This window comes from Pinus tabuliformis, chromosome 2_1 (genome assembly GCF_031772625.1).
Source record: "Pinus tabuliformis cultivar Carrire ecotype Pingquan chromosome 2_1, CPIR1, whole genome shotgun sequence".
NCBI classification, from domain to species: Eukaryota; Viridiplantae; Streptophyta; class Pinopsida; order Pinales; family Pinaceae; genus Pinus; species Pinus tabuliformis.
In genome coordinates, this window is record NC_142299.1 from 322,635,770 (window position 1) to 322,707,858 (window position 72,089).

A 72,089-nucleotide genomic window follows, 5' to 3' on the forward strand; every position below is an offset into this window, starting at 1 on the left:
TAGTGACTGTAAACTTTTCCAATTAGTTTTGAGCCAATGAATCCAAATTTTGTGCCACTTTTTCAGGCTGAGAACTCAGGCGACTACCCAGAACTTCATGAAAATTTCAGGAATGAGTAATGACATTGAATCAAAGGTACTAATGCAAACACTTGAGTAAGGACTTGACCAAACCCCCACTAGCCATGACAGACATTTCTTCAAACATGTCACAAATATGCAATCTATAGGTTATAACAAAATATCTGAGCATAGGGGCCTCATACTTATTTGAGATTTGTAAATAAGAATTGTTGCCATAAAACAATAGCTGCATTAATATCTATTAGGTCATATATCCATTGTACATTCATTTGAAAATCAAAACATGATGAGAGACATACATCAAGTCTGTCATAAAACATACTCATAACCAATAGATATAACATGGATATATCAACCATCAAATCCACATGTAAACCAGTACATTTACACATGAAATACCAAGGAGAAAGAGCTCTTATTAATTAATGCAAAATCCAACCAGGTTTTGGACTTCCACGAACCACCCGACCATAGATTGGTTGAACCAAATATTTGTTTCAACCAATCACTCTCGTGCCATATTCCAAACATGAATGTGGGACTTAAAGCAAAACCAAACCAAGTTTTTGTAGGCTTTACCACAATCCCCATCGGTTCAATAAGACCTAAACAAGCATGGATGCCACCGGATTTCTCCACCTACACCATGAGGAATTTTCCTATCTCCTGGTCTCTAGGCTTTACCATATATCCACCCATACAACGTTCGAGGATTTCTAGGTCTAATCAAGACTCCACCCTCCAAGCTTTACCGTATATCCTATCATTCATCGGTCGAGGATGCCTAGGCTTGATCGAGGACACATGCCTCTAGGATTTACCGTATATCCCGCCATTCACCAGTCAAGGATTCCTAGGCCTGCCGAGGCACACAAAAGCTAGCTTTACTGTAATCCCACCTTCACCGGTCCAGGGATACCTAGGGCTTGTGTTCTTTCTTTCAGAGACCACCTCCCTCAGTTTCGACACCATCTAGAAATCAAAATCAACCAAATACTGGAGAACCTATCACACTATGGCTATCTAGAAATGGCAAGGCAAGGCTAAAGAACATTGTTACACGTGGCAAAACCCATGCCAATGACAACAAGAGAACCACATACACATATTCATGTACCATGCATGCCAAATCTAGCAAGGAAATCACACATGCAAATTGATACCTGCAAATAATCCCACTGTAGCTACTAGATGTTGCTCTTCCTTTCTTGATCTTTTCTTTCCTTTTCCTTCTTGGACCTTCCTTTGCTTTCCTTTATCTAATGCTAGAGTTCTCCAAGAAAAATCTAAGTGTCCAAGAGTGAGAGAGAGAGCTCATAAAATGAACTGACAAAAAGGTGCCAATTGATCCTCAAAAGCCTTTTTATTAATGAGGCCTCTATTTTATTCAATTTTCCATTATTTTCCTTCATTTTCCTCCTCATATGCAACCTGTGACCTTTCACCTTCCTTTTCTCCTAATTTCCATTATTTTCATAAATAACATGCCAATTAACATCCCATGCATTCCAAGGTTGTTACAATTTTGTAGTATTGGGCTTGATATTTGGTGACAGTAGATCTTACCATGGGGCAATTTGTATACTTGATTCACAAGAGAATAAATTTTGGGAGATGCCTCCAACTGGTAAGTTCATAAAATTGATTTAATTTAATAACCATTTTTTTAGAAACTGCTTTCTTATTTAATATTTTTATGATTGTCTGACTTGAACTTACACATTGCCAATAATATCTCATAATTGTAAATGTGAGTCCTGAAATGTTGTTCATATAATTGAAAAACTTGTAGGGTGTATAATTTTTGGGATTGAGGAAAAACATACAGTTGTTTAAGCAATTATAGACCTTCAACAACTTCATCAAGGTTCCTAGATTCATCCAACCATATGGTCAGTATGCCAACCATACATGTACTCAGATGCAACCTCACACAAACAAAATAAGGCTCCTACAATCTCAAGCGAACAAGTATGATGAACATATGACACAAAATTTATTTGTGAAGGGGGGGGCTCTAATATAACAAGAGTTTGGTAGTATATACATGCATAGTATGCATAATTCAATGGAATTCGGGAAGTTTTTAAGAAGTTTGTACACATCAAAGAATCATAATGATTTAGGTGGAGTAGTGTGTAGTAAAATGGGAATGTGGAGCCACATATAGAGAAGGTTAATCGAGAAACTACCCAACATATCCTTTTTACAAGATTTGGATCCAAATAAGTTGTTGTCCCACACATCAGATGGTTCCAATGAAGAATATAAAAGATAGCTACATGCTTAGACAAATGTTTGTAGCACTTTCAGAACCACGAAATTAGCATATGTAACCAATTATGCAGACATTGTGAAGAAACCATGTAATAATTTTCCCTGGGCAAATGCTAATCCCCTCCCCTAAAATTACCTTCATCCACTAGGCATTGTTACACAACATTTTGTCATTGTCCTTGTAATCCTTGTTCCATGATCCTGGAGGACCTATACAGTGAAACCGACATGCTTCCCATTCATGAAGAAACTCCCATTGTGTCCCTCTTCATGAGAATAACAATTCCCTTTTGCATCATTTCCCAAAAATATTCTGATCTTCCCAGTTTACAAGACCGACACTGATGGTCCATGTCCTCCTCGCGCTGATATGCAGGGATGATAACTGTCCCTAGCACTGACCGGAGCGAATGAGCCTTGTTCCAGTCGCACCAATCCTCTTTTGGGAAGTTTTTTAAATAAGGAGCCGAAGCTTCCAGCTCTAGAAGCTTCGTAACAGAAGTCTGGTAAATGGTTAGGTCGGATGGAGTCGAGGGGGTCAGTTTGGGTTCCTTTCCCCTATTAGGATAGAACTAAATCAAGAGATAAGACCTTCTCCCATCAGAAGAGGAACCATCTCCCTTCCATCCATGCTATATAAACCTCCACTTTTCCTAAGCAAAAGCTAGTGTTAGCTTTTTGTTCAAAATAGGCTCTGGTTGAAGTTTTGATTGTAGAGCAATCAACAAGTTATTCATAGTTGTAGCTCTCTAGTTGTGTGTGAGGGATAAGTGTGAATTTGGTTTAGTGTGAAGACTAAAGGGAAGAGCCTTAAAACTACCATTGTTGAGGCCATCATGGAATGCTAACGGAAGTGTGTGGGAACCCGGATTTGTCAGAGGAGAACAACAACGTCAAGACAATGGTTGTAATCTCTTCTTGATTTAATATATATGCAACTATCGATTTATTTCCTACATAATATGTCATCTCACATGTTTATGGCTTAATGTTTCTTGACTTGTTAAGTAGGTTGAATACAATTTGTCTATTATCACGGTTGTTGTTTGCTGTTGTTTACTTGTTTCAAGTGCTCGAAGAAGGAAACAGGAGATAGTTGGAGTGAGCAAGCAAGGTCATCACCAAACGGGATAAGCGTACTAAGAGGTAGGCCCTCTTAATTGGTTATAACCTAAGGAAATCTTCCATAGAATGTCTTGTTTGTGGCTAGACCCGCTATTGGGCTAGAGGAATTGTTTGTGTCCACACTTAGAATTTTACTTCACCACAAATTGGCAACCATACTGGGGAACCAATCCTTCTGTTTGTTTGCTTGGAATTTCATGGTTTTGTGTGAACTTTTCTAGTTTTGCCATTTCCCTTTAGTTCTATCTGCTTTGCTTTGTTTGTTTCCCTAGGTCTTAAATTCACAGTAGCAAGTCTGGTCTCAAATTTTGAAAACTTTATTTTTTCTTTGCATCCTCGCTCAGCGCGCTTATTTCACTGATAGTCGCGCCGATCAGCGCGATATGCTCAGAAACAGTCACGCCGACCAGCGCGATATGCTCAGAAACAGTCGCGCCGACCCCCTTCTGGCGCTTATTGTCAGTTAGGTAGTCAAGTCGATGCCTGTAAGTGAAGATTAGAGCTCACCCGAGATCTTGTCCAATGTGTCTTGCTCTCCTGATTTCTGCCTTGTGGCTCGTTTACACTGTGTTCTCCTTGACTGGAAAGCTGCATTTCGCTTGGTTTATTTTCTTGTTGATTTCCCTTTTGTTTGCTTGATTTCTTGGGTCGTTGGATGGTTTGTGGCCCTAGGGCATCTAGGTTGTCATCCATTCAACTGATTGTGAACTCAGTGAGTCAAGTTGTTGGTGCATTTACTCCTTGCATTTTGTTTATAGTCCTCTTATTGCTTTGGTCTCCATTACACAAGTTTGAAAAGTTTTGTTTGCTTGTCTAAATGTCTCTTTTCCAACATAGATCACATTGTTTGTCTTGTTTTTGGTAGAGTCATTGCGTCATTAGTTTGAAAGAGATTCTCTTTTTGTGTTTTTCATTTGCTTGAGAATCGATTGTCTCAAAACTTTTTCATTGAAGTGTTTTATGAGAAATTCATTTTGTCATTTCATGAAAAGTACATAATTCTAGTTTGTTGTGTCAATATGTTACATTAGTAAGCATCATTGAAGACTAGGATTGCATTCGCATTTGAAAAGAAAAAATAATTCTCTTTACTTTTGAAAGGACTATTTGGAGTGTACTTATTAGGAAACTAGGAATTGGAATGAATTTTTCATTAGTTTATTTTTTCGAAAAGTGAAGTAGTGAAAAATCATTTTTCTTTCGGTTGCTTGGTTGTTTTCATTTGATTGTGTTTTCTACCCTCTCTAGTGTAGACAATTCATCGAATTGAAAGGGTCTTGTCTCATTTAGCTGCATTTAGGACTTTTCGAGTCACATCGCTAAGGCCTGAAAACCGAGACATAATTCAAGATAAACTTTAAAATGAACTCAATTAACCTAAGGTGCATTTGAAACCTAACAATCACATCTAGAAGGTCTAGGCTAGAGATGTGTTCCGACGTATTTAAACCTAGCATTTGTCGTTAGCTTCAACACTAGACAACGCTAGTACAGACTTGTGCTCCCTGTACCATCGAGTATATAAAGGGATACCCCTCTAGGCTATAATCCTTTATCCATAGGAAGCTGAGTCTGCCACCTTGCAAACGTGATACACCAAACACAGCATTTGGGGAGATTGCCTGCCCATACTTCTCGGTTCGCCAGGAGGTATTCTGCAGTTCACGGTTGCCTGGTAATCCTTTTTACCTAGATCATCTAGAGTAGTCATTTGATCTTTTTGACTCATTAAACTTAAAATATCATTCAAGCACTTGTCCTTTCGAGCTTGTTTCCAATCAAAAGTGATAGAGTCATCTTTGCTTCTTTCTCAACTCTTAAAACATGAAAGAGCACCAGTTTATTTATGCGTCTTAAAAAATTGTTTCCCACGATCTTATAACATCCTGTTAGTCTTTTCTAGACAAAATCATGAGTTTTCCTTAAAGTACATTTTAAAGCCTTGAAATTTATCTCTCTTTTCCTATTAACTAAGACAAGGTCATCGTGGCTAAACCATCTGGTTCACCTAGTTCCTCTTCCTCTCCTCTGTTTGAAAGATTGTCTGAGGAGCCTTTTCTTGAATTACCAGAGTCACTCGCGGACCAAGGTGTTGAACTCGAAATCGTTTTGAGTATTCAACCTTTGTCATCTCGTCCTCCACCTACTTCAGACACTGGGTCACCTTCTGATATTGGCTCGGAATCTCCAGACAATCTCGTCTAGACTCTTGATAGTTTGACAACTACTGAAGGTCGGCTTGGACTAGTTATATATCCTCTGAATCCTTTATTCAACCCTGTTGTGATATCACCGCAGCGTCTGTATAGTCTGTACGATTATCCGGGTGTTCCTTTGGAATTATCCCCTTGTACATCTTCGATCATTCGTCGTCGCTTGTTCCCAGCTATGGAACTCGAAGGTGACGCTCCAGTTACCTCTCCGGATCAATCAAAAGTTTCTACTCCACACATTGTCGAAGAGGAAGAACATCAATTTCCTCCTGAAGGTTTCCCCTACATGGGGAGCATTCCCATCAGTGTGTATCGGGATTTTCCACCTAATTATGTGACTTTAGCACAGTTGGTCTCAGGTACACCTAGTGCCTCATCACTTTATCACAACCCTGTTTGGGCGTCTAGCGCTATGCCTACCACAAGTCCGTTCATTCAGAACCCGACCTCCCAACAGATGATGATTTCTTCAATTACCTCAGTCTCGGTGCAACCCACCATTCCGAACCCTCTTGTCTTGTTTGTCTAAATCACCTGTCCGGTTCAGTCGATGGTCTCGAGGCATGTTGCTGTCAGCTCTTCGACCCCTCCAGTAAGTGGACAAGTTGTGCCACCGCCCGGGGAGCAGAATTTGAGTGTTTCTATGGTGTCAGGCACAACCAATGTGAGTAGCTCATAGGCTCACATGGTTGGTATGAACCAGCCTTCTTCTGGTGCTATTCAAAACCTTGTTGGTCCTGCTAGATCGAGCAATGTCTAGTACCAACAGGTCCAAAATCCCATTGGTCCGTCTGGGTCAAGAAATTTCTAGTATCAGCAGCCTTATGAGGCTCAGGTTCAGTACCAAGCTCCTTATGTTCCATATGGTTCCCAAGGAATGGTCAATCCGCCTTACATCCTTCAGCCTGGACAGTATGTTCAGCCTGGTTGTCCACTTTTCCTGGTGGCTATGGCCAGATATAGTTCAGAAATTTCCAAGGTCTTAATCTGGGAACTATTCAAGTACCCTTGCAGCAGCAAGGAAAACCTCTGCAACAACAAGGGCAACCTTTGTTGCAGCAAGGGTCGTCCACGCAGCAGCAAGGCAGATGATGCTGCAACAAGGAAAACTGCAACAACCACAGGGGAAACCCTTGCAATAGTTGCATCAAACCATGTAGCCATAGATGCAGTATGCTCCACAAACCTGCCAGCCTATGTCTTCGTAAGGCCAACCTCTGCAATCGTAGGGACAGGCTTTGCAGCGAAAGGTCAACCCTCGCAGTAGCAAAACCAACCCGGGCAACAACAACCCTTATACATATCAACAAGATCAACCCTTGCAAGGACAAGGTCAAGGTCAAGTCCTATAGCAATAGGCCCAAAATCCTAATGTCCAAGGGCAACAGGTTCCAAATCCTTTTGTTTAAGGGCAGCTGGCCCAAAATCCCTATGTCCAAGGACAACAAGCACAAAATCCTTATGTCCAAGGATAGCAAGTCCAAAATCCTCTTGTTCAGGGGCATCTGGTTCAAAACCTATATGTTCAGGGAAAACAGTTGCAATATCCATATGTCCAAGGTCAACAGGCTCAACAACCTTTTAACCTGTATGTTGCTTATCAACAACCTATGGCCAGGCAGTTCCAAGGTGTTCAAGGTCAAAATCCTCCCTACAGACAAGGTAACCTACAGTGGGGGAAAAATAAAATGCCATATGGCCAAAACCCTCCACTATGGGGACACAATCCTTACCAGCAGTGATGGGCTCCTCCGGTTGGACTCGCTTATTGACCTCCAACGCCTTTCAATACTCAATTGTCGTTCTTGGCTACAATAGAGTTGCCAGATGTGTCTCGACTCACGAATGATCCAATTCTTCATTTGCCATATTGGCCTTCAGTTCCATCCAAGATCCCGAGTGATTGTTCGAAGTTCGATGGGAAAGAAAAAGAAGATCCTCAAGCTCATGTGATGACATATCACCTCTGGTGCTCTTCAAATTCCTACGTTGATGATTTTGTTCGTCTCCATATTTTCCAACAAACCCTTACAAGTGTTGCAGCCAAGTGGTACATTGAGCTCCCTCGAAGTACTTACCATGACTTCAACTCTTTAATCATGGCTTTCCTCACGCATTTCCAGTTTCTGGTTCGCTATAAAACTAGCACCTATTTTCTTACGTCGCTCAAGCAAGATATTATGATGCACATCTCAGATCACATCCATGAATGGAGACGTAGATGTCCCCTGATCAAATTCGAGATTTCTGATCAGTTGCTAACCGAATGGTTTACCAAGTCATTCGTCGCTCCAATTGCTCGCTATATAGCTATGGGTGGATGTGTTACTGAAGAGCAAGCCATTGCTTGTGCCTAGTACTTAGACCTCGTTTATTCTCAGTCTGGCACTTTGTATGAGTTATTACCTGATGCTCCACAACCATCATCCGCTCCAATGACGCCGAAGTCACAGGCTACATCTCCTGTTGATAGAGTAGTTGGTTCAGTGTCCCAGACCCCTACGAAATCGTCTTCCAAACAGAAGTCGGTCTCAAACACTGCTTCCAATAATCCCTCCCAAAATCCACCAAGCCCTGGTAAAACCTCAGAGGTCCACACTATTCAATATACCACAGAGGACAAATCCTTGAAAGATAAGAATAAAGGCAAAGGCAAGGGTAAATATGATGCCCCAAAACAAGGTCCTCCTAAGTCATCTGCTGGTGATTCTTCATAATGGAAGCCTAAGTATCCATGCCTCATTTGTGAGGAGGATCACTATACTAAGGATTGTCCCCGACGGCCTGAAGTTAGTCATTTTCTCAAAGGTACCCTAGCTGTCCTAAAAGAGCGTTTCCGCCTTAGCAGACTCAAATGGTAGACCAGCCTCAATCATCTGCTTCCTCAGGGTCACAAGTGTTCATGATGAGTATGCCTATTAACGTGGCTGCTAGATCAAAATACTATCAAACTCCTACTTCGACAGCCGGGAAAGAGAAAGAGGCCACCCCTTCTTCTTCTACCCCAAGTTCTAGCCCTCTTCACATCGAGCGCCCTAACCCTAATTCCGCCATTTGGCCACCTTCTCGAAGTGTGTTAAGGAAATCCTCATACAATTCCAATGCTCGAGTGCTCAACAATATAATATTTTTGAGGATCTGGCTCAAGCGTCGTCAACTATGTCTGCTCTCGAGGTATTCCAAAGTTGTCCATCTCAGTGAAAATCATTACTGTCAGCTGTTGGAGGTATTGATCCTACAGATTCCAATTTGATATGTTTTGATCTAGAGAACCACGTTCTGCGACTGCCTCATCAGATTGCCTTTCTCATTCACGTAATCATCAAAGAGAAAACCATTCATAGGACCATCATCAATGAAGGTGCTTCCACCTGCATCATGTCAGTCACTTGCTGGAAGGCAATTGGTTCTCCTACATTGAACCAATCTCCTAACACTTTGGAAGCTTTCGACGAGTGTGATTCGCAACCATTCGGTGTCTTACCCAACCTTGCCATTACTTTGGAGGGAGAGACAGTATAGGTCGAGGTGGAGATTGTTGACACTAATCTCAATTATAATCTTCTACTCGAACGGAGTTGGACCCATGCCATGCATGTTGTAGCCTCCTCCCTGTTCCGCGTGATTTGTTTCCCCATCAAGGGAAGATCGTCACATTCGACCAACTGTCTTTCTTTGCTTCTTCCTCCTCAGATGGAAATGTTTTGTATGTCAAGCACACCTGTGCTCCTTATGAGAGTGTGGGGGCAAGACTTTTTAAATATTCTGCCTTGATGGGAATTTTTCCACTCCCACCTCCTCATGTTGCCTCTGTCAACATGATCTCGGTCAAATATGATCCTTGGGTCATACCTTCATCGGATCTTGTTGATACTTGGGGCGAGGTTATGCCACTTAGTCCTGCCAAAGTCAATTATGTGGAAATTGTTTCAGCCTCAAGTTCTATATCCTTTGATTTTCCTGTTTTGAGGACATCTCTCGATACGTATTCTCAATCCCCGTGGCTTGGTGCTTCAGAATCTCCTGATCCCTTAGCCGAGACTTTCCTTGCTGACAAGAGTATCATGGAAGTAATGTCTCTGGAGGAATCACCTTGGGATGATACTCAGCATCGTTCCTCGTTCCTGCTTAGCTCGGTGGTCATGTCTATGTGTCTTGAGAAGTTCTCTTCTCCGCTTCCTATTGACATGTTAGTTTCACCTGCCATTGTTAAGATCTTTCAACTGAGGGCACCTTTATCCCCTCATGGATTTAGGTTTTTTCTCCCTCCCCATGTTTTTACTGATTTTCCATTCTTGCAATGGGGTTGTCATCTGACTCGTAAACCTCCCTAGTCCAGGAGGCATGGGGGCAAAGCCTTATATGAGTTCTACTCTATTATTTGGCCGAGTCGATGCTTACTCATCATGTCCACGGTAAAACTTTGATGTTCATCTGTGTTTCTTAATTACTCGAATTCGAGCATAGACTCTCTCAAAAAGTACTATGCTTAGGTCATCTTGCATGGTTACTTGTGTACATTAGTGTGTCATTCATTTTTGTGCAGTGTGTTTTGGTGTGTTAGTTTCCAAACAAATTTCCTGTTTACTATGTTTTTCCTTCTTTGCAAATGTCTGTGACTCCTCACATCGGTTTCGCTGATGGTGCTTACTGTAGTACCTGGAATCTATCTTCTGCAGCATGGGCCATTTATCACTCTCATGGTGAGTTGATTGATCTTCAAGGTATTTGTTTAGGATATACAACTAATAGCATTGCTGAATACAGTGCAGTTATCGAATTGTTGTCAGAAGCCATTGCTCTTGACATTCGGGAATTGGTTGTCAACCTGGATTCACAGCTTGTTGTCCTTCAACTCAACGGGCAATATTCCGTCAGAAACCCTAAGATATTGAGAATGTATCTACGTATTCGTCTACTGGAAAGAAATTTTGATTATATTACATATCATCATATTCCTAGACACATGAATACATTGACAGATGCATTAGCTAATTATGTGTTGGATAAACATTTATGAAACATGTGAAAAACTAAAACAAATCATTTGTACCATAGTAAGCAAGAAAATACAACATATATATATATATATATATATATATATATATATATATATATGGCGATAATTTTTGATACATAAAAACCCCAAAAAAGATATGTGTGTTCAAATAACATCGGCGGCTCACAGGCCTCATATATCCAGGGCACGCAGGCCTAAAAAATGTAAATGTTGGACCTAGGAGTTAATCAGCATGGTGATCATGGTAACATGAAACTGCTCGTGATACACGAGTCAACAATCAGTAGATCCGATCTGATACCCCCAGCGTATGCCTCTAGTACTGGCGTGGGATGTCTCCCACCTAGGCATACTCTAGTATACCACGAGTCAACCCCTCAAGGTTCCTTGCGATCTCCTTCTCATTGTTGCTTCCTTCCTGATAAGGAGCGACACCAAACTTGAGAGTGACGCACCTGGCTATCAGGGACATCCCAGCAAGACGCTCTGGTCCAACATCTACATTGATAAAACAAAATGTTATAAACACACATATATATAAAACAATTGAAAAATAAAAAAATTCAAAATTGATTTTTCACCTTCATCGTAGAAATCCTCCCCATCTGGAAGCGGCATATTCTTATCTCCGCGGAAGTCGGTATCATTATATGGCCAATCCTCCACTATGATCAGCTGTTGTCGTAGCCATGATAATAAGGCAGGCTTGTAGGATATATGCTGGCTCCTGTGATCCTAGGCATCAAACGACTCCAGCGGAGCATCCGTGGGTCTCATGGCATTGGCAAATCTACCTTAGTCAGCTGGTACTAGAACAACAAAACCCGCTCCAGGAAGAAGGTCGCTAGCATAGATCCAAAGTAAAATTGCTTCAGATTCCTTGCCTTAACTTTTGACAGCCGATAGCATATAGAAATTTTGACTTGTTAGTTTCATGCTCTGCTTGGGACCCAACCACTCTGTTGATAGTAAATAGTAGCATTCTCAGTGTAAGATATTGCACGGTGGCAATCTCAATCTTGCCACTCTTGGATTTGAGGGCTTCTGGGCAATGTTCAGCAAGTAGCATGGATATGCTTGCCCCAATCGACCGTGACCCATATAGGTTGACTGGTTCCCATCTCCAGGACAACCCTGTGATGAAATAGATGTATGAAGCTTCCAACTCTAGCTCCTGGTCACCAATGATAAATATTTCTCGATTTATGTTGAGAGACTAATCAGGTATCGAAGCAACTTAGGTTGAGCCCGCATCCATGGTGTGAGAAAGAACTTGAGGAGCCCACAGATCCTCAAGGAATCCAAGCAGTTTGGATCATTCATTACCTGGGTGTCCACGTCTTCATGCTCATGTTCTTTCCAGTCTACCATTTTTGACAATTCTTTCCTGCAAAACCATGCATTCAAGTCAATAATCATTTTGGCAACTAAAATTTGGATTCAAATGGTGGATTTAAGAGAAAAAATGGTTTTTTCTTTGTTCACAGTGCTGACACGCCTGTTTTAAAAACAATTGCACCGACGACGCGTTTGGTCGTTTTAGCAACCCTCGGTCGGCGCGATTCTGTGCCCGGAAGTTGCGCTGATTGAGGGTGATTTTTTTTTGCCAAAACCTCCCTCAGAAAAAAAAAAAAAATGGATAACAACAGGAACAAATAGTATAGAAATGAAGCTTAGGTACTTGGCTCTTACCTGCAATTGGAAGCTCGACGAATGACCTCCTGGATCTCCTACAAACTGCTCCGGAAAAATTAGGGCAAAAGTGGGTAAATTTTTTTCACCACAAGGTAAAATGGTAAATGGTAAAAAATATTTACTTTTCCCTCCTTTTATTCAAATTTTTCATGAAATATTAGGGTTTTAAAGTGTTTTTGACCTATTTTTGCCTCAAGAATTGGATAATGTCTTTTACCTTTTTTGCGCAACAATAGGTGACAAATGTTCGATGATGGTGCCGAGTCACGTTTTAGCTCTTTTCTCGACTCGTAAAACTCAAATGAAAAGATTGCTGAGTATTTTCCCTTTTGACTCGTAAAAGAGAATAAAATGGGGGGTCCGCTTTCAAGCTCTTTTCTGATCCTTTAAACACAAAAAGATTTCCGAGCTCTTGTCATTTCGAACTCGTTAACAGATGTGAAATTTCATGCACCCAGTATACATTTACCTCTTTTTCAGGCTCGGATGCACTATTTACGAAAAAGGTACTCATTGACTGAAATGGTCAAGCGATTCTCTCAAATATCGTTTTCTACCTTTTCGGGCTCGAGAGACACAAATGTACGAAAAGGGACTATGTGGAGTTTTCTTTTCTATGTGTTTTTCAAAATCTCTAAATATGAAAAAGATATTGAGTTGCACCTTTTTCGGACTCGTTAAAACATACAACGGCATCAGATTCGTCACCATGAAGAACATGAGCTTCTCCTTCCTAGGGATCATTAAACTTACTAGGTCAGATTCATCCGAAGGATGGACTTACAGTGCAAGCATATGCTATCCCCTTCAAGCTTGTGATTAAAAAATAATTGGGGTACCTGCCAAAAATGGTGGGGGAAAATTTGGAAATTCAATTAGTTGTGTCGGCAGCTCACTCTTGAACATGACACTTTCTGCTTCGTGTCGGGTTGGGATATCCTCCTTTTCATCGTTGACCTTCCTGGGTTGGGTTGTTTATTTTTGCCTTCCATTTGATCTCTGCCACGTCATCATGACCATCGATCCTATGGATCCAAAAGCTACCAAACTTCCAATCGTGTTGCCGATATGTTCAAGAGTTGTCCTTTTGTAGTTACAATTACCCTGATTCTCTGTATCATCCAAAATTATTTTACATCCCTTTGTCTCATGTCGATGATGTGGGATACATTATGGCCCTCCTTCGACACGGTCACTTCCTATCGACTTTAGCTCATTATCCAGGAAGTTGACCGAGAGACTCCCTTCCAGTACCTTAGAGCTTGCATGCCCTAATGGAAAGTTCTTCGCACTTTGTTATAGATCCATTGGGGCACATCAATCCCATCATTCAGATCAGTACCATTAGAGCTCATCAAACCCTAATTCAGTTGCTACATGACCTAGACAAGTCACCATTTTGAATTCCTCCTTCCTTGAGAGTTTCTTGGCCTGAAGCCCTCCAGAATGGCCTCCTTGAGGGACCAACGCAGCCTTGGACAGGGGTAAGTGTGCTTCAGTGCAGGTATTCCCATGTCAGGGTTCTTTGCAGAGAACCTAGGCCCACTTTGACCTGCGTTGGGCGAGATTGAGCTAAATTCACATAGGGGTTTGGGAATATTCTTATCTTCTGGAGCCATCTAGAAGATTCCCACACTTATCATCTCCTATGCGCTCAAAATTGGATAGGGAATGAGTTAAGTAACCTCCTATCCTCTCATCCCTTCCTCCATGGAAACTAACTCTAAGTTTGGAAGGCCATTCAATGCCCTCATTTATGACCAAAACTCCTCCATTTTCTTATAAATTGAGCACTCATCTAAGTGATCAGGGGCTGGACTTTGAGAATTTGTAAGGAGATATTGTTGGTGTGAGAATTGAGAGTATAAGCAAGTGTTGTTATGCCGCTGGAGTGTTGTGATATTGATGTGATGTTGGTTGGAACCCAAGATGGAAGAGTGACAATGGATTAGACTTCATGGTTATAATTCTTCCTTCTACTTAATAAAGTTGTTTACACCTTTTTCCATATGCTTATCTCGATATATGATGTTTATATGTGTGAATGTATCTAATTCCATTTACTTATAGTCGATTTCTCTCTTGCTTCGATTGGTTCTTTGTCTTCGGTTTATGCTTGCAGGTACTTTTTGAGCGAGTTAAGTTCAAGAAGGAGCGACGGGAGTCATACAAAAGAGACAAAAGGAAAGAGAAAGAACAAGTAGGTCCTTTGATTCCCTTTGTCTTATTTATCATCTATAGAGAAAGGATAAGCGCTTTAAATCTATTGTTCTAGGTATAGCTACCTACCTCGGGAATTAGTATTTATTCATAGATACAAAATTCCTCATAACAAATTGGCGACTCCGCTGGGGAGCGATCATTGTTCCAAGTAGTTTACCTTCATCCTAGTCCACTCTAGTAGACCTTACTTGCTTCCATTGATCTTCTTTTAGCCTTTTGAAGTGTTTTTTTGGTGAAAATTGTGCTTGTAAGCCCCTAGGATGGCCTCTCTAGCACCAATGCAGGCTTGGTCTAGAGACAGAGCACTGCAGAGCACCCTTGGCTTGAGGATAGTGCTCTGAAGCACACTGTCTCCCATTCAAGGCTGCGCTGATCCTCCTTAGGACAAAAATCCCTCCTTTGAGTTGATTTTTTGCCAAATTTCCTTCTATTTCTGCTTGCTGAAAGGTCAATGATTCTTGTGTCTCTGAAATCAATTTGTGTTTCCTTTTCTAGCCCTACTTTGTCCTTGATTATTTAGTGTTTCTTAAATGATTTCTTTATCACTATCAATTCATTGTCAAAGTTAGTTTATAGTCGATTAATCTTTGTTCAAAAGAAAGTGTCATAAAAGTCTTCTTTTCTTTCGAAATGGAACTGTCATAAAGTCTTCGTTCTTGCAAAAAGATTGATTGATTGTATGTGCATTAGTTTCCTTTTGTTCATCACAACATTAAGGGAATTGAAAAGAAAAACTTGCATTGTGCATTAAAAGAGTTTGTGTGTGCTCATAGGAATAGTTTAGGGAAATTGCATTAGATGTGTTCTTTGTTCTTTGATTACAAGAATCTGATTGCTCTATCCCTACTAGCTAAGGTTTTCATTGTCAAAATTGAATGAAAAGGATGCTTATCATATTAGTTTCATTCTAGAAATTGAAATACATCACGTGGTGAACCTTGAAAGGCAAATTCTCAATCAATATCAACTTAAAATTAACATCAATTAACCTAATGGAGCATTGTCATATAACGCAAAAATTTAGAGGTTCTAGGCTAGAAATGTGTTCCGGTGTCATAAAACATAGCAGTTGTCGCTAACTTGGAAAAGTATGCTCCGGATTATCCACAATAATATGTTCATTATGTCGATGTTTCGAACCCTAAAGGGGATCCATCATCAGGACAGAAAATGAATGATAGATTAAGAGAAGAATCCACCGACCAGAACAGATAAATATCTAATGGATGATAAATTCAAGTAGTTGTTACGATAAACAGACTACTGCTACTCATATCTCTAATCATATTCATGAGTGGCGTCATTGTTGTCAAATGGTTAAAACTTATGTTCCTGATCAGCTCTTGGCTGAGTGGTTTATAAAATCTTTGCTACCATCTATCACTGAGGATGTGGCGAAAGGTGGAGTTTTCACTAAAGAGAAAGTAATTTCTCGTGCCCAATATTTGGACTTGATTTATACACAGTCTGGCACGCTCTACGACAAGATACCGAATGCATCCCGACCAACTTTCATTGTTCCTCCTCCACCATCGAGTTAGGACTCTCATGCTAGTGACGATGTGATTGGTTCTTCGAGCACACAAACGGCAGGTAGACCATCTGGTCAAACATTTTCCATTTCCAATCAAACTACAAATGCACCTGATAACACTCTTACTTTTGAAATCAATGTTGTGTCATTTGACAAGGGCAAGAATGAAAAGAAACCAGGAAGTAAGAAGAAGGGGAAAAAAGAAGAAACAAAATAACTCCCCTCAAGAGAAATCATCTGATTCCTCTCCTTCGGCTAGGAAACCTCGTTACCCGTGTTTGATCTGTAACGATGAGCATTTTACGCAAGATTTTCCTCACCACTCTGAAGTCTCAAAGCTTCTGAAGACTTCTAATACATCTGTGGTATTGACTGATCCTTTTCCAAAGCCGGAGACAAATATGGTTGCTATAGACCATGCTTCCACTTCCCAAGTGCTTATGTTATCTACCTCTAAGCCTAAAATTGAAGTTTTGGTGTCAACACTGTTTGGACCATTCGCCAAATGGGACATTGACTTCATGACATGTAACCCCACCTCGGCCGGGGGGCATGGGTACATTATAGTCGCCATTGACTATTTCAAAAAATGGGCTGAGGCGATGCCAACTTTAAACAACAGCGGCGAGATGACTTCTCTTTTCCTTTTTCAACCACGTGGTTGCCCGGTTTGGTGTAGGACAAAATATAGTTACAGATCATGGGTCGCATTTTCACAACCACATGATGGATGAGTTAAATGCCAAGTTAGGACTTTCACATGATAGTTTTACTCCTTATTATCCGCAAGCGAATGGACAAGTTGAGGCCATCAACAAAGTCCTGAAGCGAATGCTTCAAAGAATGATAGGGGTTCATAAAATTTACTAGCATTTAATCCTATACTCTGCCTTGTGGGAAAATTTAACCTCGGTGAGAAATAAAACTGGATTCACACCCTTTCAATTGGTGTATGGTCTGTAGGAAATCTTGCCAATACAATGTGAAATTTCATCTCTCAAACTTGCGATTGACCTATTACCTGACACTTCTAAAGAAGAAGCGCATTTCTTGGAACTTATCCATCTGGATGAAACCTGTCGTGAAGCCGCATTGGCTAACGAAGCGCATAAGAAATGAATCAAGGTGCAATATGACAGAAATGTCAAGCCTCGCATTTTCTCGGAAGGAGACCTGGTCTTGCTTTATGATCAGGAAGCTGATAAACTAGGAGCAGGAAAATTTGAACTGCTTTGGATGGGTCCTTATATTGTCAAGCATGTTTTGGCAAAAGGTGCCTACGAGTTGGTGGATTATGATGGAATTCCATTGTCGCAGCCCTGAAATGGGTTTTACCTCAAACGTTACTATGCTTAATTGAGTGTAGTAAAAATCACTATATATATGCTTTAATTGCATGTGTGTGTGTCAGTGTGTATTTTAGAGTTTTTATGTGGTTAAGTAATCCTCTTTGCATTTGTTGCAGATGTCCTAACTTTTGGAACCATTTGTTGGTTACGCCGATGGTTCTAGTCGTAGTACACAGAACCTATCCTCTACATCATGGGCCATTTTCGCTCCGAGTGGTGAGTTGGTGAGTTTTCAAGGGATTTGTATCGGTCGATCGACGAACAATATCATTGAGTATAGCACGTTGATCGAACTTCTCTCTGATGCCATTTCACTTGGCATTCGTCGAATCATCATTAGGCTGGACTCACAACTCATCGTACTACAACTAACAAATGTTTATACCGTTTGAAACCCAACAATTCTTCGTATGTTCCTTAGAGTTCATATTTTGGAAAGACATTTTGAGTACATTCAATATCAACATATTTCCAGAAACTTTAACACATTAACCAACTCATTAGCAAACTATGTGTTAAATAGACATTTGCGACACATGTAAAAGTAAATTTTCAATTCACATCATTAGTTGAATAGGATTGCACATAACCATATATATATAAACTCTGAAAGTAAAAATAGATAGATGTTTTAATTTTTTTTTTACAAAATTTGTGTCCAAGACATGTTTGGTCATCTGACCTAAAAACTCAAAATGCATGCAAAAAACATCCTAAGTAGACCTAGTGATGCTCATGATAATAGGTCATAGCCTGAGCTATCATGCGCAAGAGTCACATCCAACGGCTTGGAACACCAATAGTATGGTGTTGCAGCCTCATAGGTAACTCCTCAATCCGAACATCCAAAATACCAAGGGTTAATCCCTCCACATGATCCTGCAACTCTGCCAGTGTCTCAGCCAAATCCAAATCCTGGAGAACTTCTCTCCCAACATTACTCCGCGCTGGCTCACCTGCCTCCTGTCGGTGCCTCATAGGTCGAACAATACCTACATTTGCATGCATGAGAACGATTTTAGTTTAGTCTTGGAAAATCAAAACACAAAAACATGTAGAAACTTAAAAATAAAAATAAAAAAACATTTTGGTCAAAAACAATTTACCTATAGCACCCCATTGAGCGCCCATTGGTAGACTCAACTCTGGATCTCCACGAAAGTCCATCCCTGAGTATGGATGCTCCTCGATGACAATGTGTTGTCGATCAAGCCAACTGAAGAATGCAGTGGAAAATGTAATCGATGACTGACCAACATGTCTAGCCATCAATTCGACCCACCGCTGCATCTGTGGATCTCTAGGACCAGCTACACCCAGTGTTACATGTTGGGGTTGCATCAATGGAATTATTTCTAAGGTAAAAGCAATTAAGAGTGATCCATAGCTAAAGTTCTTTGTCTTACCACTCTTTACCTTTGTCAATTTCTCTTTCAGTGAAGAAAGTACTGCCTCACACCAGTTGAATAAAGTTGGCTCAAGACACTCAAGAGCATATTGCACATATGATCTGTTCACTAGATGAAGTGTCACATTGCCTGCCAACTTTGCGATGGTGAAAAGGATTGTTCTTAAAGGAAAATCACGGATATCTTTGATGATTATCTTTCCTTGTTTGCTACGCTGTGTGCTTGGCTAACAGAATTGTCGAACATAGTCCCTCATTGTCTCCCCTCCATGGGTAGAACCTGAAAGAGATATGGGGGCACCACGTCTCGACAACCCTGTAAGAAATTAAACATCATCGATCACAATAGGGACAAATTTGTCTCTTATGTGAAAGGACTGATTTTTCGGATCCCATGCATGAACTAAGAATTGCAATAGTTTGGATCGTTGCCTCATTTCAGACAACCTGAAGTATTTGAGCAACCCACAATTTCTGAGGGCCTCAACTGTACCGAGATCATTTAGGGAAACCATGTCTTGTTCTTCATGCTCTCTTTCTCGCCAAGCAATAAACATTATGATCCAATGAAAGCCTGAAATCAAACCATAAGCTTAGTTAGGATCCTTTTCATGCAAAAACCTGGAGAAATTTTAGGTCAATTTGGTGAAAGAAGTTTGTGAAACTCGCTCAGCGCAGCCCAGGCAAGAAGACATTACACTGCAATGCAAAATCTCTTCTATCTGGGTGCTCCCCAGCACAATTTTTGACATGCAAGCTTGTGCTAGTCCCAGGGTGAAAAATTCAAACCCCAAGGGCCCTAAAAACCCTAAAAACTTGCATGAAGTAGTAAAATAATGAGATGAAAATAAAGAGGAGGAGTAGATCTCCTACCTGGTCCAAACGGAACGAGAAATGATCCCTAAAATCTCTCGCAATCAGCTGATGAAGATTGAGGTAAAAAACAGGGTCATAGCATAAACTGAATGGTAAATATCAAACGGTGAAAATAACATGGTAAATTCTTGTTTTTGTTGAAAATGCAACAAGATGATGGAGCTTAGTGGAAAGGAGTCGCCTTCACTAAGTGGGCTCACAGGCTATTTTTGGCGCAAATTATATTTTTAGACATATGGATCATGGTCTATGAGTTGCAGGATGCTATTTGTGGATGATTGGTCATGTTGGTAAAAATATATGGACTTCTATTTTTAGACATATGGGCGGAGTCTATTTTTAGACTGCCAAGCTAAAAATAGAACAGTCGAATATTATTAGCTCTTAATAATATTTGGACTATAAACATTATCTTATCCTCTTGGAGCACTTCAGTTTGAGCTACAGATGTGGCACATGCAGCTGTCAGAAGGAAATACGCTTTTCTTATGGGTCAGTTGAGCTATTGCATGATGGACTTCAGTTAGAACTCAAGTGATTGAGTTTGGTGGAGTTGATTGAGGAGTTGATGGAGTTGTGTTCAGTTTGACTTAGTTGAACTAGTTGTATTTAGTCTAACTGCAGAATACACTAGTGATGAGTGATGTGAATTAATTGTTAATTAATTCACTAATTATTAACTCATAAAGCAACTAAAGAATACATCAATTAACTCAGTGCATGGACAGTTCAATGGAGACAGTTGTTAGAGGTTGAGATTGCTATCAGTTGTGACTATAGTTGTGCATGAGATCTTGCACAATCAATGGGATTGAGTAATGCCAATGAGGATTGCATGGTTCAGCCAAGGAAATACGAGTTTGGTTCAGCCATTCATCATTATTCTCATGCAGGATTACGCAGTGGAGGCAGGCAAGCAGTGGAAGAGATTTGAACCTGTGATTGCATCATATCTGAGCTAGTTTGTGTGTAACAAGTGGAGATAGTACTGAGTACTTGTGAGGAGTATTGTACTATGTATTGTTACATGTTCTTAATCATCATAATATACAGATAGTGTGGGGTTTTTAGTTGTATGCTTCCCCTGGATTACATACTGTGTTAATGTGCGCATGCGATTAATGTTTCATTGTTTTTAATGCTGCTAAATTGATGATCAACGTAGAGGAGGTTATGTATTATGCATGTATTCCTCAATAGTGTATAATCGGGATAATCTCTGTGAATAAGTGTCAAATTATTCAAAATTTCTATATGGTATCAGAGCAGAGTTGATCATCAGATCTATTATTCAGAAAGTGTTTACATTTTATTTCTTTAGGCAGAGTCTGTAACCGGGCCAGGTAGCCTCTGGATTCATCCTTCCTTTGGAAGGTGAGCTATCCGGTAAAAGCCCATACAGTCAATCTCTGTACGAGAAATACTTTGTTCTCACGAATTTTAGATCAGAAGTGTTTGAGTTTTCAGCTGGTGGAATTCGAATTTGCAGCAGTGTTTTCTTGGTTTCAAAGTTGAAATGTCTTTCAATGGATTGCGATTGGAGTATGCTCTTGAGGGCAGCTTGAATTATATTGCATGGAAAGACAGGATGGAGGCAGTGTTAGATGAGAATGGGTTGAAGGATTTCATAGATGCTGAAGTCCCAAAACCTACTGATGCTGCTGAAGCTGTGGCTTGGCAAAAGAAGACAACAAAGTGTCGAAGGATTCTGTTGGAGGGCGTGAAGGATCACATTGTATCCAGCCTGCATGGAAAGGCTTCTCCATACTTGATGTGGAAAGCATTGACAGATCTATTCCAAAGCAAGAGCGCCCAGAGGAAGTTGGCACTCAAGGATAAACTCAGAAACATTAAGTGTGAGAATGGAGACAGTATGCCCGAGTATCTCACAAAGTTCACCTAGTGCAGGGATGAGCTGGGAAGTGTGGGGGTGACTGTCGATGATGAGGACTTGATGAGCTTGGCTCTCCTTGGTCTTTCGAAGAGTTGGCATTCCTATCAGGACCCTGTCAATGGTCGGGAGAAATTGCGAGGATGGGAGAGACTTTGGTCAGATCTTGTGCCGGAGGAGATCAGGCAGAATACCAGGGACAGATCTTCATCAAGGGCATCTGATAAAGAAATTGCGCTTTGGCTACCAAAGCAAAGAAGGGGAAGGAGAAGGGTTCTCTTTCCGATCCAGTTCTTCCAATGATGGGAAGAAGGTGGACAAATCGAAAGTGCGATGCTTTCGTTGTCATGAGGTGGGCCATTATGCTGTAAATTGTCCATGGAGGAAATCCAAGAAGGGATCCGGGGAAGGATATGAAGGTGAGGCACTTGCTTCACAGTTTGAGTTGGATTTCACACTCTTCGCATGCATGGTTTCATCCATGGTGGGAAGTGGTTGGTTTCTTGATAGTGGAGCTTCTTGCCACATGACCGGTGACAAGAGTTTGTTCAGTACTTTGGAGGAGAAAGATCTCCAGATACTCGTAGCGATGGGTAATGATGAGAAGTATAGTGTCTCAGGTGTAGGCACGTTATTTTTAAGAGGGAGCATGGAGCTCGCCTTACCTTGACCGATGTCAAGTATGTACTAGGACTGGAGAGAAACTTGGTGTCGATCGTGATGCTGGAAGATAGAGGCTATGATGTAGTCTTTAGTAAGGGAAATGTTTTCCTTAGACACATCATCACTAGACAGGTGAAGTAGATTGGTTCACGGGTCAAGAACCTGTATGCTCTTGAGGTTCAAGATGCATGCAAAGCCTTGAGCAACGAGGCAATTGATGGAGACTTAGTGGTTGAGAGGGAGTGTATATTACCTCTCAACATGCAAAGCCAGAAGAAGTCTCAGACGATTGTGGAGGAGCCGCGATTGGTGCAGCAGCTTCAGGAGGTTGTGGAGTAGCCACAACAAGGGAAGCTGAGAGGAGATCAAGTAGAGACATCTACTCATGCAGAGACCTCCAGTAGGGGGAAACTTCGAGCCGGGTGGGATGGGGGATCACATGCAGCCATACCTCCAGGTAGGAGGTGGGGTGATATAGAGTGATCGTCCCAAGGAGGAGGGGCAGGATCCTTGAGGTACCCAACCTCTTGGATGAGACCTTGCTACGGGAGCCCCGATGTGGAGTAGCAGGAACTAACTGATTAGGTAGAGATAGATGCGGATGGAGCGGCAGAGAGAGCGACAGTGTAGGGAATCCCAGGACAGCGCATAGCTAGCAGGCTGCAGCAATGCGAGAGGCACAAGTGTTTTGCATAGTGCTAGGTGGCACAAAGAGGTGTGCAATGGTGTGAGATGCATGGAGATGTTGCAGTAGCATAGATGTCAGAGAGGGAGCACTTGTCAGTAGCAGGTAGAGCTTCAGCATCAGAGTATGTTCCTAGCCTAGCAGAGTGGTCAGTTGGGAGTGTTTTTGTTCCAAGTGTTGTTGGAGCAAGTGGACCGGGAAAATGTGTTGCATGCAGAACATTCCAGAGTTGCAGGATAGGGGTTGCAGATAATCCATATCTTGTTGAGAGGGAGTGTTGAAAATGCAACAAGATGATGAAGCTTAGTGGAAAGGCGTCGCCTTCACTAAGTGGGCCCACAGGCTATTTTTGGCGCAAAGTCTATTTTTAGACATATGGATCATGGTCTATGAGTTGCAGGATGCTATTTGTGGATGATTGGTCATGTTGGTAAAAATAGATGGACTTCTATTTTTATACATATGGGCGGAATCTATTTTTAGACTGCCAGGCTAAAAATAGAACAGTCGAATATTATTAGCTCTTAATAATATTTGGACTATAAACATTATCTTATCCTCTTGGAGCACTTCAGTTTGAGCTACAAATGTGGCACATGTAGCTGTCAGAAGGAAATACACTTTTCTTATGGGTCAGTTGAGCTATTGCATGATGGACTTCAGTTAGAACTCAATTGATTGAGTTTGGTGGAGTTGATTGAGGAGTTGATGGAGTTGTGTTCAGTTTGACTTAGTTGAACTAGTTGTATTTAGTCTAACTGCAGAATACACTAGTGATGAGTGATGTGAATTAATTGTTAATTAATTCACTAATTATTAACTCATAAAGCAACTAAAGAATACATCAGTTAACTCAGTGCATGGATAGTTTAGTGGAGACAGGTGTTAGAGGTTGAGATTGCTATCAGTTGTGACTATAGTTGTGCATGAGATCTTGCACAATCAATGGGATTGAGTAATGCCAATGATGACTGCGTGGTTCAGCCAAGGACATATGAGTTTGGTTCAGCCATTCATCATTATTCTCATGCAAGATTGCGCAGTGGAGGCAGGCAAGCAGTGGAAGAGATTTGAACCTGTGATTGCATCATATCTGAGCTAGTTTGTGTGTAACAGGTGGAGATAGTACTGAGTACTTGTGAGGAGTTTTGTACTATGTATTGTTACATGTTCTCAATCATTATAATATACATATAGTGTGGGGTTTTCAGCTGTATGCTTTCCCTGGGTTACATACTGTGTTAATGTGCGCATGCGATTGATGTTTCATTGTTTTTAATGCTGTTAAATTGATGATCAACGTAGAGGAGGTTATGTATTATGCATGTATTCCGCAATAGTGTATAATCAGGATAATCTTTGTGAATAAGTGTCAAATTATTCAAAATTTCTATATGGTATCAGAGTAGAGTTGATCATCAAATCTATTATTCAGAAAGTGTTTACATTTTATTTCTTCAGGCAGAGTCTGTAATCGGGCCAGGTAGCCTCTGGATTCATCCTTCCTTTGGAAGGTGAGATATCCGGTAAAATCCCATACAGTCAATCTCTGTACGAGAAATACTTTGTTTTCACGAATTTTAGATCACAAGCAGTTGAGTTTTGAGTTGGTGGAATTCGAATTTGCAGCAGTGTTTTCTTGGTGTCAAAGTTGAAATGTCTTTCAACGGATTGCGATTGGAGTATGCTCTTGAGGGCAGCTCGAATTATATTGCATGGAAAGACATGATAGAGGCGGTGTTAGATGAGAATGGGTTGAAGGATTTCATAGATGCTGAAGTCCCAAAACCTACTGATGTTGCTGAAGTTGTGGCTTGGCAAAAGAAGACAACAAAGTGTCGAAGGATTCAGTTGGAGGACGTGAAGGATCACATTGTATCCAGCCTGCATGGAGGCTTCTCCATGCTTGATGTGGAAAGCGTTGATAGATCTATTCCAAAGCAAGAGCGACCAGAGGAAGTTGGTGCTCAAGGATAAACTCAGAAACATTAAGTGTGAGAATGGAGACAGTATGCCCGAGTATCTCACGAAGTTCACCCAGTGCAGGGATGAGTTGGGAAGTGTGGGGGTGACTGTCGATGATGAGGACTTGGTGAGCTTGGCTCTCCTTGGTCTTTCGAAGAGTTGGCATTCCTCTCAGGACTCTGTCAATGGTCGGGAGAAATTGCCAAGATGGGAGAGACTTTGGTCAGATCTTGTGCAGGAGGAGATCAGGCGGAATACCAGGGACAGATCTTCATCAAGGGCATCTGTGAGAGAAGCCAAGATTTCCTGTGAGCATCTGTGAGGATTTTACTGAGAGCTGGCTAGCTGTGAGAGCTAAGGCTTTGTATAATTCCTATGTATTTCCAACATGTATGATAATACAATTGTGTGGGATTTTTAGTTGAGCCTTTCCCCAAAGTATTTTCATGTGTATTGTGTCCTTGATTCTTCTTCTTCTGGTTATATTGTTCGGCTTGATCTTTAAGCTTCCGCAAATTGATAGTAGAAGTAGGTTATAGTATTCTGCTTTGATTTATATTGCATTATCGGGTTAACCTATACAGATTTTCTATAATATCTGTAGACAACTATCTATGTACTTGTAATGGAAGTTTATATGCTGAGCATGGGTATGCCTTCCCTTAGCAATTCATGAGAAAAAAATCAAAATATGATGATATGATGTATTGTAATTGATGCAGGTCACCAACCACTTCGGAACCTCCTCATCACATCTTAAAGCATATCAATCAACATCATTATTTTTGACTTCATGCTTTAGGGGGTAGCTGTTATAGATCCATTTGGGCACATCAATCCCATCATTCAAATCAGTACCATTAGGGCTCATCAAACCCTAATTCAGTTGCTACATACCCTAGACAAGTCACCATTTTGAATGCCTCCTTCCTTGAGAGTTTCTTGGCCTAAAGTCCTCCAGAATTTCCTCCTTGAGGGACCAGAGCAGCCTTGGATAGGGGTAAGTGTGCTTCAGTGTAGGTAGGCCCATGTTAGGGTGCTCTGCAGAGCACCTAGGCCCACTTTGACCTGCACTGTGCGAGATTGAGGGAAATTCACATAGTGTTTTGGGAATATTCTTATCTTCTGGAGCCATCTAGAATATTCCCACACTTATCATCTCCTATGAGCTCGAATATGGATAGGGAATGAGTTAAGTAACCTCCTATCCTCTCATCCCTTCCTTCATGGAAACTAACTCTAAGTTTGGAAGGCCATTCAATACCCTTATTTATGAGCAATCCTTCTCCATTTGCCTATAAATTGAGCACTCATCTAAGTGATCAGGGGCTGGAATTTGAGAATTTGTAAGGAGATACTGTTGGTGTGAGAATTCAGAGTATAAGCAAGTGTTGTTAGTGCTGTGCTATTGATGTGATGTTGGTTGGAACCCAAGCTGGAAGAGTGACAATGGATCAGACTTCGTGGTTGTAATTCTTCCTTCTACTTAATAAAGTTGTTTACACCTTTTTCCATATGCTCATCTTGATATATGATGTTTATATGTGTGAATGTATATGATTCCATTTACTTATAGTCGATAGATCTCTTGCTTTGATTGGTTCTCTGTCTTCTGTTTATGCTTGCAGGTACTTTTTGAGAGAGTTAATTTCAAGAAGGAGCGACTTTAAATTTGTTGTTCTAGGTATAAATACCTACCTAGGGAATTAGTATTTATTCGTAGATGCAAAATTCCTCATAACACACTCGATGACAAGTTCACATCATCGTCTTTTGATCGGGTGATTTCACGGATGTTCGACTTCAGTTCCTTTATTCACATTCCATGAATTGTGCTGATAGTACCTTGAGGACCATTTTCATTATCGGTGGTTTCTCTCGTGCTTGTTAACAATTTACATCATCGGCTAGTAATCAAGCGATTTTATAGCATGTTCGACGTCAACACATCTATTCACATGTTCAAATTTCGACTTTGATCGGGTCGTGTTGGAGCGCAAGAGCTTGGGCTCAGCTTACACAAGTCCAAGTTGCAAGGCAGTGTGACATGATTATGTTGATATACATGTATCTTTCAGATGGGTGGCTGCGACCATACCGTGAGTTATCATATGTGATCCTTCTCATTATTGGATGGTTGTGACCATACCTTGGTTTCGATATGATCCTCTTTATCCGATGGCTACACCCATGCCTGGATCCATTTGCATGATCATTCTCTGGATGGCTGCATCCATACCACGATTCATGTATCATTTAACAGAGTTTTCAGTTATGTATATGTATACGTACTTGCTTGCAGTTTTTCTGAAGACAAACTCCGGTTCCCCACACTGGTTCATAAAGCATTTCATCCCTCACTCTAGTTTGACCTTCATGCTTTAGGGGGAATCTGTTACACAACATTTTGTCGCTGGCCCTGTACTCCCCATTCCATGATCTTGGAGGACCTCTACAGTGAACCCCACATGCTTCCCCTTCATGAAAAAACTCCCATTGTGTCCCTCTTCATGAGCATAACAATTCCCTTTTGCATCATTTCCCAAAAATCTTTTGTTCTTCCCAGTTTACAAGACCGACGCTGATGGCCCATGTCCTCCTTGTGCCAATATACAGGGATTATAAGTGTCCCTAGCGCCGACCGAAGCGACTGAGCCTTGTTCCAGTCATGTTGATCCTCTTTTGGAAAGTTTTTTAAATAAGGAGCCGAAGCTTCCAGCTCTAGAAGCTTCGTAACGGAAGTCTGGTAAATGGTTAGGTCGAATGGAGTCGAGGAGGTCAGTTTGGGCTCCTTTCCCCTATTAGGATGGAACTACCTCAAGAGATAAGACCTTCTCCCATGAGAAGAGGAACCATCTCCCTTCCATCCATGCTATATAAACCTCCACTTTTCCCAATCACAAGCTAGCGTTAGCTTTTAGTTCAAAATAGGCTCTCGTTGAAGTTTTGATTGTGGAGTAATCAACAAGTTATTCACAGTTGTATCTCTCTAGTTGTGTGTGAGGAGAAGTGTGAATTTGGTTTAGTTTGAAGACTAAAGGGAAGAGCCTTAAAACTACCATTGTTGAGGCCATCATGGAATGTTAATGGAAGTGTGTGGGAACCCAGATTTGTTGGAGGAGAACAACAACGTAAAGAAAACAGTTGTGATATCTTCTTGATTTAATATATATGGAACTATCGATTAATTTCATACATAATATGTCATCTCACATGTTTATGGATTAATGTTTCTTGACTTATTAAGTAGGTTGAATACAATTTGTCTATTATCATGGTTGTTGTTTGTTGGTGTTTACTTGTTTCAGGTGCTCGAAGAAGGAACGAGAGATAGTTGGAACGAGAAATCAAGGTCATCACCAAATGGGATAAGCATACTAAGAGGTAGGCCCTCTTAATTGGTTCTAACCTAAGGAAATCTTCCATAGAATGTCTTGTTTGTGGCTAGACCCGCTATCGGGCTAGAGGAATTGTTTGTGTCCGCACTTAGAATTTTACTTCACCACAGGCATGCATGACTGCAAGTAGACATGACACAGGTGAATGTAATACTATTTGGATTTATACTCATTTCTTGGATTTGGGAAAACACTACAAGGGCATCTTTACCATGGCCATGTGGACGATAACTTGTGATGATTGTAGTCCAAGAGACTATATCTCTTTGGGCCATGTATTAATATTCATATGTGAACTATGTTTTAACCCTAATTGTAAAAGTAAATTTATAGATCAGAAACCCAACCAATAACCATCCAAATTAGTGCTATTCTTATTCTCCAAAATAGGGACCTCTTATTCTTGGAATACAACGCATTATAAAAATTACCATTTTTAAAAAACAATTCACTGCAAATTATAGATAAAGTCAAAAAATTTGAATAGAAATGGCTGGCGTGAATAACTGTATACAGGTAGAATAGTGTTGAATTGTGTGACGATTATTATCTCTATTTTGAAAACCATTTTCTTTATTTGATTTTGTATAACAACAAAATACATTAACAATTTTGAGCACATGAACAAGAATGATGACCCCAAAAATTCAAAAAATATGTATAATGTGTACAAGGTACGAGAAAACAGACTTATTTTATGGCGAAGCAAAGCCTATAACTGAAGACTATCTTACAATGCATTCAACTATAAACAATATAACATTATATTCAATCTAAAACATGATCAACGTGAAACTGAAGGTTCTCTAAAAGTATGTGATGTCATATATATAAGATGAGCTATATACATATGTAGTTGATAGTGAAGAACTAATCATATATATAAAATGATGCATGGCATTGACAACACCAATTAATATTTATTGTGATGTCAAGATGTGAATGGCGTTCTTTCCACTCAGCTCTTATTTTCCTGTGTGTCTCTTTCATGGACATGGATATTTTTTCGCAGGAATATTAGCAAGATAATAGTTAGTCGTAGACGATAAAGAGGTAGAGATTGTGGTGGCATGATCTTAGATTGTAAATCTTGTCAATTAAGTTCCTCTTGTTGAATTTCTCGATAATATTCATATAATGGGCACATGTACCTCGTATATCTGTTGGTCATAAACAAATAGAGATATAATAATTGTTAGTGGAAATGTATGTTAAGAGTATTACTTTTTTTTTTAAACAAAATAAGAAAAGATGAAATCTTTTTTTCCTAAAAAGTAATAGAACAATATGTTGTTAAATGTAATAATAAGTAATAGTATGTAAAAGTTAGTAAAGTAGAAAGTAATGTCTACCATTGGTAAATTTAGAGGACATAGCATATGATTGATTAGAGTATATTTTCTTGTGGGGATTTTGACGTGAGAAGTGTACGCTTGAGATATGGTTTGTCTTGCATATGTGAGAAGCATGAGAATAGAAATGTTGGTTTGAATCGTTGGTCCAACAACAATATTACTCTTAATACGGCAGTAAATATTAATCCCTGTCATTCTTTGGTGCCAATGTCTATAGTTGCTTTGTCTAATGTCATGCCCTGTGATTTATGTATTGTTAAAGCCCATGACATTTAAAGGGGAGACTACTAATGTGAACCTCTTGTAATGGGGGAAATGGGTATATATGTTGGATGTGAATTGTCCCGTTGTTTCCCTTTGTATTGGTGGAAGTCAACCACCACAAAATACGACAATGTTGGATGCTTTGAGTCGGGTGCATAAAAGATTAAAACGACTTTTCCAAGCACACCATTAACAAGGTCTGCATTGACCCACAAGTTGTTGGTAAGTATAACTTTTTATTCATCGAATAAGAGGACCTCTTTATCTAAATGTTCATCTTTTGTTGCAAAAGAAGTTTGTTGTCTTTAGTGCTTTGCGTAACATATTGCAATTGGCATGTTCAATTTACTTAAAACTTTCAACTTAATCTTTTGTTGATTCAGGTCTCTCGAGGAAGTTGGTTGTTTTAGCTAAGTGAGCCAAAAATGGCAGTGAAGCTTATTAGCACAATGGGCCTAGATCAACATATCTCTCACATCAATATAGAAAGAAAAAAATACTTTTAAAAATATTTTCTAAACTTTAAAATTTAAGAATATGTTCAAAATAAATAAAAATATTCAAATTAAATATTAATTTGTATTATTATTATTATTTAAATAGAAAACAAAACAAAATTAATATCCTATAAGAAGTTACCAATTTTAGAAAATATATAAATATATTTTAATTAAAATTTACTAAATATATTTAAAATAAATAAAAACATGAAAATTAAATGTAAATTTTAATATCAATAATAATTAAATTATAAAATTAATATTAATATTTTAACATTAATTTATATAAATGTTTAAAAAAAACAAAACTGAGTTTCCAAGATCTCATCCTTAAATTTTGTTGACTTCAAATAAGTTTCAAATAGCTAAAGTCTACTGTTTTTTTTTCCAAGTTGCCACATCCCTATGGAAACCCCTCAGTTATAAACATTCCTAGTTTCATCTTTGATCATCGTCCCATTTCAATTAAATGGAATCTGGCGGGTCATAGATGGGGTTACCCATTCAAATTTAATAGGGTCTGGCTGGAGGATGAGAAGTTTAACACGATCATTAAGGATTATTGGTAATCTCATTCCCTTAACGATTCATCCTGGCAGTCAGAATCTTTTTTGGATCGTTTATTGGGCTTAAGATCTTGTGTTAAATGTTGGCAGCGGGGTAGGGTGATTTCCAACAGAAGAATTAAAGAAGATAAGCGAAGAATTGGGAGAATTATCTGAGCAACTTATTTCAAATAATGTTTCTCCTGATACGAGGGCTAAGATCAGGGACCTCGAGAGAAAAAACAGAACTTGCTGGCTATTGAGGAGGCTCAAGAGCAGAGCCATTTGGCTCAAAGAAGGGGATAAGAATACAAAAAAATTTCATCGTTTTGCGAATAAGAGGCGAGAATTAAATTCCATTTGGGAGATTCAAGATGAGTTGGGAGCCTCGGTGTTTTCTCAGGCAGACATATCCAGAGAGGCTGTAAAATATTTTCAGAAGGCTTACAGCAGCAATGGGGGATGTGAATTTCCTGATATCATTTGGGGCATTGAACCTTATCCCATTATGTTTGATGAGGAGCAGAATGATCTCCTCTTTGCCCCGGTTTCAGAGTCAGAACTCTTGTCCATCATGAAATCATTTCAAAAAGACAAGAGCTCGGGGCTGGATGGATGGACCATTGATTTTTTCATCCATTTTTTTGATATTCTGAAATCTGATCTTTTGAATATGGTGGAAGAATCTAGGACAAAGGGTTCTATTCCCCATTCTATATCATCTACTTATATTGCCTTAATTCCAAAAAAGAAGCCCTCCCTTTCTTTCAGGGATTTCAGACTCATCTCTCTCTGTAATACCATTTATAAGTTAATTTCCAAAATTATTGCAGTTAGGATGAGGAATATGCTCTCAGTATACATAACTCCTGATCAACATGGCTTCCTTAAGGACATAAATATTTTAGAGGCTGTTGCGATTACACAGGAAAGTCTCCACTCAATGCACATAAGGAAGGTGGAGGCTGCTTTTTTAAAAATTGATCTCAAGAAAGCATATGATTGCATAGATTGGGGTTTCCTCAGATGCCTACTCATCAAAATTGGCCTTAATTTCAACTGTTTGAATTGGATTATGGCTTGCGTAATTGATGTGAATTATGTTGTTCTTGTAAATGATATTCCTTCATCCTTCTTCCCAGCAGCCAAGGGTTTGCGGCAGGGATGTTCTTTGTTCCCGCTACTTTTCATTTTAGTAATGGATTCACTCAGTCTCCACATTAAGAGGGCCATTAGAGATAAGGCATGCAAACCGATGGTTATCAGTAGAAATATTACCTTCTCACACAATCTATTCGTTGATGACATCATAATGGATGCTATGTTGTCTCGTGCCTCATGGGACTATCTATATTCAATTTTGGGGAAATTTCAGAAAGCCACGGGGCTTTGTATAAACGAGGACAAATCATGCTTTTATATGAGGGATATCAATTCCGAGATGGCTGCATATCTTTCCAATCTCTTTAATATCCAGGTGTCTCCCCTTCAAGAGGGCCTGAAATACCTTGGCTTCTATCTCAAGCCAGTCAGTTACACCTCAGCAGATTGGTCATGGATTCACGAAAGATTCATCAAGAGGATTGTGGGCTGGGAATTAAAAGTCTCTCTCTAGTAGGAAGATTTATTTTAACTCAAACGGTTTTGGTTCAGTTATTGGTCTATTGGGCACATCTATTCTATATCCCTGCTAAGATTATTCATAAATTGAACCGGAGTACTACTAATTTCATTTGGGGAGAAAACAGGCATCATAGAAAATTCCATTTGTCAAAGCTAGCGAATCTATCTCGGCCTAAAGCTCTCGGGGGATGAGGTATTCTGTATTTAAACTTATTCAGTATTGCACTTCTTTGCAAATCATTGTTGAAGGTAGTTTTTGGGATCAGTATTTGGAGCAATATTATCAAGGCTAAATAATTAGATAACAAAGACATTTCATTTTGGTTTACACAGGGTACTTTTGGTCCTCCTAATGGTTCTGCCATATGGCGTAGTTTTCATAAAATTGGGTATTATTTTCTAAAAAACTTGGCATGGAACTTCCAATCGGGCAAAAATATCCTAATTGGCCTTGATCCATTGGTGGGTGAGGCTTTGGATTATAATATTCCTCAACAACTGCTTTTCTATCTTCAGCATATGGGGTTTTTTTTATTGGGATCAGGTCATAGAAATGGGTGGGCTCTATTCCTATATGGAAGTTAGCTGAAATGATTGGACTATATGGTGCACAGTCTTCTCAATGGGATAAGGTCATATCGTATATGCAAAGCAGGGGTATCTTTAAAACATCGGAGGAAGATCATCTTATATGGAATGGATCAAAGGGGAGGTCAGCTGTTTATGTAAAACACATCTATATCATGCTTCAGATGGAGAATCCAACTTCCCTTGACAACATTTTCCCCATTGTTTTCTAGAAAACAAACTGCCCTACCAAGATTATTTTATTTTCCTGGCTAGTTTTTAACAACAAGAATATGATGTGGGATAATTTACAAAAAAGAAATTGGTGTGGGCCAGTAATCTGTCCTATTTGCAAAGTGAATGAAGAATCCAACTATCATATTTTTCTGGTCTGTCCTCTTGCTATAAAGATATAGAAATCACTTGCTAATAAATTTGGGCTAAATAGGATTACTTTCTCATCATTAAGAGAGGCTTTTCATTGGTGGAGCAAAGTGAGACCTGATTGGAGGCCTATCCTGTTGATCTCTATCTCGTCCATATGGAAATGGAGAAATAAGGCACTGTTTCAAGAAAGAGAGGTATGTTTTACACTTGTTATCGATTCTATCTTATCTCACCTTCCCATCAGTAGGCCCCCTCAAAATCAAAAAAATGTCAAGAAACAAGCTGGGAGCTCGATGGACCTTTTTGTTCTTCCTCGTGCTTATTTTGACGGGGCATCCTTGAATGGAATCTGTGCTTGTGGGGTTTACATAATTCCTCATGTGGACCAACATATTAAAATCTCATGGAATGGCGGGAAGGGATCGAATAACAAAGCGGAGGCAATGGCCTTGGCTGGTCTCCTGAGTTTTTGTGACTTCCTAAACATTCAAGGACTGCACATTTTTGGTGATTCCAAGGTGATCATAGATCATGTGAGATCTGCTCATATCATTCAAAATATCAATCTTTTGGGGTGGCTGGAAAGAATTGCATCTATATGGAATTCTCACAAGGATTACTCAATTCATCACATTGGAAGGTCATTCAACAAGGAGGCAGATGCGCTGTCCAAAGAAGGTCTTTCCTCTCCAAACGAATTATGGCAGGTTTCCATCACTGTTGGAGAAATTCGGCACAACATCCAGGAATTCCGTCTCCCTGGTACATAGCATAATTTATTCTCTTCTCATATCTGGTACATTGTATGAACCTGTTTCTTCTATATTTTTTATTCCTTCTCTTCTCATATATGGTACGTAGCATGAACCTGTTGTCTTCTATGTTTCTTCTATTTTCTATCATCCTCTTCTATTTCCGATGCTATTATTCAGCAGATCTTTATATATTTTGATATGTCCAGAGACAGAATAAGTCATATCTTGTTCTGATATGGATCCATATCATTCCACTATTTTGCATGTCTATGCTCGGGTTCTTATAGTTTTCATTCTCATGATCCTTCTTCATGAGCTATTTTGATGACTCCAACTATCTGCCAAATGTTGTACATTCCAAAATATCTATGAATATAATACAACTTTTTTTCTTACTGAAAAAAATATAAGCAAGCTTTGTGTTCAAATTGCGGGAGTACGATTTACAAGTATCATGTGTATATATGGGGTTCTGATAGCAAGATGCAAGTTATGGTAATTTTGGAACATTGCACTTTTGACTCTCTGATAAGATGCGCGGAATAGCTCTTTGGATGTACACTGGTTTTTCGGGGCACAAAATTACAGGTGGATAGATGACAAGCGATGGGCGAGTAATGGATAATTTAATTTATTTTGTTCCTTATCTGAGTCTAGGAGTGACTCCCAGATGTAAAAGGATGTTTGAATCCCCCTATCTCTTTCTCATTCGACATTTCTTGGCCTAAGTGTCTTTCTACTCTTGGATTTTGCGAAATTGATACCACTATTCCATCCTGGTTCAATTCTTTGGTCGTTGAAGATGTGTGTGTATTTGGGATTTCCTTAGTGATGGGGGTCCCAAGTCCTCATCTTTCTCTTCTTCGTCGGGTTATGGTGTTGGGAATTGCCATCCCTTAGGTTTTTTGATAGGTTTCTTTTTCCTCCTGGGATCTTTCTTTGCCAAAGGACATGTGGTTTGTAGATGTCCAGTTTGAAGCAGAGATGACATATAAATATTGTGTTCTCATAATCTAAGAACAATAAATTTTAATGGTTATTGTAAATAAAAATATATAAATAAATTTTAATAGCCATTATAAATAAAAATATAAAGAAATTTGAATAGTTATTGTGAAAAATAAAAAAATAAATATTTTTAGGACTGCATTGAAAGATAAATGTTAATAGATGTATTTATCAAGAAAGAAGAATTGATAAAAACACATTCACTAATTAAATAAATAAAAATAAAATTAGGAAACAATTATAAAATTATTATAGTTGATATAAATTTGAAATTTGAAAATATCATCTTAATAAATATTAATAAAGAAAAAAGGTTCATGAGGTGGTAGAAAGGGGAGGGGTTTTGTATAGCCTCGAAGGAAATTTTGTCAAGAGATATGCATGGGCATTGGGAAAAATGAATAAAAACCAAACAGAAATGCATGGTCTATTGTCTGTTGCAAAGCCTAATATTGGTCAAATCTACAGAAGTGACAAATATCAACATCTTGAGGGACGCACTCATCACCATTCAATGCCTATGCAAAGGGACCTTGCCAATAGATAAGAACTTAGGGAATCTTCTAAAGAGAATCAAGGGGTTGTTGGAAGAAATTCTTCAAAAAAAATTATTCCATATTCTAAGAAGCCAAAATGATGAGGTTGATAAGTGTTCAAACTAAGCGTGTCAACTCCAGGCGGGGAAATTAGAAATAAATGGGATTTGGGATGGGGGAACCTATGCTAATCTCAAGGAATCAACCATTAACTATGGAAGGTATCATGGCCTTCGTAAAAATTATAATACATTACTCCAAGACCCATGCATATAAGTTCATAATTTGTGCAAGGAATTATAATAAAAAATGGGTAGGGGGATCGACGAATGTCGTGGCACCCCATGTAAGTTTGTTGTATACAAATTACATAATCCATAAATCACCACAAGGATAAGGCTCAACTCAACTACCACATTACATTCTTGGCAAAAAACTTCCACCTTCACTATTGATTGCACTTAGAGGTATGGAAATTATGAGGATTTATGTTGAGGTAAGGCTGGAAGCATGTGGGATGAATGGAAAGACATATAACCTATGGATGAAGCACCATTGTTGTCCAGGATGGCCCTCGAATTTTACATTCTATTTGTAAAGACATCATAGACAAAGATGGATATGGAAAGTTCCCTGGTGTAACTGCAAATCCCAGGCTATGGTGCCTCCTCCTTTGTCGATGGCTTTTACCTTTCTAGTTGATTTTTGTTCATAGCCTATGACTTATAGGGCATTAAGAAACCGTTGACTATGGTGGGTGGATGTGAATTGCTTGGTCTCTAGTCTATTTCCAATTGGTGGCTGGTACCTCACGTCTGTGTTTGGACTGAGTTTTGGCAGGGAAGCTCTAGTAAGCAATTTGGGAAAGGTGTGCCTGCAAATTTAGCATTCATCCATCTGTGCTAGTCTCAGAGGAAACTAACTCCTTGATAGGACAAAGGAACTTATGGGGGGCATTGTTTGACAACTTCAATCTCCAATGAAACAAATTTGGGTCCAATTTTGCAGGTTTCATTGTTGCAACCACGTAAGGGCACTAGTTGCAAAGCTAGTTTGGATGGGATATATGTTTCTCGATCGAGCATCACTGCCCATATGACACAATCCTAGGAGAGAGATAATTGGGCATGTCAGGACTTGTGGGGGGAAAACATTGAGAATGAATGACTGAGTTGGACAAATTCACCTTTGAGGGGGAAGAATTTGTTGAAATTGATGAGTAGTGAGAATGGAAAATTCACCATGTGGAAAGGCCAGGAAGGCATTGTGGGAACCAACAACTACGTCTGATATACTAGTTGCAGTTGCAAGGGAAAGGTTGTCTAGTTAATGAAGAAATTGTATGTATTTCAACTTGATTTTATCATGATGAATTTGAATCTCAAGGAAAATATGGCGTTGAATTGTGAAAGAGATGGAGAAGGTCCAAGTCTTGATAGAAAATATTGCTAGACAGGGGGATGAAACAGAGGCACTTCACCGATAGATAGTAGAATTGCAAGATTAGGTTCAAATGATGAGTACTAGACTAAGTGATTATGACAATATGAATCAGAGCCCAATAGAATATGGTGCAGATCTCAATAGACCTCCATTGGAGGTAATGAATCACCTCAACTGAAGTATGTATTCATTTTTTGCTGGGCAAATTTTTTAGATTGTATATCTCTAGAAATGTATTGAATTTTGAGGCAATATGTAGCCTTTCAAGGGTGATAACAAACAATATTAGATATAGGGACAAGAAAGAGGAAAGTCCAAATGTAAAATTTCCTAAGTATTTCTAATGACCATGCACAAAGTTAATATAATCTATACTCAATTTTGTTTAAAAAAAAAGCTCATCCTAAAATTATGGGATAAGTATGATTATAATATAGATAAACAAATTTATTGTAAAAATACACATAATTGGAAATAAAATGAAAAACCCTTCATGAGATTAGGGAACATTAATGAGAATAAATTTAGGGAACATCAATGATAATAAATTATGTAAATTTAGGAATTGAAAATATTATTAAAAATAATATAAACTTGATAAATAACTATTGGATAAGTAAATATAGTGTGGTATTGAAGATAAATAAATTAAATATTGACAAGTTATAAATGATTTTAAAAAAGAAAGGGGGGAGGGGAAGAAGTGAAGATAATATGTGATTGAAGAGAAGTAATGAGAAAATCCAAAAACAAATAAACACAAGGAGATAATGAGAGGCTTATTTTATTGATTGAGGGAATGAATAATAGGTTTATAGGAGTGGCTAAGTTTATAGCCATCTTCACAATTGAAATTATTACGATGTTTTTTATTTCAACGACTTCTCGAATGATACATATGGAGATTTTGGTTTGGACAAAATAGATAACATGTTTAGATTTATGAGATTGTTCTATGATAGTTCATTTGGAGATATGGTTACGACAAGTGTTAACAATCTATTCTTTAAGGTGGGATTTGAAAGATTTTCCAATTTGCAAAATGTAGGTTTTACCATAGGAACCCAAAATTTGGTAAACACCAGGGCCAAGCATAATGTCAAATTTGTCTATAACAGTTTTGAAAAGATGTTTAAGTGTTTTGTAGGGATTAAATATGGTTTCGATATTCTTTCTAGCTAGGATTTTGGAGATTTGGAATGTGGTTCCTTGGATGTAGGGAAGAGAGATGAGATTTGGGGGATGATAAGGTTGACTTTGCAATTTAGAATTGTAGAGATTAAAGAGATTTATAAATTTGAGATGGACGAATAATTATTTACCTTAAAGACATTTGTAAAATAATATTTTCCTTTTTCAATAAATTAAGAAAAATATTCACTAGAAATAAAAATTTCAAACCCTTACATATAATCTATATTAAAAAATAACATAAATATTATGAAAACTCATATTATCAAATTTAATATTTATTTTTATTTAATATTAATTATTTTATTAGCATACAGATAGTACGCCTCTCATTTCTTAACAGATTTTATATATATATATATATATATATATATATATATATATATATATATATATATAACTCTCATTTCTTAACAAATTATATATATATATATCCCAATTCCTAATAAATTATATATATTCCGACCTTATATCATTAACAATCATCTTAAGCCAACCAAAATCTGACTTGGTAGTTAAGACAACAAAAGTGTGCCCATCTCATAATCTTCGTGCAGAGCAAGTTGCATGGATTTTTCAATAGTATATTTTTACTTATTTTAGGATTATTATTTTAATGCATTATATAATGTATGAATAGTTTTAACTTACTCTCTCTCTCTCTCTCTCTCTCTCTCTATATATATATATATATATATATTTTAATTGAAACAGGTATGTTTTATTTATGATTTGGTTGGGCCGGAGCCTAATCAACCTTGTTACACTGCAATATCTTACATCTTAATACATCTTGATGAACTCTGTTTCTCAGGTTAAGGAACACTTGCTTGAATAATACTATTGTCATTGATGTTGAGTTCGCCCGATGCAAGAAGGCAGCCTTTGTTTGCCATTATATCCGCTTCACTATTTGAGCTTCTGAGAATGTGGAAAATTTGAAAGGATTCAAAGTCCTTCAGTATGGTCATTAGCCTTTTCAGAGACTTGTTGAGTGTGGTGTTGTTGAACTGGTCCTGCATATTGATCTTCTTGATGAGGATTTCTGAGTCTCCAAATGCTTGACAATCTTTGATGCCTCTTTCCCAAACAATTTGGCAGGCTTTTGTGAGGCTAAGAAGTTCTGCCTAGTTATTTGTACGATGACCAAGCCCCCAGCCGAAGCAATCTTTTCTAGTGTTGTCTGGCTAGTAGATAACTCCACCAGCGCTCATTGCCCCAAGGTTTCCCTTGGAGGCTTCGTCGAAGAAAATTGTAGTTTTGAGTTGATTCCTCCACCAAAGTTGGAAGTTGGCTTCTAGATCTCTTAATCTCCAGTGAGGGTTGGGAAGGGGGAGGGTCAGAGATTTGCCGTTGGGGAGAGGGCTAAGATGATTCAACCAACTCTTTTCAAAAGGGAGGAGAGAATAATATGATTTTTGTGAATGCTGAAGAATAGATTCTAGGAGAAGAGCTTTAGCTTTAGTGGCTATTTTTGCAGGGAAGCAAGGAGTATTATTGAATGTCAAGTCGTTCCGGGCGAGCCAGATTTTCCAACACACAAATTTAGGGATTGAAAGCCAAATGTGATACCACGGAGAGTTGTTGGGAATGGGATGAGGATAATTTTGGAACCATGTGGAGTAAAGATCAGCCACGGTGCATTGCTGGGGTAGATTAACTTGCAGATCAAGAAGTGTTATTTTATAGACTTCCTTGGCAAAAACGTAGTCTAGGAACAGATGAGGGGCTATCTCTCCAGCATTTCTACACATGATGCATCAATGAGGTCCATCAATGTTTCTTTTTAGCAGATTGTCATCTGTCAATTGTTTTTTATGCATGAGGATCTAGAAAAAAAAAATGCTGGGAGAATGTATTTTATCTTTTTTTGGCTGCAGAGCGATATAACCTGCTGTAGTGGTATAAGTGCCGGTGTCTCCCCAGCCCCAGCTATCTGGACTGTCACGATGGATGGGCACAACGTTGGAGAGGAGCGATTTCAGCGCTGCCAGCTATGGAAGGAGATGCTTCGGTACGATTGGGAAGCTCCAATCTCGCCAATTCCCTTTGCGATCCCACTCTGTTATGTCAAATAGCTTGCGATACCCTGCATCTAGAAGCCAACATCGGAGGTCACGAATTTCATCATGGGATTTAAGGGTTGCGCTATTCATTATACAATCTTCCCACAAGTAATTTTTTTTTCCATTGCCTAGAATACAATAGAGGTGAGACTTAAAGCGACTGATGTTGTTTCTGCATAAATTCTAGGTTAACGTTCCAGGGGAGGTGTTGTCAATAGATAGATGCCTGAGAGAGACCCCCTATGCATATTTTTTCCTGAGCGTATCATTGACTCGATGAGCAGGGTCGGAATAGATTTTTCAGAGAAGCTTGCAGCCGAGGGCGAGATTGGAGATTGTAGGGTCTCTTATCTGGAGTCCTCCATCCGCTATTGGGCGTTTTACTAGATCCCAGTTTTCCAAGTGCATTTTTCTTTGATTGCCTTTGCCTCCTTGCCAAAGAAAGTTTCGCAGAAGGCAGGAGATTTGCTCCATGATGTGTTTAGGAGCAAGAAGAAAAGAGGTTTGGTAGATAGGAAGGGCAGAAAGCATAGATTTTATTAAGATTGTTTTTCCTCCGTTTGCGAGCCAGAACCCTCCCCAAGAGGCAATCTTGGATTTGATCTTGTTGATAATACCTTGCCACAAAGTTCCGAGATTAACCCTAGAGGTGAGTGGTAGGCCAAGATATTTGATGCTGTCCTAATTGGCGTAGCCCTCGAATCCAAGGATCTGGGCTATACTGTTCAGATTTCCTTGATCCACGTTCCATCCATAGATTGAGCTCTTTCTATCATTTATCATAGCTCCTGAGGCTCTGCAATAGCTTTTTAGGACAAAGTCGAAAGATTTAGCTATTCTCATAGAGGCACCACCAAGAAGGAGGGAGTCATCTGCAAAGAGGGCGTGGTTTATAGGCTTTTGGGCATTGGAAGTGCGAATTCCGGGGAGGTCACCAGAATTCATTTCTGCAGTAAGCTTCCTGCTGAGGGAGTCCACCATTAGAATATACAAGAAAGGAGATAACGGGCAACCTTGCCTCAATCCACGCTGAGCTTGGAAGAAGGATGTTGGTCGGCCATTGACTAGAGGGGCAATCCAAGGATTATCAATACAGGCTTTGATGAGATTGATGAACTGAGCAGGGAAGCCGAAGGATTGGAGGACTTGGAAGAGGAAGGAGTGGTTGACCCTGTTGAAGGCGTTGGCCATGTCGAGCTTGATCAAAATCCCCTTCTCTTTTCTCAGTTTACTGGAGTGGACAGCTTCCTGGACTTGAATGACATTATCCAAGATGTGTCTACTTTTAACAAATCCCCCTTGAGAGTTGGATATTAATTTTTAAAGGCGGGCTTTGACTCTGTTTGCAAGGATTTTGGCCAAGATTTTATAGGAAGCGTTACAAAGTGAAATGGGCCTAAATCTGCTAAAAGTTTCTGGATTGACCTCTTTTGGAATTAAGGTTAGGAAGGTTGAATTGACGCCTCCCCCAACCTTGGCTTTACTGAAGAAACCTTGTATCATTTTCAACAGGTTTGTTTTGATGATGTTCCAACAGACTTTGTAAAAGTGTATAGAGAAGCCATCTAGCCCAGGGGCCTTATCTGATTCCATTGCCCATATTACTTTGATAATTTCTTCTTCAGATAGTGGTTTTAGAAGAGCTTGATTGTCCTCTTAATTGATGAGGTGAGGGATATTAGAGAGAAAGTCTTCAATATCCTCTTTGCTACCTTCATTCCCAGGACCCTAGAGGTTTTTGAAATGATTTTCAGTTGTTGATTTAATTTGGTCAAACTTTTTGCAGTCTATCTTTCTTCATTATTTATCTCAGTAATATGGTTGCGAGATAATCGGGCTTTCTACTGTCGGTGGAAGAACAAAGTGTTTCAGTCTCCGGCCTTGAGCCATAGGCTACGAGATTTGAGCCTCCAATACTATTCTTCCTGTTTGAAAGAGCAGTGGATGTTGCTTTGGAGTGCAGCCTCTTTATTTAGAATTTCTGGAGTGATGTGAAGGTCTTCTATTCCCATTTGCAGAGTTTCCAATGAGTGAACAACTTCATTTCTCTGTTGAGTAGGGTTTTTAGATGGATTCCTTAGCCACTCTTTTAAAGTTTTTTTGTGGCTTTTAATTTTTGTTCCCACACATAGCTGGGAGATCCATTGATGGGAATATCCCAGGTTGATTGAACAGTGTCAAGAAAACCTTCTTTTTCAATCCAAAGAGGGCTGAATTTAAAGGGCATTGGGTCCACATCTTCCTCAGGAGCCATAAGGAGTTGAATTTGCTTGTGGTCCGAGGTGAGTTTGCGGAGGATTTTTGTGGAGATAAGAATATTTTCCAACAGCAAGGAGCTTTGAATTAGAAATCTATCCAATCAGGCAGAAATGTGATCAGTCCCAGTTCGATTATTGGTCCAAGTGTATGTGCCTTTTATAGGTGCAAAATCTAAAAGGTCCCTCTGCTGCATGAGTTCTTCGACCAAGGGTAGTAGTTGGTCTCTGATATTGTTTCCCTCCCTTTTTTATTTTGGCTTCATAAAAATGTTGAGGTCTCCGGCCAGAATGATGTTGTTGGGGGAATGAAGGTCTAAAAAGTCGGAGAGAGAATTCCAACATTCTCTTTTTTCAGCATAAAAGACAGGGACATAGAGATTGAATAGGGCTATAGTTAACTTACTTTCAAGGTGCTTGAGCTCAATGTAGATCCAGTGCTGGGTCTCATGCGAGTTAAGCAGATGGAAGTGGTCGTTAGTCCAGAGTGTCACAACTCCTCCTAAAGATCCCCTCGAGCTGACTGCTTTGCCTGCATTCTTTTTCCATTTTGACTTGCTGATTTCCATGAGGGCTTGCCCTTCGATTTTGGTCTCTTGGAGCAAGAGGATATCTGTGGGTTCTATTTTCATCAGATCTTTGACGGCTTCGATTTTTGGTTGGGTCCCCAGACCTCTGCAATTCCAAGAGACTATACGCATTATTTACCTGGCGAGGGGTTTGAGAGGCCTCCCTTGGAAGGTCTTGCTCTTGTATTTCTCCCAATAGACATTTCTATTGTGGATTGGCTGCCTTGCATCTTTAGACGTTCTGCTTCTTCTTCCCTCACTACTTTGTGAGGTTTCTTGCCCGCCCTCTTCGAGGGTCTCTCATAGATCTCATCCTCAGAGGAGTCAGAGGGTTCTGCCACTTTTTTCTTTGTTATATCTACATACAAGGGAATGGAGGGGCTACCCTGAGAGACACCAGGAGAGGCAGTTCCTCCTCCTTCTTTGTTTGTTTGAGGGATGTCATTCTGTGCTAGGGTAATCAGATCTGCTTCAGGAGGATCTGGAGGGGGGCTTCCATTAGGGTTTGGATTCTCATCCGGGGCATGGGGGTTCCTCTTTTCATTTCCTTGATCTTCAATGTTGTTCTCCTTTGTAGGCCCTTTCCCTTGTGCTTTTGCATGACCAGCTTTCTGGACTGTGGTCCACTGTTCTCCCTTCGACTTATCACTCTGTTCTTCAGCCTTTTTCTTGCAGTATCTCACAAAATGCCCATAGCCATGGCAGTGTCTACATTTGAAGGGTAGTTGCTCATAATCCAGTTCTTGGATGTGAGACCATCCAACTACTGTGAGTTTTATTGCTTTTGGTAATCCTTCTTCAAGGTCTACTTCCACACATATTCAAGCACAGGAGTACTGATCTTTCCTCACAGCCTAGTTGATATATTTTCCAAGGGAGTTTCCAATGATTTGGAGCGATTTCTGGGTCCAACAATGTAGGGGTAGGTGGGGAAGTCGCACCCATACTGGGATGATAGTGGGCACATCTTGTGTCGGGTCGAAATCCCATGACCATTTGTTTAGATATAAACCTTGTGGCCCCATGAAATAAGGCCTATTCTTGAATATGAGACTCCGATCCTTAGCAGATTCAAACACGAACACGAAGTAGCCTTTGCCAACAAAGTAAGATTTGATACCTTCCTTGATCAATGGGGACCAGTTTCTCTTAATCCAATCTTCTACCGATTTGGGCGAGGGCCAGAGGCCTGTGAACTGCCCTATGAGTCCTTTGTCCACTAGGTTCAGAGCAGATCAACAAGTTTCTTCCTCAGGGAGGGCCACCGAGGGTATGTTGTCCTTTTTTTTTACGAATTTCTGTTGCTGTGCTGTTGGGGGCCATTTGCAGCATGCAACCACCATTTTCTGAAATTCACGAACTTCTGGAGGAAGGGGGAGGGGCTCCGAGCCCCCCTCTCGGGCCATGGCAGATTGGAGGGTAGTAAGTATGCAACTACGGGCATGCGCAATGCAAGAGCTCAGAAGAGCTAGGTCACGCGGCTAGAGCATCCTCTAGGTCAGGAAAAACGTAAAATATTAGTAGATTTAGCATGATACCTAACTTACTATATTTAGAGGTACCTAGATAGTACATTTTAAAATTTTAAATAAATTATTTTTTATATATATTATATTTAATTTAATATAATAATAAAAATGTTTATTAATAAAATTAGTTTAGATTAATTTTAATTTTAGATTTATTAAGAATTAAATATTTAGAGATATAAATATTTTTTTAAATTTTGTATTTAGAAAAGGAGATTTACATCTTGAAAGATTTGATTTATTTGGACACTTAATAGATCGAGAGTTAAAGATGAATCTCGGTTGGTTATATATATAAGCCACAAAAATATGGGTCGTCAAAACCTGGAGCCTAAATACTACTAATGATAAATTGGCTCTATGACCTCAATTTTACCTTAATTATAATAACAATATTTATAAACATTAGTTTGTCATAATTTTTTATTTTTATTTTTATTTTAAATAAGTTATTATTATTATTTAAAGTTTTATTTGACCAGTGAACATGTTTATATAACATGAAAATACATTTTTTCCATATTGAGCTTATTATAATAGGCTATATTTTAAATAATTTTGTTATAATAAATTATCAAATTATATAATAATTTTGAATAAGTTTAATGATTAAAAATATGTATCTTTCTTAAAAAATCTGAAATCCATAAATGAGTAGAATATATATATTTCTATAAACTTAAATAATTAAATCGATATATAAAAATATTTAACTTAATTATAACTTTAAAATTTAATTATTATTATATTAATTATAAATATAATTTTTTTAAGAAAATATAAATAACATTGTAAATATCATAAAATTTATATTAGTAATGTTATTTACTTATATTTAACACCCACCCATCAAAAAAAATGTTTTTTAAAAGTAATAAATATTATAATAATTGCACTAAAAATCATTATGATATCGTAATATAGTGGGTGATATCTTTTGTTGCTCGAATTAAAATCCTAATGGATTCTTGTGAAAGTTAGCCTACACATAAATTACCAATAATTCTAATTGAAGGAACTTGCATTACTAAACCTCAATTGAAATCATTTCTATATTTTTTTCCATGTGAAAAGAAAGCTTTATATTAAATCACTAAAAATGTTGAGCTTACTAGTAAGAAAATGGCACAAATTTAAAAAATGGTTATTATCCCTGTAGCTGCAGGGTATTACACATTCAAAAATGCGTTGATCTAATATTATTTTCAGTTGACAAAAAATTAAACTAAAATTCTATAAAGTAGACATTAAGGAAGTTAAATAATTTTATTTAATTAATTAATTAATTTATTTTTATTTATTTTTTATTTTTTTATTTTGATTGGCTCAAAGAATTAGAGTTTTATTAGGCAATCATTATTTGGGCAGCCAGATGGTATGCCATGCTCTTGTCACATGTACGTTATGCTCTTAGAACACGTCCAATGGCATCAAAAATTAAATTGAAAAGACGTTGTAGTGAAATCATTAGTTTCAACTTTGCTGAGAGCACGCAAGATGAGATCATGGTCGGGATTTCAATTTGATGAAATATATGCAACATCATCTTTAATGCATCATTAATACTCCTGCAAAGTTTTTAATGCAATGTTAATTCTCTTTCAATGTTTAATACTCCTTTAGGGATAGAGTATGAGGGTAGCATTAATACTTCTTTGGCGTTAACACATTCTTTATAACATATGAGGGCAACTTTGTTTACAATGCATTCTTTTAATAACGTTTTTAATGGTGCATATCCAGCATTCATAATGTATTGGCCAATGGTTAATGTTCAATAGTTAATGGGGCGACATTCATTTAATGATGGTTTCATTCTAATGGCAATGCGATGTAAAGAAGAGAAAGTTAGATACTATTAATCCGTTAATATCCAAATATATATTATGGAGAGTGTTACAACATGGAGAGCATATTAACATTTCCAATGTAGTGATATAATTCATTGAAGCGTTGGTTATCACTGGAGATGCGAAAGCATTCTTTTCAACTTTGCTGAGAGCACGCGAAACTGGGCCAATGACATCGAAAATTAAATTGAAAGGACGTTGTAGTGAAAGCATTAGTTTCAACTTTGCTGAGAGCACGTGAGATGAAATCATGATTGGGATTTCAGTTCGATGGAATATATTTTTTCCATCCTGCAAAATTTAGATTTTATGCATTTATTATTATTATTATTAAATTTTCAAAAATTCCAAATAATTAAATATTTGTTTGCATCATTTTTATTGACTTTCTGTCTCTCTAGATCTATCCAAATGCGGGTGGATTCAAGCTCCGTGTGTGGACCAATTTTTTGAACTTTGATATCTTATGAAGGCCCGGTAATTTCGCTATTTTTATCTCTCCATCGCAAGATTTTTTTCCCCTTGGAAAAATCGTAATTTTCATTATGTAAGAAAATTACATGTTGTATATGCATGATGCATATGCTATAAGTGAGGCATGGCCTGTCAAAAATGAATATTGTTCACTTGTATCAGTTCAAAATTTGGTGCCTTGAGTCCACGCAGGGAGGCCCAGTTTCAAAAAAATATTTTCCAGATTGTTTTTTCAATAAAAATATATGCTCGAGTAAACTGCAATAGAGTTCTAAGATAAAAGAAAATAAACATATGTATATTTACAGATGGAGACTGTAAAAGCATGAAAAAAACCCTGTATCCAGGCTCCCAATGAGCCTACTAAGCAGCTATGTCCATGAAGGGCCTATGATAATACTGATAATGGGCCCCTTCCCTCTGTTCCTGGATCATCCAAGTGTCGGAAGGCGTGTTCACAACCTCTTTGGATAATCGATCGGCAACTGCGTTCCTTTCCCTGAAAATGTGATGGCATATGAAAAAATCAAAATGTGAAGAAATTCAAAGAGCCTCATCCAGGATATGTCTCAATGTGTAAATATAGCATCTTGTTTTTTTGTTAAGCCAGCCACATACAACTTGTGAATCCCCAAACAGTTGCAATGCTATACATTTTTCCAATGCAAATTGAATAAGGAATTTAGCAGTGGATAGTTCAGCAAAGTTGTTCAAGCCTCCTCCTAGGCCCATTTGTATATTGAAAAGATGGAGGTCAGAGAGATATAGGATGGCTCCCTCCCCACACCTCCACTCTTGCGCGGAACCATCAAAGAAAGCCCAAGGAAGCGAGTGGTTAATGGATTCAGGTATAAGAGTGTGAGGCCGCGGGGGATTATCATCTTCCGAGATAAGAGTATAATCAGACAAGATCCAGGCAACAATTGAAGGCCAGTGAGGGGATGCATTCAGGAATATGAGTCTGTTGCATGCAATCCAAATGGCCCAGCTGATGAGAAGCAGAAGGTTGCGAAGTTTAGGCGGGACAACCCTTGTCCACCAGTTTGTCCAGGCCTCCACAGGATTAGAGCCCTGCCACCTGATCTGTGTAGAGACTGCTGTAGTAATTGTCTGCCAGAGTTCATGAGCAGTTGTGCAATCTATGAATAGATGTGAGACAGATTCATCGCTGCTCTTGCAAAGACAACACCAAAATGGACCATTTTGGGTGCGCTTGAGGAGGTTGTCCCCCATGGGGATTTTATTGTTGAGGATGGTCCACATGAGGAGTCTGCACCTTGGGGGTGCTTTGAGCTTCCACAAGTGCCTCCACCAATGTTCAATGACTTGTGGTCTTCGAGCATCAGCTAATACCAGGTAGCCCTCCTTGGGTGTGTAAGACCCAAATTTCGATAGTGCCTAGATGATCTCGTCTTCGCCATCCCCTAATTGGATGTGGGCGGCAGTGAGAGCCCCAATGTAGTCCTTCTAGATCTGCGCCCACTGCTGAGGAATATTTAAGTTGTGGGCTGATTTCCAAGCTTGCTGGAAAAGGGTGGAGTGCTCAGAATCTCCTATGTGATTGATATGAGTGATATTCATTGTACTGAGATGATTTCTGATCTCAATAGGTAGTCTGTGGGCATCCCCACAACCGATCCAGGGGTCCTGTCCTATCCTAACAGCCGAACCGGATTGGATTTTCCATGTGATGCCAGCTCTGATGATGTCCAAGGATTTAAGAACAACCTTCCATATAATCGACATCCCAGAGGAGTATCTGTGTGGCTGCCTTAACCAATCCATCACATTGAGAGGGGAAATGTATTTGGAGACCACCACCTTGGTCCATAAGCTATTAGAAGATATAAGTTTCCATCCAAGTTTTGCTGCCAGGGCTGAGGAAAAGTCTTCCAATTTCTTGATGCCCCATCCACCCCATTTATTTGGAAGGTTGAGTGCATCCCATTTGATCCAAGCATAGATTATTCCTTTTTGATTTCTCTTCCAAAGGAATTTGCAACAAAGTGCCTATATCCCTGAGAGTATACCTCTGGGGATCCATGCCAAGGACATCCAACAGACTGGTGTAGCCTCTAGAACGGTCTTGATGAGGATAAGTCTACCTACCTTGGATAGATATTTGTAGTACCAGATATTGAGTCTTTTCTCCATCTTCGCTATAAGCCATGTCCAATCTGCTATTTTGTATCCCAGAGGCTTCAACTTATATCCAAGGTATCTTAAACCATCCTCAAGTTTCAACAGAGTGAACTGAAATCTTTGTAGGGCAAAGTGGATCTCATGTTGGGTGCATCCAGCTGTTGTCAAGGTGGATTTACTGCAATTGACCATCATGCCTGTAGCCACTTGAAATAGGGAGAAAATGTTCTTTATGATGGTCAAGTCCCCTATACCTCCATTGAGGAAAATTAAGACATCATCCACGAATAAAATGTGTTTTAAGATGCAATATTCTGTGACTTTTATACCCTACATTTTGCCCCTTCTGGCCTCTGCTTTGATGAGTCTACTGAGCCCCTCCACTATTAGGAGGAATAGAAGTGGTGAGAGTGGACAGCCCTGTCGAAGACCTCTTTCAGAATGAAAGAAAGGAGAGGCCGCGCCATTAACCAAAACACTGAATGGAGTGTTAGTGATACAACCCATAATCCATTTAATGAAGACAAATGGGAACCCAAGGTGGGTTAAAAGCATTCTAATATACAACCAACAAACTCTGTCAAATTCCTTAGAGAGGTCGACCTTGAGGATCATACCTTTGATTTTCTTGTAATGCAATGAGTGCATAACTTCTTGGGCTGTTCCCACCACTTCGTGGATTTGTCGGTCTTGAAGAAAGGAAAATTTCTCCTATGAGATGTGGGTGGATATAATGGGCCTTAAGCAGTTAGAAATGATTTTAGCCATGATCTTATAGATGCAGTTACAACGAGATATCAATTTGTAGTCGTCGAAGGAGTTTGGATTATCAATCTTGGTGATGAGAGCAATGAAAGTAGCATTGAAGGGTTCATACATCTTGCCATTAGCTCTAGAGTCTTCCACTACCTTGAGGAGGTCTGAGCCCAGAATCTCAAAAAATTCTAAGTAGAATTCCACTGTCCAACTGTCTGCCCCAGGACTCTTATCTTTCTTAAACCATTTGAGGGTGGCTTCCAGCTCTCCTAAAGTGACTTCCTTAGTTAGTTCCCTTCCTTCCTCCTGATCCAAAAAACGTGGGAATACCTGTGCCACTTGTATTATTTCGGCAAGATTCACTATGGGGGGTGCTCTGTATATTTGCTTGAAGTGAGAGGATGCCAATGTTGCTAGCTAGGGGAAGGTGTTTACAGGGTGTCCCTGTTCATTCGGAAGCTACTAGATGGTGTTGATTGCCTTCCTCCCATTTGCGAATTTATGATAAAACTTAGTGTTATCATCTCCCTCAAGCATCGAGATCGCTCTACTTCTCAGCCTCCATGATTCTTCACAATCCTTTAAGATTTTCCCTCTAGCGACATATAGAGATGAGCTTGTATCCTTGTGTTTAGTGGAGCTGTACACCCCTCCCAATTTATTCTCAAAGTTCGCAATTTCTGTTTTAGCCTCTTCAACTCGTTAAGGTTTTGAGCAAACCCTTCCGCAATGTGACTTGTTGTAGTGGTGGGGTGCGCCTTCCAGAAATCTGTGACCATACAAACGTAGGAAGGGTCCTTTAGCCATGAGGCACAGAACTTGAAGGGACCCATAGGTTTCCCCTAACCCCGCTGATTTCCATATAGATAGGCAGGTGATCGGAGATGCCCCTTGATTGCACCCATTGCATGTGAATTAGACCCTGATTGAGAAGGCCTTCCTTAATAAGAAATCTATTGAGTCTACGAGCTAGACTGTCTTCCCCTGTTCTATTGTTCTGCCATGTGGGTTGCATCTTTGTGATGGGGATCTCCATCAGATTGTGGGCTCCCAGTATATTCTCAAAATAGACTGAAAGGGGATCAATTTGTGCTCTCTGTCCCCATGATTTTGCATGTCCTATGGAGAAGTTTAAATCCCCTCCCATGATTAGAAAATCCTTTTGACAGAGTTCAGAGTTAAGTAGGCGGTCCCAAAATTCAGGCCTATGTTGGCACGACCCATAGACATTAATAGCCCGTATCTCCATCCCTAGGTCAGCCGAGAACAAGTCTGCCCCAAGATAACCCGCCCCCCCCCAGCAGTTGCAGAGATTGATAGTGTGCAAGTTGAACCCTAGGGTAATGCCTCCCGAATGACCACTTGCATCAAGGACAATAAAGGACCAGCCTGGGAGCATCGATTGCAATAATAAAGAGATAGCTTCAACAAAGCTAAGGGTTTCCTGGAGGAAAATAACATCAATAGGAGAGGCAGATAGCAGTCTTCTAAGAGCTTTTTTTTATCGGGCCTAGCTAGCCCTCTGCAATTGAATGATACAATATTCATGAGGGGGGCTCAGGTAATGGGCCTCGTGCTCTAAGAGCCCTTAGGATGGTAGATTGCCTATTAGAAGTGATTTCGTCTCCAACCATACTCTGTGCTTTGGAGAGGGAAGAGGGGCATCCTCGAGGGAGTTTAGGGGGAGTAGGGGAGAGTACCAGGTCAAGACCAATGTGGTCATCCTGCTATTTTTTGTCCTTAGACCTGGTCTGGTATCTCAAGGAGGGAGGCCCATCTTCAAGAACAGGGGAATATAGTGGAAGGGACTCCGAGATAGAAGGGGGGTGATGGAGAACATGGCTGAGGGGGGGCAAGAGGGACAGGATAAGGTGGGGGGGGGGGGGGAGGAGATACTCTAGTAATCTCATGTTCGATGCCAATTGGAGGAAATGCCAAGCCATTGGCAATAGAAGATGTATGAGAGGGGTAAGAGGAGGATGAATTCTTGCCCGATGATGATCTTGCCTTGATAGCCGCTCTGGCCCTTATGAGTGGAGGAGAGGGTGGCTGAAGAGGTGGTCTGCCACGTTTCTTCGGGACCTCTTTGGAGGGTGTCTTTCCTGCATCCATCAGATCTGCTTGTATACCTGGGTCTCTTATGGGAGGTTGTTCCTCCTATTCCTATGCTGACTTAGATGGGATTGCCCCTGCCTCTTTCCTGATCTTGCCTTATTACTAAGTGTGCAATCCTTAAACAGATGCCCAAGCTTGTGACAACATCTACACCTGAAAGGTACCCCTTCATAATCCAATGTTTGTCTCCGAGAAAATTTTCTCCACTGAATTGTGATGTATTCCCGCAAGCCATCATTGGTATCCAAATGTACGAATACCCTTGCATAGGCCATCATACTTGTCGTAAGGTAGGATTTGTCATGATCCAGGTATGAGCCTAGGACATTCCCAAGTCTCCTAAAAACATCTTTAGACCAAAATTGTAAAGGTAGCCCTGGGAGACGGACCCATAGGGGACCAACATTTAGCTTCTCACATTCTGGGTCAAATAGGGGTGTCCATCTGTGCAGGAGCACCGAAGCCTGTTCTATGTGCCAAACTGTAGAGAGGACCCAATTTGTGTGTTTGGCCCTTGCGAAATGGAGGGAAAACCATCCCTTAACAAAAGTCTGGATGAAAGAAGGATTATCAAGATGTTGTCCCCAAACCTCTGATGTCCACTACTTCAGCCTAGCTGCACTGTAGTTCCTCCCCCTAACTCTTCCAACCAAGACCCTGTCAACAATCTCCATAGTATCACTCAAATGAATGTCCTCCCCCAGCCTCAGAAAAGCCTCAGAAGCTTTGGGTTTCAGGCATCGCTATCTTTTAGTCGAACGTGGCCTGTCTTCATCTGTGGGCTGTAGAGGTTCACTCAGAGGAGGATGAGCCCCAAAATTAGGAGGGTCCTGAGGAGGCTCCATGGAGAAAACTCCAGAAATGGGCAAGATCCCTGTGAAATTACCAGCTGGGGGGGTTGTGGAGGGAAGCACATGTTTCCGTTCCGGAGTGGAAGTCACGGGCTCACTGGAATGAGCGACTGAAGTGACACGGGAGCCAGCAGAGGATGGAAAGGGTGCGATGCCCGCCAAGAGATTTTCCAAGCCAGGATCCAAAGAGTGGTACACGAAAGTTAGGGTATATGGTGAAAGCAGCTGAGAAGTGAGGTCTAGCAGTGAGGGGGTGGCTTCCAGGAGTGTGGCCACCGAGTTCGAAGGACCCGATATCGAGGGTAGAGAGGCTACGGCATCCGAGAACACACTGTCAAAAGGGTAACCGCCTGCGGGAATTTTCTGGGGATGGGACCGGATGGGGATTCCCTCGAAAGGGTCCTCCGAATAGTCCACGAGCTCGTCCATAACCATCACAATATTCCTATGCCGGCTGCTTGCAGAGTCCTTGGGGAGCCCGTCGCTGGTGATCGGGGGAAAAAGTGGCAGAACAGGAAAGCGGAAGGTAAACCCTTGTCGGTGGAGGGGGAAGATAACCATGGCAGCAAGGCTGTAGCACAATTGAAACAGTCTATGCAAGAGAGTAGGTAGGGTGACGGGTAATGAGAACAGTCACCAGCACAGATGGTACCATCGAGGGTGGGGTTGTAGTAAAAGTGAATTACCAGGCTATTTCACTGAAACCCTCATCAGGTGCCCTCATTGCCATCGCCATCCTCCATGGCACTTGACATCTCTTAATAAGGTTGCAAAGGATTTTCTTGATGAAGGTACTTTTCTTGGCTCCTTTCTTGGTTCGTGATTCTGCCCCTTGTTCTTGCTTGCTTCCTTGCTAATCACATTGCTACCATCTTCTGCTTTAGGTTTTCTGAATGCAGGTGTTCCAGTGTTATTCAGAAGCCATATAACTATCGAATCATCTCCATCGCAACATTATCAACTTGCATGAGAGAAATAATTGAATGCTCTTACCATTAATTTTTTTTTGATGACATTGATGATGAATGAAGGCTAATCTTGACCTTTAATTTCTTATCATTTGACCATCAATATAAATAAATGTTATTGTTTATTATTGAAAAAAAAAACCTTTAAAAAAGTAATACATACTCTAATGTAATATTACATTAGATTACATCCAAACAAGGTGCATATTTACATTTAAATTATCTTTTAATTGACTTTATTTAAACTTCAAAAACAACAATTATAACTATTATATTAAAATTAACGTTATGATCATATGTATTTTTTGATATAGTATTTGAATAATATGTTAACACTATACATTTTTGAAAAAAATATTTACATTATATATTTGTATTACTCAAAATTGATATCCCTCTTTAACTTGTGTGTATTCAATCGAACATGGACAACAATGAACGCCCTCAGATATTTAACTTAACCAATGACTATTGTGCGATGAAGGATCCCATTTCAAATCTGCAAAAATGATGAATGGTACATAAATAGAAAGGTACATATAGAATCAGGTTTAGGTGGGATTAGCTAGGTTTATTATCCTTTATCTTTGCCTTAGTATTATGCAAATGCTGGCCATTATTTCAGACTTGCCATAATAGCTACCTAGGTATAGAAAAAACATTTATTTTGTTAATTTCAAAGTTCATTAATCAAACCAAGCCACAAGGAACGCTATCTATGTGGCCTTGTTTAAAAAATATAAAAACTCTCATACTCTGATAACAAATTTTCTATGTTTTTATTTTTATTTAAAAGAGATTCTTTCAATTTTATAGCAAGCTCTATGCATGCAATATAGTCGCAAACATCATAATATAGTGCATAGATACTGTTATATCTAGATTCAATGACATCTACGCACTCTACTATATTATGCATAGAGATTGCCCTTTTTTACATATATTTAAATATTGTTATAAAGTTGTATTAAATTACAAAGCAAAAAGTGGTGATAGGAGGGGGAGGGATTATCATTAATGCCAATAGAATTACTAAAATTAAGTATGTATGGGGTTAGGAAGGAAAAAAAACAATCAGGCTAAGATATATGGCCTCTTTCAAAGACTTTGCATAGCTAAGGACAAAGTTATCACTGACATTGTCATCCTAGGAGACTCTTTAATTTTAATTCAATATCTCATCAACAAAGGAAGTCCAAAAGACAACTTTTTGGCTCAAGTTATTCAAAGAATCAAAATTTTGCTAGACTCCTCCCATACAAAAAATTTCTTACATATCCTTAGAATTCACAACACAGAAGCTGACTTGCAAGAAAATAAAGCTTGTTCCTCGGATGACACCAATATTGTTATTAATGATTTTCATGGTTCCTTCCCTATTCCCTAAGGTTAGATGACTCTTAATAAGAATCTTTGTCCCACTGTGCCCTTCCTTTTCTATCGCCTCCCCTAAAAATCTCTGCATTGGTGGCATTCCCCACGTCTGGTTTTCATGTCGCTCCTTGATGTGAGCCGCCATGCATTTCATATCCCTCCAGGATTGCATGTGTATTATATCTACTCCACCCTCCATAGATTATCGTTTCGTTCTCCATCTTGGTTAATGATGAGGTTCCTTGGTCGAAGTACATGGAAAATTAATAGTTTCAGGTCCAGAAGCGTGTGGCTGAGTGAAGGATTCGAGGATAAAGTTTTCTACAATCCAAGTATTATTCCCATGCCTTTATTGGTTCCTTGGTTTGTTCTGCCACCCCTGTGACCTGATAGTGGTATGTTCGTTTCAATATCCATTGTGGCTCCCCGATGCTTGTCTCTCAGGAAACTTTGTTAAGGGCTTCCCCCCCTCAATATTCTACTATCATTTGAATTCAATGCTCTATGGTGGGTTGGGCACTTCTGTTCATAGGAAATTTGGCATTGTGGACTTGTCGGTTCCCAATATTTCCTAGTAACACTTAACCCCTCTCTTTCTCTCTTTTTCTGGTGTCTTGCTCCTATCACTGTCGTCCCTCCCGAATTTCTTGTTTCCAATGAGATATATTTTTGTTCTGGTCTTGCTCTTGGCTACTATAGTGGGCATATGATTGTTTATCCTCACTTTCCTAATTGGGAGAGAACTTAGCCAAACCCTTATCATTTGGGTCGATATTTTGGGTTTACTTCTCTCTAGGTTTGGTCTAGGCTTGACCTTATGGTCTTTTCATGATGCATGTTCGTTGGGGTTTCTAGTATCTATCCCGAAAGGTTGGTTCTTACTGATAACGATGCATCTCTTGTATAGAATCTTGTTATTCCTTGCTATTCCCTTTTGTCCTCAGTACTACATCCCCTTCCCTTTTTTTGGCTCTAGTTTATTATTACAACCTACTCTCTAGGTCTTTGGGTTCAAAGAGCGATGAACAACAACTCAAGTTCTAAGACTTCTTCCATTTCTAGTACCTTTTCTCACTGCATGCAAACTCATGAGGACTTGAAGACTGTTGATTATGTTTTGTAGGTCGAGCATTGCCAATTATACAATATCCATATAAAGCAGTCGGAAAAACTCATGGCCCTTCAACAACATATTTCAAAGATGTAGGATGAAATGGATGCATTCTGGGCTCTTTTTGAGGACCTCAAGCTGAAGATTGAAGACAATTCAGTCAATACTTCAATACAAGTGCTTCCTAAGAAGAGGAAGTTTGATTTGAACAATTCTACCTCTAAAGAAGACTAGATGTTAACATATCTTTTTAGTTTTTATTAATGTAGGAGTCATATGGTTTCTCTGTTTCTTTGATCAAGAATTGATCCAAGTCCTGGATTGTAAAGGTTTTGTAATGGGATCTGTAATGGGTTTCTGGGCTTTTGAATATGTATCAATTATGAACAATGGAATGTATTCTCTCAGGTATTTGTTGTGATCAAGTGCAAACTTACAATAATAATACTCATTTTTGATTAAAAAAAAATCACAAAGCAAAAAAGATAAGGATAATAATTGCAATGCAACATATTCTTTGCATTTAATGCTAATTAAATGATTAAAGAAATATGGGGTACATGGTTTTTTATTATTATCACCTTTGCACTACGCATAAAATGTAGCATATGCAACTATCTATTGTTCTTGTGCATTCACACTTTTGCATTCTTCATTCTACATTGCGCGCAATGGAAGATGACTCTGCATAATTTTCTCCTCACTTCCACATTCCACACATGTGCCCAGTCAACAAAATCTCTGGGATTTTTTGATACATTGTTTAAAGTGTGGAGTTGCGGATTAAGTCCATGCTTCTTTCTGCATGGTCTACATTTTCTCGTGTCCACATTTTGGAAATTTGTCATTATTTAAGCGTTTGCATCTCTGTATTTTTTACCACGAAATCATACTAAGAAAATACTAAGCAATATTATATATTAGTTTATTTATGTGGAGGGGAATGTATGCAGAGGTGTAGGTTCATCCATTATGCGGAGTTCGAAAATTCATATTAAGCATATACTGAGGAATACTAAGCCCATAAAATTATAATATTCTTTGTGCGCGTTGATACATTGTGCAAAGTCTCAAGATTCATATGAAGCAAATATTGAGAAATATTACATGTCAGTTCCATAATGAATTTATTATCCATACAATGAGAGGTTTATTCATGTTGTTCAATAAACCGTGTTGGCACAAGCAACGTTATTGTCATTTCAACTTTCTTATCCATCAAATTTGCACGGTTTTTTTTTCTTTTACCTTATTTTCTTTTTCCAAAAAAGTTCGATATGTAACTAAGACAACACCATGAAAAATGCCCCATGTTATATTTTTAATGATATCTTCAATCAATAATGCCATAGAGTCAGTCTCTTTTTTCCTAGTCATGAGCATTGAATTGAAATTGATTCAAGAAAACAAATAATACATTTGATATACAATTAACTAAACCTGGGCAAAGATGCCCTTTTGCTTCTTTTTTTTTTGTGCACAATAAAAATTTTGACTCCACCTCCACACATACCTGTTCTCCAGACACAGTTTCTCCACACACCCTTTCCGCTTCCTCCACATATCACAAAATTAGCCTTTTTGTTGATGCCTCAACTTTGCATACTAAATTAACTTTTCGTGGAGTGCAGAGGTAGAATGCTTAACTCAATATAGTCATTATTTAACAAACTCCCTCGCTCACATAGATTTCATACTCACAATAACATTCGTTGTAAAAAAAAATGAAGGATTTATTGAGCTACTCCCACACAATGAAATATTATCCACATTATCTCAGGCATAGCAACGTCAAAGCACTCACTAACGAAATGGCTACTCACAAAATTATCCATTCTTGTCCATGTCTCAATTTCGCATGCTAAATTGGCTTACTGCTAATTAATTGATTAAGACAATATGGGGTACATGTTTTTTCATTATTCAAACCTCCATATAGTGCGCAAAATGTGGCATATGAATTATATTGTTACTCGAGAATTCTTTACGTTGTTATTCTCGTGTTCACACTTCTGCACTATGTACAACGAAAGATGAGTATGCACAATTTTCTTTGCAACTCCACATTCCGTAGATGTGGCCAGTCAACAATATGTCTTAGAATTTTTGATACATTGTTTGAATTGAGGAGGTGCAGATTCATACATTGTGCTGAGTTCGAAAATTCATATTAAGAAAATACAAAGTAATATTATATATCAGTTTATTTGTGCAGAGGGGAATGTATGCAGAGGTGCAAGTTCAATTATTGTGGAGGGTTTAGAAATTCATATTGATGGGCCTCCAAATTAGACATAAATTAAGGCCCATCTGACCATCCTTTAGCACAATAAACCTCTCTTTTTGCATTAGATATTGTATTTTTAACTTTAGTATGTTCATTAGGAAGGTTTACAGATAATTGTATATTTGTGCCTAATATTATTTATTTTTGTGGAATATTATGAGAATATTGGGCAGATTATGGAGATTTGGAGGAGATAATCTAGGGACTTACTCCCTACTACAGGAGGATCAATATTAAATCAAAAATCAAAAATATATTATGGAATTATGGCACAGATTCTGGAGCTCCAATGATTGAGAGAATCTAGGAATGTGTTCCCTGCCATTTAAGGGATTTGGTGGGGAAAGCTTCATCCTTTCATGGGGGATGTTTCCTAATAATTTTGTATAAGTAACAAGTCGAATTTTCCTCTAGGGGTTGATTTTTCTTATCCTTCTTGTGGAGATAACTCGTATTTTTGCAGATCCACTGTCATTTCTCATAGGGATGTAATTGTATTGATGGAAATAATGAAAATTGATGTCATGTTCAGCTTCTAAATATTAGTCTCCTTCATAAAAATCTAGTTTTCCTTTGGATTGGCCATCCCAGGAGACTTAGATCCCTTTTCTATAGTTTACTTTTCTTCCTTTCACTTCTTATTCACATGCATCTCTTGTTCTTGTCTTTTTTCTATTTCTGCATTTAGTATTAATGATTTCTTGTTGTAGGATTGGGTTAAATGGTTGACATAAGTTATTTTGTAGGATCACAAACATCATTTCATCATTGGAACGACTTTGGAATGTCATAGTAATCATTGAACTACTTGGATTAGTTTTCTTATTCCCGAATCTAGATTTTGGGAAGTCCTTTGTGGAAAATAACAATAAATTTATGCTATTCTTTAGAAAATGCTAACGAGATTCAATCGATTTTATTCCACTTGAATTATGTCACAAAAAAATTCTAGTTAATAACAAAAATTTCCCCATTTCATTTTCACTTGATTAAGTTAGGCATTTGATAGATTTACTAGCTCACTAGTTCTCGAATTTTTAGATTTTATACTAGTAATTTTCTGCTATTTTTTAGCATGGGTTAACATATGTCTTTTTGAGTGATTCCACTTGGAGTGGAGACCTAAGACATCATAGTCAATAAAAAAATTTGTACCATCCAATTTGGATTTGATTTTCTTGGTCATTCAGTGAATTATAGTTTCCTGTAGTAAATCTGCAGTTTCCTGTAGTAACTATAGGATCTCCTGTAGCAGCCTTCCAACATGTATATACTTGCCTAGATTCACTCAAGAAGCTTGGTTATTGTCCCTTAGGATTGAATCAAGACCCCTAGGCTCTAAATCAATGATTAGGGAAGACTAAAGACCACTTAGGACTTGCCTCTTTACCCATGCAAAACATTTCAACGATTTGGGCTACTGGACAGATCTATGAAATGGATAATACACTTATGATTGCCACATCCAATGAGCTCTATTAATGGACCTAAAATATTTGAAATGTAATTATTGAAATTTACTTCATGATATTTACTTTATGCAATTAGAATAGGTTTCTTTCCTTGTATTTTCTTTCTTGCAATAGGTTAAGGTTTCCATTTTGAGCATTTCATTTTCTATAATTAGTTTAGGATCTGATTTTATTACATTCACTCCATTACATCATGGCATTAAAGGAATGGCACATTGTATGTTGCACATATAGCCGATACCTTTTAAGTTTATACGAACCCCAGGTTGATAATTAAAGTTGGTAGCCTTGGGAGTCAGTTGCAGCGTTCTTGTTGCAATACTAAGGCTCATCACGTATTAAGCATATATCAAGGCATACTAAGTCCTAAAAATTACAATATTCCTTGTGTAGAGTCTCGAGATTCATATGAAGTAAATACGAAGTAAATTATATATTATTTCCATAATGAATTCTCCATACAATAAAAGGTTTATTGAGCTATTTGTGCACAATCAAATCTTATCAACATTGTGCATAACAAAATATTTTTCCACTTTGGCACAATGAAAGCTTCCTCTAAATATGTGAATTCCACATAGTAAAAGAATCTCTTGCACTGAAGCTTATGGAGATATGAAACATTGGGTGGAAAGAGTTTTTGTTCCTTTCTCCACACACCTGTTCTCTTGTACAACACTTATTCCTTACCCGCATTTAAAAAACACTTAATTGAGTATTCGATAATAAGTATTTAGTTAATAGTATTTGAATTTTTTTTCCCTTTCTCTGTACACTTATTCTTGCACAGAATACTCCTTTCTTACACATATTTTTTTTTCTTAAAGACCTACATTAAAAGTACACTTAATTGAATATGGCAGAAGTAGTGTGCGGAAGAAATTTTCCAACAAGAAATTTATGTGGAGGACCGCAACATTCCGGATGAAAGTTTCTATCATTTTATGAGTTAAAGTTTATGTTCCTTGCTCCGTACACTCGTTCTCCCGCACAACACTCCTTTCTCACATACATAAAAAAGGCACTTCATTTAATATTGGGTACTAAGTTTCTGCTTAAAGTTTAAATAATTTCATGTTTACTAAATAAAGTTCCCTCTGCAACACCACCCCACATTATTAATTAATTAATAATATTTATTTGTGTGCAAGACAAACATGTGCAAAGGGAGGACCGAAACATTGCGGATGAAAGTCTGTTTGTTTCTCCTTGTTGTGGTGTTTCTTGATATTTTGTATTGGTTATGAAATATAGCTAGTATTTCAACCCTGAAGATGTCACTATATCAAGTAATTGGTCTCTCATTCATTCCATAATGTTAATATTTCTAAAATCCAAAAAGAAATTATGATATTATTTTGTTGCTGAGTGCTATGACAATGTTATACTTGACACTGCTTGCTTTGTGCAAAGATGCCAAAACTAACGGGGTTGCAGGTCCCTTATGTAAACAGGGGGAGGGGGAACTAACTACTATTATTTTGTTGTGTGGAGAAAGGGTGTGAAAGAAGTGTGGAAGTAGGGATTATATCAAGTTAAACTTTATTCCTCTACATTCCGCATAAGAATAATTTAACAATGTAGGAGAAATTTACTTAGCAAGAGGAAGTGCTCAGAGAATATCACGTTTTAAATTAGATAATTTATGACTTATATTATTGTGTGGAGGTGCAGAACAAATAATGTTAATACATTTTGCGGAGTGCTTAAAGATTATATGGATCCTTAATACAATTGTCTATTTTTTTTTATACATACAAAGTGGTTGGATATAGAAAATTCGAAGGAGACGGGGAAAGTTCTAGAGTGGCAAGAATTTTTTCAAATTTTTGGAAACATAATTAATTAATATGCATATGCATAATTAATTAATACTAATAATAAATTCGAAGGAGATGGGGCAAGTTGTGGAGTGGAAAGTATTTTAAAGGAGGAAGTACTCATGGAGAAATGTTCATGAGACATTGATGCAAGGCTATTGAAAAATTTACATTTGCTATTTCTTTTCAAAATGGAAAAATGGTGCTTTTATTCGCAATTTTATGCAATATTAAGTGAAGTGTATTTTTTGTGCGGAAAAATGGTTGTGCGGGGCAGGGAACATAAATATTGTTTCGTAATGTTTCGTATGTATATATACATTTGTGTATGCCTTCCCCTATACAACATTACATATTGCAGAGTACATAAAAAATATAGCAAGAAAAACACAAAGCTATATAATGTAGTAATAATCAAATGAGAATAAATCGAATAGAGACACACCTATTAACAAAGTTATCATGGTTTATCATTGTCTTAATTGAAACAATTGAAAACACTAAATACGCTCAAACAATCAGGATTAGAAAAATACTCAACAATAATGCCTATGGCTATCGCTCTTCGTTAACTCCTTCAATACCATGTAAAATGTTTCTCTCTTGTACTATTTTTCTCCATTTTCCTTTTTTATGATATTTCAAATTAGCATCATGTACCAGGGAGGGAGATTTGATTGTGCAGAATGCGGGAGTGCGGAGGAAGCATAATGAAATCTTCCTATGAACTTCCGTATTCCACACAATGAAATACTAAAGACATCGTGTTAGCATTGTATTATTCATAGATGTATGCCTGAGATCCAAAACTGTTGTCAAATGATCATTTTTTTTTAATCAATAACACAACATTAGATATACTACAAAATCTCAAAGCATATTTTTTACAAGACATTATCAAAAAATTGGTACAGATTAAGATTTGTGCTTGAGAAGCATTGAAGAGTAAGCAATACATTTATAATAAGAACAATTGTACCCATATTCAAATTCCAATCACCATAGCTATAATTCATATATATACAAGGTCATATTCAAAACATAGTCATAAAAACAAAATTGTTGAACAGAGTTACAACTGTAGCAAAGAGAATTGAAAATTATGATACAAAATTGTAAACTTAAATGCAATTTTCCTAATGAGAATTGGGATTGGGCTCCCGTTAACCATAATACGAAAAAGTCATCTCTAACAAAAAAAAAGGATTTTTATACATGAATTAGCTAAATTCATGGTAAAATAACCGACAAAGCTTAATTATATAATACTAATAAACAAAAAATCGAATGTTGAAGGATTGGAGAACACTTACAACATGTAAAAGTGTTCACCATGACTGTGTATCTGTTAGAGGTCTATTTTCTTCATGATTTATTCAAAAAAAAATCCACTGTAGTTTTAATGAAATCTTTGTTAGGAGCAATTGTAATCTCCATTTTAACATTTTTATTGAATATCTTCTTTTCAAATTTTATAGCCTCTTCTTGAAATTGTGCAACCAAGAAAAAGTTCTCGTCGTTGATTCTAACAAAAGTAATTAGCCATTTTGTAAATTATTTTGCAGTAAAATCAATTATGTCATCAAACTTTGTTGCCTTTGATTATTTTAGCTTGCCCAATTTAGGGTTTAGCATGTGTTAGGTCCCTATAATACTAGTGTATTCCCCCATTATTATTGTCATTGTAGCCCTTATTGTTATTGTTGTGCCCATGTTGTTCCCATATTGTTCTTATTGTGCATCATAGAATCCCACTATTGTTATTGTTGTGCCCTTACAATATTATTGTTATGTCGGCTTTGATTATATTATGAACCTGTAGACTCCTATATATAGAAAGGAGGCTATGTCATTTGAATCATCCAATATTTGTTCATTTATGTAATTTAAATGAGGTTTCCCCCTCGAAGAGGCTAATTTTGAAGTCGTTGATCTATCTCTTATTCTATTTTGTGAGCCGGTTGCATAACATTTGGTATCAGAGCTTTGGATTCTAGGGTTCCGTTGCTTTCAACAAGTCATCATGGAATTTGCGCTATAACGTTATTTCTACGAATCTTCAAAATTTGAAAACAAATCCCATTTTAGAAGAAACCTTGATGAATGTTGTGCCCAAATTTCACATCTTGTATTGCTATATTTTAGGAGATATGATCCAAGGAAGTTAGGGTTTTTGCAGGATCCTGAATTCCATTGCAAACATGAAACCTTGGGAAAATCATCATAAGTTTATCTCTGAGCATTAGATTCGAATTTTGTAAAACGTGACAGAAAAATGACGGAATCTAGTTTGTTGGGTATCGTTTTCAAGTCCGAAGGTCAAAATGGTGACACGTGGCACTTCATACAAGTTCGCTCTACTCAACTAGTCTCTAATTAGGCCATTGTGGGAGATTGGGCACAACTCTTTCTTGGAGAATCCAATATCGATCAAAATTGTGGGGTTGGAAATAGTACTCAGAGGGCTATCACAAGAAGAAATTTTAGAGCTTTAATATTCACAATTACAAAGATACAACACATTCAATATCAATCTCCTACAAAGAGAAATAAAAGGTGTGTATTTTTTTGAAATTTGCATAAGTTTTGTCTGAAAAAATAATTTGAAGTGATTCAAAGGGAATAGTGAAGCATAATAATTATTAATTTATGCCCCAAATAAATAAAATAGAAATACCTAATAAGAAACTAGAAAGTTCTACTATGATGCATGAAGAAAAAGAAGTAATGCAACATGATATATCAAAATTACGAGAACAAGTGCAACAATTTTTGCTCTCACAAAGAGTAAAAAAAAATGAAATGGATGCTAAGATGGATGGTTTGAAGAATAACTTGAAATCAAACATGGAAGGATTGAAGAATGGCATGAAATCTAATATGGATGACATGAAAGATAATATGGAAGATTTTAAGAATGGTTTAAAAGCAGACAGGGAAGGTTTCAAGGAAGGTTTTGTAGAAATTTTGAATAATTTGACACTTATTCATAGAGATTATCCCGATTATACACTATTGCGGAATACATGCACAATACATAACCTCCTCTACGTTGATCATCAATTTAGCCGCGTTAAAAACAATGAAACATCAATCACATGCGCACATTAACACAATATGTAACCCGGGGAAACCATACAACTGAAAACCCCAAACTATCTGTATATTATAATGATTGAGAACATGTAACAATACATAGTACAATACTCCTCACAAGTACTCAATACTATCTCCACCTGTTACACACAAAAATAGCTCAGATCTGAATCAATCACAGGTTTAAATCTCTTCCACTACTTTGCCTGCCTCCACTGTGCAATCCTGCATGAGAATAATGATGAATGGTTGAAGCAAACTCGTATTCCTTGGCTGAACCACACAATTCTCATTGGCATTACTCAATCCCATTGATTGTGCAAGATCTCATGCACAACTATAGTCACAACTGATAGCAAGCTCAACCTCTAACACCTGTCTCCACTGAACTGTCCATGCATTGAGTTAACTGATGTATTCTTTAGTTGCTTTATGAGTTAATAATTAGTGAATTAATTTAACAATTAATTCACATCACTCATCACTAGTGTATTCTGTAGTTAGACTAAATACAACTAGTTTAACCAAGTCAAACTGAACACAACTCCATCAACTCCACAATCAACTCCACCAAACTCAACCACATGAGTTCTAACTGAAGTCCTGCATGCAATAGCTCAATTGACCCACAAGAAAAGCATATTTCCTTCTGACAGTTGCATGTTCCATATCTGTAGCTCAAACTGAAGTGCTCCAAGAGGATAAGATAATGTTTATAGTCCAAATATTATTATGAGCTAATAATATTCGACTGTTCTATTTTTAGCCTGGCAGTCTAAAAATAGAAACCACCCATATTTCTAAAAATAGAATTCCATATATTTTTACCAACATGACCAATCATTCAAAAATAACATCCTGCAACTCATAGACCATGATCCATATGTCTAAAAATAGACATAGCCTAAAAATAGACTTTGCGCCAAAAATAGCCTGCGGGCCCACTTAGTGAAGGCGACTTCTTTCCACTAAGCTCCATCATCTTGTTGCATTCTCAACAGGTTTGACAAGGTTGCTACAATAAATGCTTCCTAATGGTGAAAAGGTATTAGATGAAACTCATGATGAGAATAAAAGAAATGTTAATCATGATTTCATAGTCTCTAACATTGGATCGAAGACCCACCATGTTCCAAAGATCGATATGAGGAAGTTTGATGGAAAGGCTCCTGTAAAATGGATACTATGGATGGAGCAATATTTAGATATCCATAATGTGCAAAACACACAAAAGGTACACATTGCAATTTTATACTTGGAACCTAATTAGTTTGTATGGTATCAATGGCTTTTCTCTCATAAGACAATTGTCACTTGGTCAATTTTTACGGAGGAAATGATAGCACATTATGAGGATACAAAGAGCAACACCTTCTTTAGTCAATTGATAAATCTCAAACAAAAGGGTTCAATGGTGGAGCACATTGAGGACTTCCAAAAATTGAATATAAGGGTAAATGATATTCCGAAGGAGCATAGGATTGATGTGTTCATAGGGACTTTAAAGGATAACATCCAACATGAGGTTTGCCTTTGGGAACCTGATTCACTGGAAAAGGAATTCAGGTTGGAAAGAAAAATTGGAAGAAAAATTATGGAAATAAGGAAGCCTACCACTCACAACTATAAAGATGGAAGTGTTGTTGCCACTAGCCTTCCACAACCTACAAGGTTGACACCGCAACAATTGGAAGAAAAAAGAAAAAAAGGGCTTTGTTATAGTTGTGATAACAAATACACTAAAGGTCATAAATGTGTTGAGAAGAAATTATTTGTGAAAAGGAGGAAGAAAAGGAACAAGAAATGTCAAAAAAAGAGGATATACACCAGGAACCAAACCTAGAGAAAGAATAAATGAATCCGACAATATCTTGTAATGCATTGGCGGGAATTACCACTCCTCAAACTCTCAAGATAGAAGGACATATCAAGAAGAAAAAGGTAATACTGTTGATTGATTCGGGTAATACCCATAATTTTATTCATTGTAAGATAGCCAAGGAATTGAATTGGTTCCTATATCAAACACCAGAGTGTCAAGTGATGATTGCAAATGGAGGAGCCATAAATTTCTTTAGAAAGTGACATAATATCAAGTTATCCATGGGAGAATATGTATTGAATAGTCCAATGCTTTCCATTCCAATGGGTGGTGCTAATGTTGTACTAGGATTCCAATGGCTACAATATTTAGGTACAATAACTTTTAAATTTCAAGAACTTTTCCTGAATTTTTTTTGGGAAGGAAAGGAATTTGAATTAAGGAGTATCATAGGGAAACCAAGAAAGATAATCAACTCTAACGACATGAAAAATCTTCTAAATGAAGAACAACAGGGCATAATTGCACAATTATGTTCACTAGATATTCCCACATCGAAATCATCTATTTCTCCAAATCTCCAAAAAGTCTTGGATAATCATTCCAAGGTATTTGAGACTCCCAAAGGCCTCCCACCTATTCATGATCATGACCATGCTATTCATTTGATTCCAGGAAGTGTTCCTCCAAACATCAGGCCTTACAAATATCCCTATGCCGAAAAGAGAGAAATTGAACGTATGGTAGCAGAAATGCTAATGGTTGGTATAATTCAACCTAGTCAAATTTCTTTCTTCACTCTAGTAGTATTGGTGCACAAGAAGGATGGATCATGGTGCATGTGTCCGAATTGTAGGGAGCTCAACAACCTCACTATTAAATATAAATTTCCTATTCCAGTCATTGACGAATTATTGGATGAATTACATGGAGCAATTTACTTCACCAATTTGGATCTTCGTTCAGGATATCATCAAATCAGAATGAAGACTCAAGACATTCCGAAAACAATGTTTAGAACTCATGAGGATCATTATGATTTATTGTTCATGCCTTTTGGCCTTACTAATGCACTTTCTACATTTCAAGTTTTGATGAATTCCATTTTCAAACCCTTCCTTAGAAAATTTGTTTTAGTATTTTTTGATGATATACTAATCTACAACAAGTCTTGGAAGGATCATGTTCAACATGTTGATAAGGTGCTCACACTATTGGAGGAGAAACAATTATATGCAAAAACCTCCAAATGTTTCTTTGGAGTACAAGAGGTGGAATATATGGCTCATATTGTATCTCATGAAGGTATTAAGGTAGACCCTAACAAAATTAAAGCCATTAAGGAATGGAAAATTCCCACATCCATAAGGCATCTGTGAGAATTTCTCGGGTTGACAGGGTATTATCGAAAATTTGTTAAGAATTATGGGCGAATAACAAAATTAATGAAGAAATATGTTTTTTCTTGGACTCCAGAAACAACAATGGCCTTTGAACATCTTAAAGAGGTAATGTTCCAAACATTGGTATTAGCTACAACATACTTCACAAAAATGTTTATTGTGGAATGTGATGCCTCAGGAAATGGAATTGGTGTTGTTTTAATGCAAGAAGGAAGACCCATTGCTTTGGAAGTCGTCCAATCAAAGGAAAGTATTTACACAAAGCTATTTATGAGAAGGTGTTGTAGCGGCTACAACAACCCTTCGAAATTTTTCCTTAGCCCGTTTTGGAGCCCCCTTGCCAAACTTTCACAACACTTTGTCTTGCTTCATCAAGTACACAAGATTTAGTGTTTTTCATGCACAAAGGTAGCCTGTCGATCACAGTTTGATCCATTCCCCTCACAGGTTGTTCACTTGGACTTGGTCCAACTGCAGGCTGAGCAGCTTCCCCTAGAAAATTGCACATTTCTGGAGGGAAACCGACCTTCCATCCAGAAATTATGCAAACCTCTCTGGTAGCCTACTGGGCTCCAGAATTACACAATCCTGCCAATCAACACTCCCAACAGGATTTGCACAAATTTTCCCTGTAGGGTTGCTCAGCCTAGACTTTGTGCAAATATTGGCAGTAGTTAGTTGCTCTGCCAAGAAATGGCACAATCCTCCTGGGCAGCCAACCCAAGTACTAGCTAGAAATGCACATTTTTCTCAAGCAATTGAGTAGCTGCATGCATGAGTAGTTTGGTTGACCAGTTCCAACCAGGACCAAGGAAACTTGACTTCCATGCACGCATGACTGGTTCTTCCTAGAATAGAAAAAGGAAACATGCAAAAGGAATCCCATGATTCAGGGAGCTATTTTTAGCAGTCGGGGGTTACATGCAAAGTTGTTTTAGAAGTTTCCCTCCAAATGTCACTTTTCCCTAAATTTGTGGCATGCGCGTCATGAGCCCAAACTTATTTATTCGATGCATCAGAGCTCATTCTTTCACATTGATCATGGAGCTTTGACATCCCACAACACATCTAGGACTCTTCAACACATCCAGCTCAGCTATTCACAGGTAAGTGGCCTCAACTTGTCTTTTTCAACATTTCTGTCGTTTTTTATTCGCTTGTATGAGTGTTGTTTGCTTGATTTCTTTGAATGCTTACTGTCGTTTACATGTATACTAGCTTTTCTTAGCTTTGTTTCAGTTGTCCATGCTATCTCACTAGTATCGCATGCATGAAACTGTTTTGCACGAATGTTTGCCCAACCAGCGAACTGCTTCACCCACATGCATGTTGATTTGTTTGCTGTATCTTTCATTCATGTTTTGCATGCACTGTCAGTCACTTCTGCTTTCACGTAGTGTCACCATGCATTCATTGTCTTATTTTCTTTCAGTTTCCCATCGGCGAGACCAAGCCAACCTTGGCCCGGACTCTGCCTCATAGAGACTGCTTTGCACAATCAAGGAAGGAAGGCTCTGCCTTCCTCTCCAGAAATGTGCATTTTTGCCTAGCACTAGCCTCCAAGACTGTTTTGCACATTTCTGGAGGATAGTGACTGCTAGCCCAGGAAATTGTGTAAATATATCCCTAGGCATACAGTCCTTCCCAGCTGGAATTACACATTGCGTAATCCCAACAACCATCAACCAGCCTGTATTGCGCATTGTGTAGATCCAATAGCGTTTTCAACCTCCTAGATAGCCAAGATTGCCTTTTGGGCAGTTCTACAAGCAAGTCACCCAACCTCCTAGATAGGCAAGATTGCCTTTTGGGAAGTTCTACAAGCGAGTCACCCAACCTCCCAGAAGAAATTGCACAATCTTGCTCATCAGTTTCCTAGGTAAGTGATGTGTCATTCCCCAGAATTTGCTTTATTTTCCCTGACATATTTCTTGCCCTTCATGTTTCTTGTCTCCAGATATTTCAGGTGTTCATCTATCTCAATGGCTTCAAAGTGAACAGGATCTCAGGACACTAATGGAAATGTAGCTGGAGCAGTAGTTAAGCAAGTGTCATTTAGTCTACCAATCTATGAAGACACAAAGTTGTATCTAGACAAGGACATCAAACTGAAGTGACAAGAAGTCAATGAAACATTTGCAGGCACTTTTGGGGAACACCTCGAAGACTGTTACGTGTACATGAACATTCACAAGTTCGGCTTATACTAGATTTCATGCAGATATCTTGTGTTCCCATGTGCAGACATGATACACTAGATCGTCTCTCACACTGATCCCGAGACAATGACCTTGAGCAGTGTTAGTGGGATGAAGCTTGCAACCTTCTAGGAATAGGATTATGATGAGATGTATCAGATGTCAAAGCCCGTGACTGTCATGGAGACTCCATTCAGCTTGCCCAACAATAGTGCTAACTCTAGAGACATTTTGAAGGATTGGGTAAAGGAGCCAGCTTGTTTCAGGATGACACCCAACCAGGTCTATAAGACAAAGATACTGAGGAAGGCGTACCAATACTTGATCATATTTGCTTGTCGACTATGTGGCCAAGCAAGCACGGAAACCTTCCCACAGAGTTGGGTGGTTGCACTGGACCAAGTGGCTAGAGAAGGAAAACCATGTAATTGGTCCGAAATATTGGCTCATCAACTGAAGGAGCAAGTCACAAAGGCTCTACAGTCACCTGTAAGTATGCATGCAAACATTTACATGTCTTCCTACATCCTAGATGCAGTCTGTGCCCGACATGAGTTCCTGGGCTTGGAGTGGGTATGGTCACCGACATAGACTACTGTGAACACATATTTCAAGTTGTTGTCCGAATGCAGCTTCAAAGGAGTAATCACCCGACTGTCCGATCATTTTGTTGTCCCTTTTTACAAAATGATATTTGAACAAGATCCACCCTACATATCAAAGGAAGCAATGGAGGCATTGATAGGTATTGCAGATTGGTATGCCTCACTGTCTGGCACTTTCATCCAAATGTTCAGTGTGGAGTGTTAGGTTGTGTTATATTCTTTCCATGACTAGCCCACGTAGTTAACTGGGGGTTTGAGGGGTGCAGGTAACCCCACTTTATGGGGTCCGGGGCAGTGCCCCGAAAATTTTTGGTTTTGGAACCTATGTTAGGTTGGGCGGACCCACCTATGGTTTTGTGCATGATTTTCACACATGTTTTTTGGACGCGATGGTTTTCGGTCCATGGTATTGGATGCTTCAGCATGTATAAATATGTATTATAACATTGAAAGGAACATAATGAAAAATCAAGCTAGTAGTCCCTGTTTTGGGATCCAGGGGAAAATCTCTGTGTATATGTGTTTTATGTGTTATGCTCTCGCATTGTTTATTTTATGTGTTTTAGAATTCGTATGCAGGTAATTTCTGTACGGGGTTAAAACCTACACGGAGAAGCCTTTGCTTGTTTTGCCAAAGTTTTCCTTGGACGTACTTGTCATGTAGGAAGTAGCCTATCACATTTCGGTAGGATTGAAAGCTAGACTGCCGCGGAAGAAGAAGAGTGGGCCTCACCATAAATAGGTCA

The 72,089-nt window shown here is 38.6% G+C and overlaps 1 protein-coding gene across 1 annotated transcript; it reads left to right on the forward strand.

Annotated features, from left to right (window-relative positions):
• The first annotated feature begins 33,940 nt into the window (after positions 1 to 33,940).
• LOC149200145 (uncharacterized) lies at positions 33,941 to 34,417 on the forward strand. The gene has a single exon (XM_089400866.1). The coding sequence runs from the start codon at positions 33,941 to 33,943 to the stop codon at positions 34,415 to 34,417; it is 477 nt and encodes a 158-aa protein (XP_089256992.1).
• Positions 34,418 to 72,089: the final 37,672 nt, after the last annotated feature.

Coding starts and splice junctions, on each gene's coding strand:
- LOC149200145 (XM_089400866.1), top strand. CDS start 33,941: ATGGACCTTTTTGTTCTTCCTCGTGCTTATTTTGACGGGGCATCCTTG.